Source organism: Cydia strobilella, chromosome 5, assembly GCF_947568885.1.
Source record: "Cydia strobilella chromosome 5, ilCydStro3.1, whole genome shotgun sequence".
Classification (NCBI taxonomy): Eukaryota; Metazoa; Arthropoda; class Insecta; order Lepidoptera; family Tortricidae; genus Cydia; species Cydia strobilella.
The window spans coordinates 21,810,718-21,865,118 of NC_086045.1; the positions used below are offsets into that span (position 1 = coordinate 21,810,718).

At 37.4% G+C, this 54,401-nt stretch overlaps 4 protein-coding genes across 5 annotated transcripts; 1 reads left to right on the forward strand and 3 right to left on the reverse strand.

The window, feature by feature from the left end:
- Positions 1-2,438: 2,438 nt before the first annotated feature.
- On the reverse strand, positions 2,439-48,955 carry LOC134741625 (TWiK family of potassium channels protein 9). Of its 2 annotated transcripts, none has more exons than XM_063674479.1 (8): positions 48,768-48,955; positions 39,964-40,190; positions 29,861-30,013; positions 28,951-29,074; positions 27,692-27,850; positions 25,999-26,199; positions 24,703-24,911; positions 2,439-2,674 (listed from the first exon to the last, which is right to left on the reverse strand). In XM_063674479.1, the coding sequence occupies exons 2-8, from the start codon at positions 40,114-40,116 to the stop codon at positions 2,513-2,515; spliced, it is 1,161 nt and encodes a 386-aa protein (XP_063530549.1). In that variant the 5' UTR covers positions 40,117-40,190; positions 48,768-48,955; the 3' UTR covers positions 2,439-2,512. The 2 variants fall into 2 exon arrangements, with proteins under 2 accessions (XP_063530549.1, XP_063530548.1); XM_063674478.1 differs by lacking the exon at positions 48,768-48,955 and adding an exon at positions 46,665-46,941.
- On the reverse strand, positions 32,112-33,433 carry LOC134741605 (cAMP-dependent protein kinase catalytic subunit gamma-like). The gene has a single exon (XM_063674447.1). The coding sequence runs from the start codon at positions 33,388-33,390 to the stop codon at positions 32,311-32,313; it is 1,080 nt and encodes a 359-aa protein (XP_063530517.1). The 5' UTR covers positions 33,391-33,433; the 3' UTR covers positions 32,112-32,310.
- LOC134741606 (cAMP-dependent protein kinase catalytic subunit alpha-like) lies at positions 34,600-35,839 on the reverse strand. The gene has a single exon (XM_063674450.1). It carries the CDS (start codon positions 35,692-35,694, stop codon positions 34,651-34,653), a length of 1,044 nt encoding a protein of 347 aa, XP_063530520.1. The 5' UTR covers positions 35,695-35,839; the 3' UTR covers positions 34,600-34,650.
- Positions 36,135-37,243, forward strand: LOC134741888 (cAMP-dependent protein kinase catalytic subunit beta-like). The gene has a single exon (XM_063674781.1). It carries the CDS (start codon positions 36,164-36,166, stop codon positions 37,241-37,243), a length of 1,080 nt encoding a protein of 359 aa, XP_063530851.1. The 5' UTR covers positions 36,135-36,163.
- Positions 48,956-54,401: the final 5,446 nt, after the last annotated feature.

Genomic DNA, 54,401 nt, shown 5'->3' on the forward strand with positions numbered 1-54,401 from the left:
CTTAAATCTAAAATGGGCCCATGAGGCATTGTACCAAGGATGCGGGCGGCATTTCCTCGCTGTATCGCAACGCTTATACGTTGTGCGAGGAAGCCGCCAGCTCTTCGGTCACCAGTTACGTCAACCAGACGCTTCGCGATTTCTGCAAACAACTTGTGCGCGCTGGTGTAGGATTTACTATTATTTCATTTGTTATTGTTCTGTTGTTGACACGCGCAAGAAATACGAGGACCTAATTTAGTTTAATCCCGCGGGAGCTGCGGATACGGTTGTGCCCCTGCTAAGGCAATCAGACAAAGTACACTTAAGGTGCAGTGGGTTCAGCCAGCTGTGTTTTTGAAATATCGCAGCTGTAGCCGCCGTGCAGGTCTCAACGACTCAAATAAAACTTCGATTTGAAGTAAACTGATTATATTCTTCCAAGGGTGTTGGTTAAAAAGGGTTCTTTGACTAACGGTTAAAAAGTGTAGAAGTGGTGGATATTGTATGGAGGCTGATGAAAGAGTGCTCTAGCAATATTGAACGTTAAAAACCGGCCAAGTGCGAGTCGGACTCGCGCACCGAGGGTTCTGTACTTTTTAGTATTTGTTGTTATAGCGGCAACAGAAATATTTCATCTGTGAAAATTTCAACTGTCTAGCTATCACTGTTCATGAGATACAGACTGGTGACAGGCAGACAGACAGTCGACAGACGGACAGACGGACAATGGAGTCTTTTAGTAATAGGGTCCCGTTTTTGTGCCTAAATTGAATAATAAAGAATTTCTCTTTCACTTTCATCTTTCTACAATAACGAAACAAAATTTTGCCAAAGGATACGGAACGGAGAAGTGACAAATTTAATATTTAATCCGCATTGTGATAACGTTGTGATATAATTTATAGTCTTGATTTGCATATTAACTGGCATATGTTTGCCAAGTAAGTACCTAAACCTCAAGGGCTTAATATTCGAGGAAGTAATCTCCACGAGCTCCGAACTCCGATAATCCAGGATGGAACGAGATGAGATCAAAGGTAAACAATTATAAACATTCCGTGTGTCTATTTACTATAGACGATATCTGCAGGTTTTTGGCAGGAGATGAATTGGATTAAATTCTAGTACACAACTATAATACTCGTACCTATATCTATATATTTGTAGTGTGTAGTATGATACAATACAATATCAAACGAAAGTTTTGTTTAAATATAAGTCGGACATGGGTAGAATTATTTTATATTTTTACTTTTTACGGTTCCGCACCCAAAGGGTAAAAACGGGATCCCATTACTAAGACGCCGCTGTCCGTCTGTCTGTCTGTCCGTCTATATCAAGGCTTGTATCTCTTTCGGGCAAACTCGGCTCCGTTCGGCTCAGCATTGCTCCGAGCAATTATTAGGGTTGGCACAACTTGACGTCCCTTTGCGTGTAAAGCCTGACCAGTAATATATGATCATTGTCAAGAGGGCGCTGTTCATTCTCATGTATAGGGTGACAGTTCAGTATAGTATGAAAAAATTAGTTCCAGTGAAATTCCGCAACATGGCGCGTGATCATATATTCCTGGTCAGGCTTGACGACCACAGATAAGATAATGACCTCAATTATGACAGCCCTAAATAGCCGAAAGGGAGGTATATGGTAATATATAAGAAAGGGACAGCATGATATGTCCCTGAATCGCTGTCACACTTCGGGTTTGTAGGAAGTGTCCTTTCTGTACGGTAGTACTATTAGTTATTCTGTGTTTTGGGACTATACGTACTTGTTATGTTATAAGTACCTCCATGGGATGCCCAAGTTGGAAATAATTTTACAGTACATAAGGTGCTACTTTTCTGCTCTAGTGCGTAAATTAGCATATTTCGTAACTATGTCAAAAATTGAAACTGCCATATGTACTGTAAAACGTTGTACGATACACGTGCGAATAGGTAATTCGCAACTCGTGTCGATTTAAAACACTCCCTTCGGTCGTGTTTTAATTTATCGCCACTCGTTTCGAATTTCCTCTTTTTCGCACTTGTATCGTAAATAACTATTTCACCTCAGCAGCTCGAACAAACCTACTTTCGTCACTCCCAGGGAGTGAAATAAAGTAGCTTTTTAAAGTGAAGGCCATGTACTGCCACTTCATACTTTTATAACATTTTTTTTCTCTTTATTATTCTGTGTAATTACTGTAATTTGAATTACATTTTAACCTTTAATATGTTCTCACTACTGAGGTGAAAAATTATGTGTGCAACACGAGGACAAAGTTATTTTACACCTAGTGCTTTTGAGTCCCGAGAAAGGGAAAGATTCTATAACTGAATCACGAGCGACTCGCAAGAAAAACCAACTTTCCTCTCTTGCTGCACAAATAACAATTGCTAGGTACCATGTGACACTGACACATACCTACAAGGAAATTATATGTTCGAAAATTAGGTTGAACGTGGTTAAACAGAAAAGTGCCACTTTTATTTTCAACAAAAATTTAACATTCCGACTCATGGTCAAATAATTGAGTAAACTGAATCTAAACAGAGGACTCGTATATGACGATCTGAACAATTGGGGGCTTCTTCTGGTTTGTCATTGGTGCGGTGATGTCTCTGATGACGGCCTCGACCGCCGCCTCCCATTCCAACTGGCGCTTGTCCGAGAGCCCGTCTTTGCCGTTGAACCGAGGCATCGTTACCTGTAACAAGTGATTACATGAAAATAGTACATTTCGATGCTAGTGCGGAAAGTATGTCATTACACAACACAATGCGGAATGACATTTCCGCACGTGTGTCGAACGACGTTTTTTAATACAGTTGCGAAAAAATAATAAAAACAACAAGTAAGGAATAAAAACTTTGGAATCTTAAAACGCCTCTTAGTAAAAAAAACGCCTCTTCTTTGAGGCGTTTCGGAAGCTATTCATACCTCTACCTTCCATAGCTATTATATTCCGTTCCATTCAGACAACTTATTAAGAACGGTTTCTCAATATTTAATATTAAAAAATAAAAACGTGTTATAATAATGATGAAGAGGTAAGTAATAAAATAAGAAATATGTATAATTTTTCGTATTCTTACATTAACAGTAGGTTTTTATGTTGATTACGACGTTTAAAGGAAACTAATATTAACACTCATCAATAAGTAGTCATGAATTGGAACAAGTATAAATAAATAAAAATTGGAAAAGTAAAAAGCACTAGTTCGCGAAAACCAACTTTCCGCACGCTAAACAGCTACGCAAAGTAACACTTTTTGAGCAACTGTATTAAAAAAAATGTTTAGCCATCTCAAAGGGGCAATTGATGAATTAGATATAAATTCCCTAGTACTAAAATATTTATCAGTATGTTAATCATATTAAGCGACCTTAATATCTGTAATAGATATGCTGAACCGAAGCGTAGCGAGTGTTTCGAAAAGGGGAATTTTGAGCGTTGCGAGGTTTTCGAGGCATGAGGGTTAAACAAACTTTGCCACTGAGTAAATGCAAAATGCTTCACCACGTCAACGAGAGGATAATACCTCAGTCAAATTAGGGAAATTTTTGACCAAACTTGGACATTTAAAATTACTAAACGGGACCTTTTGGAATATATTCGGACACCTTCCAGGATGACGCTCCCGAAAGTCCCGGGACTTCCGAAGTGGGATAGCCGGGATATCCCGGAAAAACTGGAATTTCACGAAAATTTCTAGAGCGGGCATAAAATCGTTCCCCCTCGAACGGGTTCTCGCCTTGTCGTGGCGGGGGGGCTCAGTAGCCGTGGATTGGTGACTCATGAGACTCATTGGTGAGCCGGGATATCCCGGAAAAACTGGAATTTCACGAAAATTTCCAGAGCGGACCTAAAATCGTTCCTCCTCGAACGGGTGCTCGCCTTGTCGTCGCGGGGGGGCTCAGTAGCCGTGGATTGGTGACTCATGGTGATAGCCGGGATATCCCGAAAAAACTGGAATTTCACGAAAATTTCCAGAGCGGACCTAAAATCGTTCCTCCTCGAACGGGTTCTCGCCTTGTCGTCGCGGGGGGGCTCAGTAGTGCAAATACATTTCAGTGTGGACCAAGAGGCATTGAGACAATCATAAAATGTAGTGATATTCGTAAAGCCGGTGAACTATTTAAAGGGAAAACTTCGGTGGAGTTACATGTTCAGTGCCGCAAAGTTTACACCAGGTGTCCAATTAAGACCCCTACTGCACCTGAACTGGAGAATGTAACTCGCTCATCGGCCACGGACTTCGACTTCAAGCTCCATTGCTTCTTCTGCGATCGATTGGTGGATGTTCAATACCCAGACCGTATACCTTTCTGCCAGGTGGGGACTTTAGAAATAATACGGAGCATTCGTGAGTATGCTGTCAAGAGAAATGACCAGTGGGGTGCGCAGGTCACCACAAAGTTAAGCACAGTTTCAGATTTAGTGGCAGCTGAGGGTAGATACCATAGGGAGTGCTACAATTATTTCAAGCGTGTTGGATCTTCCCTCCCAGGCTCATCTAGTGCACAGGGCAGAAAAGGCGATTCAGTGAAAAGTGCAGCTTTCGATAAATTATGCCCAGAACTTGAAGAGGACTGTGATGACTGCCAGTATACTCTTGCAGAGCTAATGTTAAAAATGAAGCAGTATGATCCAACCCACGATACGTACAGTGAAACGCATCTTAAGAGAAACTGTTCGTGCAGAAGGCACAAGATAGTATGCTCGAACATCTGCGGGTACTGCGCGGGGCATGGATGCAGTAATACGTTAAGAGAAGAGGACGAGGACAACGACGACGATCCGGACGGAGACCTTGAGCCGATCTCGTCTGCTGGTACGTCAACGAACATACATAGTCGCGTCTCTTTCCTCTATTACAGGATGTGTTATTTATTTTTTCTAATATGCTTATTTGTTTCAGAGACTGATATGGAACTCTAGACTTATATTAGACTTATATAGACCGATATGGAACTCAGGAGTGCTGTAGACTTCTGCTCGCTGTGATAAAAAATATTTTTATGATTTAGAATTAGGTGGATTTAGTTACTTGCAATAAAATATCATGTCAGTACATTCCTCACTCATTTCAGACGAATAATAAGTACCTATAATATGAAAAGTTAATAAACATGACAAACAAGGATTTCCAGGAATCCTGTACTGCAATACGCATGGGCTTGAATCTGAGTAGTACTTATAGAGGCAATGGTTGCGCAAGCGCAAAAAAATGCATAAAAATGAAAAAAGTTATAAAAGTAGTTATTTTTTAACTATTATTAAGGTAACTTCCAGGTGCCCTGGAATCCTGGAACTGAAAATATTTGACGTCAACATGATAAAGAAAAATAGAAAGTCGTTTAGGATTAAAAACGGCGTTCTGCCATTGCTCTAAACCAATCCTAGCTTTTTCCTTCCAGTTCCAGGAAAATTCCAGTTTTTCCAGGTTTTTTGACACTGGAATGTACTGGATAATAAATTTAAAATTTCAGATGTCTTGTATGTAAAAAAAACATGCGTTATTTGTAACGACTTTAGGTGCGCTCCTGGAATTTCCTTGAAATTCCAGTTTTTCCGGGATATCCCGGCTATCCCACTACGGAAATCCCGGGACTTTCGGGAGCGTTATCCTGGAAGGTGTCCGAACATATTCCAAAAGGTCCCGTTTAGTAATTTTAAATGTCCAAGTTAAACCCTAATTTGACCGTACTATAATATCAACTGTAAATCAATGCGAATAAAATCAACGTTATTAAATATATATTTATCGTTCAAAATCATCACTTAAAAGTAAATTATACCAGCCAACATGGTATGGCTAGGGCCCATTTCTCGAACGGTATTAGACTAATATTATTAGTCGACGAAATATCAAATCGTATGGGTTACCATGGCAACACACTAATAATATTAGACTAATACCGTTCAAGAAATGGTCCCCTAGTATGGTAACAACCTACCAACTCAAAACTAGCAGCAAGCTTCTTTGCCACTTTTGTGGAGAAAATGTCACTTTCTCATCAGATTTTGAATAAAGACCCTTTACAAGAGGGGCCCGTTTCTCAAAATCTTGTAACTTGTAATGCGTAACGCGTTGGAGGGTCTGCCATCTTGTGGCCTGAATCGGAACCATAAACATGTACATCACATGTACATTGATACTTCACGCCAAAGCAAGTGCTGCCATCTTGTGGGCTACTTTGGAAGCATAAACTACACATTTACGCCTCGCGCCAAAATCTGACGTCTCCTATACTGCCCCCTACAGTTTATTCACGCTCCCTATACAAGTGGCAGACCCTTTCTAACAAAAGCTGTCAAAAAGTGACATCCGCTTGTATTACAAGTTACAAGCTTCTGAGAAACGGGCCCCTGGGGCCCATTATATTGCCGCTATACTTACTCAACCTCATATCTGCAATACTCTTTTGATGACAAAAATACCCGTATCCGAATGAAAGAAAAGCGACATTTACATCAAATGATTGTTGCAGATATGAGGTTGAGTAAGTATAGCGACGATATTAGACTAATATTATTAGTCCACGAACTGTCAAATCGTAAGGGTTACCATGGCAACACACTAGTAATATTAGACTAATATCATTCGAGAAATGGGCCCCTGGTGTGGTGAAAAATATATTTTGTCTCATTGTGCAAAGCCAGTAAATAACTTACTAAGCCTAAGTAATCCGCATGGAGAAATGGCAGCCGCATGGCTAGCCTACCAATAGTGGACCTAATACTTTGTTTTCATTACCGCTTCCAGCAAATAAAAAAACCGGACAAGTGCGAGTCGGTCTCGCCCACCGAGGGTTCCGTACTTTTTAGTATTTGTTGTTATAGCGGCAATAGAAATACATCATTTGTGAAAATTGTAACTGTCTAGCTATCACGGTTCATGTGATACAGCCTGGTGACAGACAGACGGACAGACGGACAGACCCTTTGGGTACGGAACCCTAAAAAGGCATTCAAATTTCACGATGAGCATTGTGGTATTTACGCAAAAAAGTCAATAGGCAGGTCTATATTCGAATTGAATTTTAGGTCTATATGGAAATGAATGCTGATTCATTATCATTTCATAAAGAAATGCCACGAGTTTTTGGCAAAAGAAAGGTATTTTTCATATAGACGGGCGCCACCTTTTTTCCTGAACGCGGCGCGGCGGGCCCACGACATTCGCATTCACAACGAGATCGCCCACGTAGGACACTTCTATAGGCATCAAAGGATTGATTCACCCCGCGCCGCATCGCTCCGCTTCGCGTCCGCGTGTTGTTCTACGTAGTACGCTGCGTAAGCGATTACCGTCGGCCTTTGAGATGGGAGTACGCTCTTTTCTTGAAGGTTTGAAGGTTACTATCAATACTTTACAGGTTGACGAGAATTCAGCGGGTTATTTTGATATCCGGACTACCTAAGATATGTTTTATGCCTAACGTAAGCTCATCGTAGTTCGTTGTTAAACAGGTTATTCAAATACTCTAATAATTGGGAATGTGTTTGCCGGATTCACATTTAGAATAGAATAGAATAGAAATCATTTATTCTGACAACACATATATAGCAAATACAAGAGAAAGAAAAACAAAACGGTAGAAATAGAGATGTGAAGCCGAAATGGTCTCCACTCAGCAATGCAGCTGGCACGACTAGCGTGGTCAACGGCGCTGGTTTTCTGTGGAGCCAGAGGAGTGTGCGGGACGAGACAATTTGTTTGTGTGATGAACGCTGCGTCAGATAAATGTGGACGCAACCATATTAAATATATGAAGCCGATTGCCGTTCTGATGCATCACGACACAACACGACACGACACGACAGACAAATGTGAATCCGGCTTTAAGAACAAATAGAATAACTTCATTTGCCTAATTCTCGGTCAGCGCAGCTGTAGTCGGCATTTTTCTATTGGTCATATGTAAAGGGGCCCACTGACTATCAGTCCGCCGGACGATATCGGCCTGTCAGTTAGAACAAAAATTTGACAGTTCCGAACAACTGACAGGCCGATATCGTCCGGCTGACTGATAGTCAGTGGGCCCCTTAATAAATGGGTTATGGCGGACGCAGCGCTGTCAAAGTAACCTTGACACTTTCAAGTAAAGTTTACATTCGGTCACTTGCGCCCTCACTTACCTTGACGTGACGGTGACGTTTTTGTTTATGACATAAAGCGTTCAAAAGGATCTACACACACAAATGTATCCTACAAAATCTACTATTATTTTTAATGGAATGATACCATTTGAGTTGGTAGATATTAAGAAATTGTCACGTAAATCTCATTGTAAGTTCTGTTCAGACAAATGTGAATCCGGCTTTAAGAACCAATAGAATAACTTCATTTACCTATTCTCGGTCAGCGCAGCTGTAGTCGGCATTTTTCTATTGGTCCTTAACAAACACGTCTCTCGCTACGCATCCTCTCTTCCCAGGTAGCAAAATGACGTCAGCGACGTCATAATGACGGCATTATTACGTCATAATGACGTCGCTGACGTCATAATGACGTATAAATGCTACTGGAGTTGTGTGAGGATGCGGTGCGTAGGGTTGTCCCTAGTGGAATCACTGGAAACTCAGCCAAAACGAATTCACGTGGGGCAAAATATCTAGACATTATAGTTATCCGTAACCGTAACTAATAGCTTATCGCAACGAAAAACGTGATCAAATCAAAAACGTGAGGCTTCTGAACAACTTCGGTAGTAGGTACTCAGTTGAGGTACTCCTAGTTTTTAGGGTTCCGTACCCAAAGGGTAAAAACGGGACCCTATTACTAAGACTCCGCCGTCCGTCTATCCGTCTGTCCGTCTGTCTGTCACCAGGCTGTATCTCATGAACCGTGATCACAGATAGTTACCCGTGATAGCTAGACAGTTGAAATTTTCACAGATGATGTATTTCTGTTGCCGCTATAACAACAAATACTAAAAAGTACGGAACCCTCGATGCGCGAGTCCGACTCGCCCTTGGCCGGTTTTATGTATATTATTGTTTTATATTACATTGGTGATTAACAACCATACATGGATGGTGTATTACAATGCGTGTTGCCGACCCAAAACTCTGAGATTGTGAGTGTGTGAAACTGTGAATGTTAAGTTTTCTGATCTCAGTTGTAAATATGATATGACTGTACTGTGATTGTGCAGTCGGTCAACCAATATACTTGTATTAGGTATTGAGGTTTTTTGTGTCGATAGATGGCAGTGAGTTTACTATGGCTACAAAATTTACTATGAAAGCACAGTCAAGGGCATAAATATATATACATTCCCAAAGTTCCAAATATATGTGTACGCTCTTACACCTTAGACAATAAAGTCGTGTTCACTTATTTTTGAGCCATTTGTCTGGATCGATATTTTTGCCTTCGACTGTACCGCTCTATCCTATTATATCCTCTTCGGTCATCATTACACACATTGGCTTTCTAATTGCGCGCTCGCTTCAGCTCGCGCGCACAATATCGCCTCATGTTGATGACTAACGTAGCACACTTGTATCACAATCTACTATTACATTTTAGTTATTTGCGTATGAAAACTGCCACGCTACTGCTATTATTATAATTTTAAATAGAGACAGAATTGTTTTTAAACGCGCGCCAGTCGTAACCTAAATGAGTTGTCTAAAGAATTTGATATAGATATATTCAACTGTAGAATTGCTAGCGTGTGACGTAATTTAGTGCAGAGATATTTTGAGTATTTTGAGTGAGCGTGTGGTCGCCTTCTTGAATGCCTATTACATACTTATTTATTATTCTTTTTTTCACCTTAGTCCTCATTATGTTGCTAAGTTAATTTGTATTTTAGTTACTCCCAAATTATCCTTATTACGAGTAGTTATCATTTGTATTCGCTTTGTAAAAATATGTGGCTGCGATAGTGCGTAACCTTAGTATATAGGTAGTACCTATTGTAGCGTTCGCTACATATTTTATTTTTTTGCCATCTACCGGTGGTTGTTGGAAGTTCTTCCATATCAACGTAGGTTGCGTATTTCTTCGGGTTTTTTTGTTGTTCGTTATGCGGGGGCTAGTGGGTTATCGTTAGCGCGGAATTCTCTTAGCGCTCTAAAAAACAGATGGAACCTTTTTTGGACTGAGATATTTTCGATATTGGCAGGTTACAATTGCGTTGAATTTTGAATTTCAATTCTGATTCGGAAAGAAGAAATTTGTTTTCTTCGGGGGACTTCAGATGGATTTTGAGATGGACGTGGAAAGATCTGTTTGTGGTCCGCGAATATTTTTCAATTTTTTCCTTGTTTCCGTCAAGTTAACCTTTTAATCGAGAGGAACATTTTCTTCTGAGGTTGCCAATAATAACTTGGAGTGCGCTTTTCTTCCCGTCGTTCCGCGGCCTTGTTGGCCGTAGTTGCCTGCACCAGGACCTTTTTTAAGGCCACCGTCGAGCAGTGCTCCGGTGGTGCGTGGTGGCCGTATCAACGACGGGGCGCAGCCGCCGACGGGCAGTCGGCAGTGGATGGTCGTCGACCGGCGGTCAGGTATCAGACCTACGGAGGACACGAGCCCGCATACTGCGTGGTTCGATAGGTCACGGTACAGCGTTGGTTGGCCGAACGTTTTCTTTGGAAAGCAAATTGTCATTGTCTACGGAGCTTGAATATTTTTTAACGTTATGGAATCGGTTCCCGTTGAATAACCCTATAATTGTTCATTGTTATTTTTTGTGCCATATTTCTTTTAATTCTGTAAAGCCGCTGTTATCCGTGTTCCGCATATCTTTACGGCATTTTCAAAATTCTAATTGCCCCTAATTGTCTGGCGAAACTAATATTCGCCATTAAATTTAGGCACCTATCACCCGTTAAACAGCCATTATCGTCCATAATCTCCATCTCATTAATCCATTTCTTTCCTTCTACAGCTAAATTTATACGCCGTTATCTTTCGCACGTTCAGTTCACGCCAGTGCGGAAAGCGGACCGTCAGAAAAATAATTTGTTTTGGTTATATTAATTTTTTAAATTCCATGTGTAGATTTTTTTAGTGGTGTTCGGAAGTGCTTTACAAATGATACAGTATGTTGTGCAGAAGTATTTGTTTTACTGCACTATGTATTAGTTTAGTATCATGTCCAGTGATCGGAATAGGCATGGTTAGAACATAGTCATAAAGTGGAGACTGCCTGGCGATAGTATTTTTTACCCGACCGCCAAAGGAGGATGGAGGATGTTGATGGTAAGTATCGCAGGCTGGGACCAACTTGACCGCCACCAACGAAAATACCTACCTAAGTAACATTCTGCTAAATAGTGAACTTAACAACTAACAACCAAAATGACTATAAGTAACCCTCTGTTGGTCCCCGCTTGCGATACTTACCATCAACATTTATAAATTATATTTAGTTAGTATTTAGAATAAATATATATAAACGGGTATCAGTGAACCGATTGTCGAGTTTTTCTTTCCTTTCTATTTTTTTTATATTATTCCTTGCTTGTCCAGCAACCCTTACCACGCTTTGGTGTGATCCCAATAGCTAGGATTTTGCGTCAGTTTGGTTAAATGTCTTGGGATGGTAACCCTGGCAACATTGAGGTGGAGGCCTCGGTGGAGTTCGGCCATTTTGGACTGATTTTCTTCCCGTGCCGACTTAAGATATCGGCTTTAAATATTTGAGACGACGTTCTCCCTTTTGGTGAGTTATCTAACATTCGTTCGTGAGGATCGTGAAATGCGGGATCTGTTTCTTTCAGCTGCCCTTGAGGGGTTATTGCCCTTGCGGTTAACCCGCATCCTGTAAGGACGAACCAGGCGCGTCCTTGGGCCCTCTGGAGTTGACATTTGTTCACACAGAAATCCCGGCAAGACGATTTTCCTCCGATAGGTAAGATTTCGTCCCTACTTTCGCCAGAAACTTCATAGTCGCCATGCGGCCTCACGCCGTTGTCTTGCGTGACGCTGAACTATATCCTGTAGTATAACCCCAAAGGGCATAGAAACCCTGTGTCCCTTGATATGTGAAACGGATTGATCGGAGTGAGCCGTCCACGCTTCAAATGGAGCGAACCACGATCCCCGGCGTATCCTAGTCAAGGAAACTAATTCCGTATCCGGAATATTTCAGGTGTCTACTGGGGGCGCGGCCTTTGGCAGGCCAGATCCCGAATCCCTAGACTCTCGACTAGTGCAGCTGGCACCGTCCGAGGCAGAGCTATTGGAACCTCCGGCCAGCCTGTCGGGAGAGTTGCCAACTACCGCTACTGTGCACCTAAGCCTTTATCTTTCTACTAAACCTCAATTTCTATTACTACATCGTGTTTACCTCTCGTAGCGCAATCGACCAAATATCACCAAGAAGTTAGAATCCTGTAAAATAGATTTATAGAACTTGTTAAGAACAGATTTATTGGGTAATTGCCCCGGCCAACAAAATAGTATAGATAAATTAGTGCTACAAATAAATTGTTTCTTGTCCACTATCGCTTTAGTTTCTTTTATCTCTTTAGTAAACCTCTAGGAAAAAAATAAAGTATGACAAGCTCCTTGTAAATTTAGATTAGTCCAATATACAAATAAAATACACGTGTTCATGCGTCAGAATGCATTCCTCGTTTTTGTCCAATACAATCAATAGGCGTAAAATAAAACAACCAATTTTTTTGAAACTAGCTATATATACAAAATTATTTAAATTATATACGGTCAGTATCGTCAGAATCAGGATCATATTTAATTAATTTTGTATTTACATTGAGTAGCGAGATTATATGTATTTAGATTTAAGAAATATACATAGAATGTTACGAAAAAAATTGGTTGTTTTATTTTACGCCTATTGCTTGTATTGGACAAAAACGAGGAATGCATTGTTTTTTAACGTATTTATAACAATAATATATAATTTACTTAGTTCGTTTCTGGGACTTTAATCCCGGAAAAAATGTTATCACAAGGCAGTCTCCACTTTATGACTTTGTTCTACCAAGTTTAGGTAGCTCTTTATACTCTGTCTATTTCGATCACTGATCATGTCACTACCTGTGAGTTTCTATAATTGGCTTGCTGTATCTACAATTTTTTTATGTTAATGTCACGGCTGTTGGATCTCCAAATAAATAAAATAAATAATAAAGGTAAAATTGTAGGTACATTTGTCTGACCGCAGTTAAGTCACAAAAGTGGATAAATCCCCTTTTAAAAAGCATAATATAAATAAAACATTCTTAGTCCTTAGAAAAAGTTTAAAAATCTTAAAACTAGAATGACGCCAGAGTATGCCCAAAAAGCCCTTATTAAGCTTAAATTATACTTTTCTGCATATGACAGCGGCCAGGAAAATCGGTTTTACGGTGTGAATTATGAATTATGACTCTTGTGTTGTGATGTGTTGGAGGTTATTAGTTTTAAATATTTATTAGTATATGCTATTAGCTAATGAAAACGTCCACTGTAAGTATTGTTGAAGTAAAAATATCACTTCCATTCTGTGTTACTTGCCGTGTTTATTTTAGTCGGCATGAGTATGAGGTAAATTCCGACAATCCTAAATATAGGTACAATGACCTTATTATACGGAGTTAAAATAAAGTAAAATTAATAACAGACATAATGAGGTAGGGAGCAAGTTTTTAATGCAAAGCCAGGGCCAGTAATAGTTATTACAGTTGCAGTATTTTGCTAATTCGTGATTGGCGTGATCCTTGTCACTTTTCTACCGAAGCTCTAAGCAATTACCTATCATTCCTACGTGAATGATCGTTTCCAGAATTTTATTGAAATACTGTCAAAAACCTATTCACGGAATTGTGCATGACGTTGTCAACATGCTTATGTAGTTGAGTATTTGAGTTTTTTTTATTGAAAAAATTTCTATAAAAGATAGTGTATCGTAGGAAATGAGCACCCGTGTCGTGTCTGTAAATATATTAAAGACATTAAAACACATTGACCCACCAGCTCGTGAGCGGCATCGTGTACATTAATACTACATTTTAATAGTTTTTTGTTTGTAGAGCGATATTATAGATATTACAGGATGTAATATAATTAGTAAGTTATAAAGTAGGTTTAACAAGCTCTAACTTATACCTACGTCTCAACTAATATAATAAGTATCACTCGTATTAGGTACGTCTAACGTTTAAGAAATAGTTATTTGTGCAACAAGAGAGGAAAGTTGGTTTTTCTTTCGAGTGTTTATTTTGAGTCCCGAGAAAGCGAAAGATTCTAAGGTAGAATCTTGAGCGTAGCGAGGGACTCAAAAACACGAGATGTAAAATAACTTTGCTCTCGTGTTGCACACATAATTTTTCACCTCAGTAGTGAGAACATATTAAAAGTTAAAATGTATTTCGAATTACACAGAATAAACAGAAAAAAAAAGTATTATAATATGTACGATACGATAAGATACGATACGATACGAAATGTAATAAAAGTATGAAGTTCATGGCCTTCACTAAATTAAAAAGCTACATTGTTTCACTCCCTGGAGTGACGAAAGTAGGCTTGTTCGAGCTGCTGAGGTGAAAAATATTTTTCCAAAATGTTTTAAAGATGATATACATATAAGTACCTGTTTAACTGTTTTCATTAAAGGTTATAGAATTATTTAAAAATGGTTCATGGGTCCGTGTATGCTATATATATATGACGTGCATAAACGGTGGAATACTTATCTCAAATGTTCCCCAGTTCCCCAGTCAATAGCTACGAAGGCCACGGAGTTGCGTATGTCTTTCATGTGAGATAAGTTTTATGACTAGATCGAAAGCATTATAAAAATACACTATAATCCCATAAAATATCGAATGTAAAACGTCCATCTGTTTTTACTGGCTTAAACCACTAGTAAATTACGCGAGTGCGAGTGGAAATAAAATGAACTTACGTAAATCAAAAGAGTATTATTCAGCTCCACTTTATACACGAAAATAGGAAACACGCTGGAATCGGAAGCAATAAAAAGGAGGAGTTACTTGTGTGTTTGTTGTGCATCTAAAATATGTCTGTCCCCAATGTAGTTTTCTTTTCACCAAAATGTTCACAATTTATAATGTTTATAATATGTATAAGTTTTTTTTTAATGTGATATTCAGCAAACGAGCAGACGAGCCGCCTGATGGGAAGCAGTCATCGTCGCCCATGGACGTAAGCAACATCACAGGAGCCACTTAAGCATTGCCGACCCTTGAGAACCCTAAATACCCGCTTCTTGAAGAATCCCATGTCGTAGCACAAAGGAAATACCTCAGGAGGCAACTCATTCCACATTCTGCACGTTCTGGGAAGAAACGAGCGGGATGCCCGCTTATTCATGGTGTGCCATGTGTCTAAGAAGTGAGGATGAGCTTTGCTCCTTTGGCGGGAGGTGCGGTGATAGAAACGAGACGATGGCACCAGATCAAAAAGTTCTTCGGAACATTCCCCATTGTACAGACGGTAGAACATGCAAAGAGAGACAACGTCTCTCCGAAGACTAAGAGGTTCTAAGCCGTCAGTAAGTTCGGAATTGTGTAGATTCCTGAGTTTATGGATGTTTTCTTTGTATTTACTTACGAGCAACTTGATTAACCGGGCAGTATAAATAATTACCGGTCATTAGTATAGCAATAATGCCCAAGAGCGTCGGGCAAAGTGATAAACTTATTACTTTGGCCGGTCCATATTAATAACGCCCGACGAACCGTGGTCTATTTAATAAATCAAGGCTTAAGTTTAAGATTGAATTTATCACTTGGACCGGGCAGTATGAATACCCTACTTCTAGCCGGGCAATGCAATGTGTCAAATTTAGTCGCGCCGTTGGTGGAAGCAGTTTATTTGTGTGTCCCCACACAATACTTCAATACCTACTTTTCTATAAAACATTCTTTTCTGTGGGGGGTTGCAGTTCTAACCTAATCCTACTTTTCTGTAAGCAGTTTCCTTTCTGTGTGGGATTGCAGTTCTAACCTAACTTAAACCTACTTTTCTAAAAACAGTTATTTTTTGTGGAGGGTTGCAGTTCTAACCTACCCTAAACCTTCTTTTCTATAAACAAATCATTTCAATGAAATCAATCAAATGTTTTATTCGTGATAAACTTAAAACTAAAATTACATACAAAAGTATAACTAAAGCTATAGGAACTTATAAAATAGGTAGGACTCCTACCGTAGGAGTTGAAGTTTACCACGAAATGGTCTCGCCTCAGCATAATGCTGACCCGAAGGTCAGCGCTGATCTTCCGGCGGGCATTTCTGTGTGGGGTTGCGGTTCTAACCTAACCTAAATTTACTATTCTGTAAGTATAGTTCCTATCTGTGCGGGGTTGCGGTTCTTACCTAAACTAAACCTACAGTACAGGTCATCTGTTTTATTACATTGCCCAAGGTTGGGCGGACATTATGAATAAGTACAGATCGGTCATTATTCATAGTGACCGGACTTATCAAGTTGCCCGTAACATATGTATAAGCACAGTATAAGTAATTATATATTTATTTATTTAAACTGTTTTTTTTTGTATTGCACAAAATACAAAAAAATACAAATGGCGGACTTAATGCCTAAAGGCATTCTCTACCAGTCAACCGTAGTGCTAAACAGAGATGTAATTTATATAACTATATATTATTACATATATGTATAATGATATATACAGTCGTCGTCGTAGTAGAATTATGAATTTTATTATTTATGTTTTGATTTATAGTTTGTCAAAGGACTGTCTCATTTCAAACATAGACAAAGAAAATCATACTATCTTTTTCTTACACTAGTACTAGCGCCCAAAAGAAAGGGATGAGTATAATTTTCCTGGTGTTACTGACTGCCAAATTGGTTTGACCAACTATATGTATTGCCTATTTTCTGTGTAATTTAATAATAATAAATTTCTTTATAGTCGTCTAGTCTCACAATAGAAGCTTTACTGTGGGACTAAATTGCTTGGTGTAAAATGGTTCTATAGTATTTATTTATATTATTTATAGGTGATATGTGGTAATATGATGACGACAGGTCTTATGATTTATAAAACGATCATAAGACCTGTCGTCATGTATGGATCAGAGTGTTGGGCCCTAAAGGTGACGGATGAAAAGAGATTGCATGTAGCGGAGATGAGAATGTTAAGGTGGATGTGTGGCGTGACGAGAATGGATAGGATAAGGAATGAGTATATAAGAGGAAGCCTAAAAGTTGCACCCATAACAGAAAAAGTAAGGGCAAATCGCCTAGCATGGTACGGGCATGTGATGCGGAGGGATGAAAGTCATGTGGCGAGAAAGGTATTAAGAATGAATGTGGAGGGAGGTACGAGGAGAGGAAAACCGAGGAAAAGGTGGATGGACTGTGTGAAAGATGATATGAAACTAACGCAAGTGAATGATGAGATGACGGGTGACAGAAAGGTATGGAAGAAAAAGACATGCTGCGCCGACCCCAAGTGAATGGGACAAGGGCAAGCGAATGATGATGATGTGGTAATATGATGTGTTTAAAGCAGTATTGTGCACTAGCTGTTTATTTGTATGACATTTTAAGCAAGTTCACACAAGTTTAGCCTGGTGAATAACTAGTGAATAGTGCGCCTAATGTGAATGTATAGAAAGTATTTTTAAAATAAAATTTCCCTTGGAATTTCCAATTAAACCATGTTAAGCATCGACAAATAAAGTTAACTTTACCGCAGCGCTCCACGAATTTTATTAGGTAGTAAAACTAAAAGGGTGCCATTGCGACATTGAACAAACTGCGACCTCGATCGGGTCCAACACACGAGAACAGCGAACCGATCGTGTGAGAACCTACAATAATCCAGCCAGCGCCAGTTTTTCAAAGCTTGGTTTGCCGCATTGCTACGCTAAACTCAACTCTGGAATAAGTATAGTTCAAAAGAGCGGTCATAACATTTGTGACGTTTTCAACCAAAAGGTACCACATTGTCGGTTGTCGATAAGGTTGTTTTCTAATTGAAGCTATATGGAAATAGCGCCTTACTGACAAGCGACAATAAGTACCCTTTTGGTTGAAAATGGCACATTTATGTAACTACGTAGTGCTATTAAGGTGGTTCGATTTTCATACAAAATTCAATCTGCTTTAATTAAGGCACTACACACTATTACTACACAAATATTTGCTCATTTATCTACTTTCGAATATTCGTTTGCGCTAAATTAATAGAAAAACTTTGTTTCATACAGAAATCATACATAAATCAACGTAATTTTTCCATCAATTTTACGTATGTGTGTGTCACAAATGTCGTGTACAAATACGTTGCGTGCGGCGTTGCCACTCTATGACGTTGGCGACGTTGCCTGGCCGACCTGGCAGGATTTGCAGTTGCAGTGCCGTGTTTAGTGCATTTTTATTTGACAGTGTTGACACTGACACATAGGGTCATGTTTATTGTGTCAATTTGTTTGTATAAATTGAAAATGATAGCAACGTCTAAATCAAGTTACAAAAATCATCGGTGTTCTGGTCCGCGAAAATCCAGAAAAATTCAGACTCAATTGAAGCGGAATTCATGATGGTGAAGTTTCGTAAGGTAGGTACAGTTTCATTCCTTCATTGTACATTGTAATTTTCTCGTGCCGATCTTTTTAGAAAATAATTCTCACTTCTTCCGTAATGGTAGATATAAGCAGTGAACCTATACCTATATAATGTAATTATTACTGTTTTGGTTGCCGAATAGTCAATGTGTCACTAACTCTAGGTTTTTTTAGGTATTGTGCAAAATGAAGAGGCATTCTTGGAAATAAAATGTTTTCCTTCCTCCAGAAAAAATCAGGACATCCTCACTGCAATAAAGTAAAATAAAACATTTCCTGGGGATGAAAATTATGGAATTTTGTCTATGAATGAAAAACACAATTATTACTAGGTAAGTAAATGATAACTTTATTAGAATCCATATTGTTGCATCATCTTTCTTCCTATAACATTAGAGATTTTGTGCTATCATGATATTATTTTTCTTTCAGGTAAAGGGACAACTACGGATAACAAATATGAAAAAATGTTATTTCATTTGTTGTGTGAATCCATCTACACCAACAAGACATCCACTGCTGGACATAGGCCTCCCCAGGGATCTCCACAACGACTGGTCTTGCAAGACCGGCCAAAATATCGAGAAATAAATAATATAAATAAACATGATAAATATCCCGTTTTCTATAATAGTTATAATTAGGCCATGCAATGTTGTTACTCACTGTACCTACTTGAATCCAAAAAAAATATATAAAAAAAGTTTTAATTTTATTTTACAATTACTACTTTATTATTAGTACATTACGATACAAGTGCGAAAAGTAGGAAATTGGCAACGAGTGGCGATAAATTGAAACACGACCGAAGGAAGTGTTTTAATCGACACGAGTTGCGAATTACCTTTTCGCACGTGTATTGTACAACGTTTTACAGTACATAATTATGGCCCTTTACATTTTCGACATATGCACGTATTGTACTAATTACCGCACTAGGGCGGTAACGTATATGTAGCACCATATGTACTAAAAAGTATTTTACAGTACATATGGTGCAACTTTCTCGCCCTAGTGCGTAAAGAGCACTTTTCATGCATATGTCGAAAGTTTAAAGGGCCATATGTACTGTAAAACGTTGTACGATACACGTGCGAATAGGTAATTCGCAACTCGTGTCGATTTAAAACACTCTCTGCGGTCGTGTTTTAATCTGTCGCCACTCGTTTCGAATTTTCTCTTTTCCGCACTTGTATCGTAAATAACTATTTCAAACTGCAAGGGTACGATGATAGATCTCAATTCAATATAATTTTGCAACATTTGGCATTATTAGGTTATAAATTGTATGGAGATGAAATCTATCATCGTACCCTTCCAGTTTGAAAAATACTATAGAGGCTGGGCAGTAAGGGATTGCTTTACTTGTAGAACTATATTTAGCGCTTTAAAAAAAACTGATACCTGACACTTACAAACCTGGACTTCCTTGGGCTAGTGCTACTAAGAATAGTCAGTATTCTCCATCCTTTCTGAGTTGGAAGAACCCAAAAAGGTGAGATTTGTGAAAGTCAGGTTTTCAATATATGTGGCGTTTTCAACCAAACGGGTACCTACTTATTGTTGTCATATTTCCATAAAGCTTCAAAATAAAATAAACCTAATCGACAACCGACAATGTGGTACCTTTTAGTTCAAAACGTCACATATTTTTATAAAACGTTATAAACTAATTTATTAATAATACTGAATATCTGGGAGAAAAAGAAAACATAAGTAAAAACTCAAAAATGCTCGTTTTCCCAGAGATAAGACCTAGCTAGATCGAACCCCTTACAGCAAATTTCATCGAAATCGTTAGAGCCGTTTCCGATATCACTGAAATATATTTCGGTTATATCGGAATCGGACAAGAATTCGAAGAATAAAAGGTATAAGAAACATAAGATAACACAAAAAGGACAAAAAAAAGTACCCCTGACGTACCAGTCTCGAACCCGAATCCTCTTGCACGTATTTCCACGAACATACCGCAACGCCATTGCAGCATACTTACACTGCATGAAATTGTCTACTACAAGCATCACGGAAACACTGTTTGCATGTGTGAGTAATAGTAGGAAATAGCATGACAGAAACACTCTGTCGACTTTAAAAGTGTTTTTTGCACTAATGAAGTATTCAATGTTTATTATAATAGTTCAATATTTATGTAAAGAGTGCGCTTAACATACTTTTAAGTATACAGATACCAACACTATTCCACAAAAAAATAAAACCTGAAAATTTGCGAAAGTGACGCCATCTAGCGGGGTTTAAGCTTTGGGTAACCTAGTCGAACCACCTTAAGACGAAGGTTCTGTTGTCGACCGCCCCGAAACTGCCTTTTCATTCTAACGTAGTCCCCATTTTCCTCGCTGGATATTAACATGATTGAAAATATTTTAACACAATTTGATGTAGGTATATCAATCAACCACAGCTTTTGATTTAATTACTACGATAGTTAGGAGCATCAAAAATATGTATGAAAATGGGTTTTCAATTCTCCATAAGCGGTCGTCTTCTTTCCTCTTAACAAACTAAGTACAACCTTTGTATGCAGGACCGGGTCAGCTATCTCTGCAGCAGACTGTCAATTAATTGACCGTGGCGCAAGGAAGCAAATCACACCATTAGGTACCTTTTTAAATAATATAACCAAAAAATGTAATAGAGAATATTACCATAGCGTGATAACAGCACATTCTGTTACAAACGATCTACAGAAATGTTATAACAAGTAGGTATATACTTACTCTGAATACATATATTACACAGATCCGGCAAATGTTGGTACGTTATGTTACAATTTACAGTCCCCATAAAGAAAAAGAATACCTATGTACTGAACAGCACCTCTGCGAAACAGATACTATATATATACCTAGATACTTACGCAACAGTAGGTAAATGTGGTATTTTCTATAAAAAGGGAACTTATTGTCGATGGCGCTTACGCCATTATTAACGATGCTCCGATATAAATACAATGCCGCGCGACGCTGTGCGGCGTAAGCGCCATCGACAATAAGGTCCCTTTTCATAGAAAATGCCCCAAATGAAATTACGAGACTGTTTCACCGTAATACTCTTTATTGTAATCCACAATATACGACGTCTGACTCGGGGAATTTAGACTTACTACCTAACTTGAAGATATTCGACACGAGAAGTTTTTCTCGAAAAGAAAATCACCTTCATATGCGACCACGAGGGCACGAGATGATTGGGTCACAAGCTGACGTGATTGTAGCTTACTTTTTCATAAGGAAAACGGATACAAACAAGAAAATTGTCACGTAGCTAAATTATTTACCCCGCCGGCAAAATGATTTAGCAAATATACTAACGCAGTACACTGAAACTCAATAAAAACGGAGACCTTTTTACAGTCGCCATCAGATATATCGGAGTGGCGGAAGTGTTTACAAATATCTGAACAATGCTTCTATTATCAACACATTTATGTGCATTTTTAGATATGGCTGACCACCTTGGCCGCTCCGATATATTTGTGGTATTTTCTATAAAAAGGGACCTTCTTTGTCAATGTGGCTTACGCCAATATTAAAGATGCTCCGATATAAATACAATGCCGCGCGACGCTGTGCGGCGTAGGAGCCATCGACAATAAGGTCCCTTTTCATAGAAAATGCCCCATTTGATGGCGACTGTAAAAAGCGACATCTCGTGAGTGGAGAAAATGGTCAATGTAATAAAGTTATGTGGTGATTTTACTTCAGCACGGCAATGCAGCACAATGCAGTACATGATGAGTTTCCTATGGGATGTGATTTCCGCAATAATGAGTTAATCTCTCTTGAGACATTATTGACATTTTAGTATGCGTTCTGTCCATTATTGCAATAAGTTAAGGTACTAGACGCATTAATGCAAAACAGCCGACACGTGTTAATGGATTTGTGTTAACCTTTTTTCCTTCTTTTGGAATATTTATAAATTTCAAATCACTAAGGTCATTTTTGCAAAATCAAGTAGAGCGGACCAGCTACAATAATATGGGGCATTTTCTATGAAAAGGGACCTTATTGTCGATGGCGCTTACTCGCGCGTCGCACGGCATTGTATTTATATCGTAGCATCGTTAATAATGGCGTAAGCCCCATCGACAATAAGGTCCCATTAAAATCTCATTTTTGTAGTTTTGTGGGTTGACACATTATTGCTTATCACGTTACTAATACAATGATGTCAATTGTTTACAGGAACGCAATGTTCGTTCGGACGGCTCCATTGATCATGTTGGATGATCCGGAGATCAGTCGACACAACTCCAGACAGCTGTTTATTGACGGAAGCGTTTGCCAACAGATCTGACGATGCGTCGCTCGACAAGTGCTTTTAAATTTAATGCGACCGTTCTTAAGGCTTTTAGTTGATACTTTTGAGAATGTTTCTGTTTAATCTTGGCTGGTTGAAATTAAGATAACAGGAAATTAAACTGTCAAGTACCTACTGATCTACTTCCAACTAAAAGTTCTAAGCGGTGTTCTAAACGTTAACTACCCGTCATAGTAACTTTAGCAATTAAGCAAAATGGGTATAATTCCATTTTTAATAGGCATTATTATTGTAAAAAGTGAAGCGATTAAAGGCAGAGAGATTCGTTCAGATTTTGGTGTAGGAAAATCATAATGTAACTGGACATATTGCATTTATAGCAAACATGTCTATAGTATGAATTTTCTGAGATGATTTTTTCGGGCCCGGGCCCTAATCTGTTAAACAAAAGCCTTTGTTTCTTTTAAGAGCGGTCTTCAGCACGTGCCAAAGCAGCCATGTCGTTTAAAAAGCAACTATCGTGATATTAAGGTTCAAATTTATGTGACAGCTCATTCAGAGAACAATCAGGGTGGGCTTTTCTTTCTAATTGGGCTGTTTTATGAATTTGAACCATATATGGTAAATTTGCTTTTTAAACGGGCTTGTTCCCGTTACTTATGTCGGGGCTATTAGCAGTAAGCAGTGTAACCACTGCATAAAGGAAACAATACCGTTTGTTTAACAGATTAGGGCCCGAGCCCGAAAAAATCATCTGAGATAATTCATAGTATACCATCATGTTGCAGTATCTACTTTAGTAAAAAAATTAGCTCAATAATGTACTTTACATATACCTATATGCTACTTAATAAAAATCTGTGGCTTATTATTATTATAAATATAAGGCCGAAAGCTTGGCGTAAATATTATGGAATTGTTTGGAATTGTTTTATACACCATCATAATTATGTTAGCGGACTTGAAAAACTAAACTAAACAAGCGAACCAATAGGTACTTACTGCTGTATTCACAGTTGTACCATTCTCTGACTTCTGTTGAAAAAAAAGTCGTGAGTAAAAAGGGAACATTTCCATTTATTTAACTTTTTTACATTCTGTGGCATGGGTTTGGTTGAGATTGATGCCCAAACCGACTAAATGGATTAAAAACCTTACAAACAAGATCAGTGAATGTATTTAATTAAACTGGATACGCTGAGAATATAATTTATTTTCTTTTTAAGATTATACATTTATATTGTATAGGTACTTATGTCCTATGTAAATAAAATCTAGTGCATGTACATAATATTTGACATCATTTTATTTGGCATGAATTAATAAACTACACAACAGGTAACCTACTTATTTGTTTCTTGATTTTAGATGATTTGGTTTTAATAAAGTGAATATTTTAAGTTTAATTGGATTGGAAACTCGTTATTCCTAATTGAGATATTATCGCTATTGTACTCAGCTAACTCCGAGTTAAGTTAATTTTATAAAAATAAATCTAGTTAAATATAGAGAAAATTAGTAATTTATCACCATAAATTGAACACTAAAAAATATATGGAAATAAGAAAAAATACTATACCTCAAATTTCAAAAATTCGATACCTTACATTTTATTTGAAAATATCCACAGCAACTATATACATAAACGCAGTCAAAATCGCAGTTATCTTGTTCCATACTTCAAGACGGCTTCTCATGACGTCACGATCACTTGGCGTTTTGTTTAGGGCGTGAGTAGAGTACTGTCACTACTGTCATACTTGCTTGCTTTTATGCAATGGATTCAATATAAACATTTGATCCTCAAAACAAACCTGATCGACTGCTACTTTTAAAAACGTCATCCACCTATTAGAAAAATTTGCTAGTTTTAAACTCAAATTCAAAAGCCAGGATAACAAAGTTTTACTTACCACCGTGAGCACCTTTTGCAGCGCGGACACGTCGACGCCCCGCCCGGCGTCGCCGAGCCGGCGGAGCGTGTCCGCCAGCGGGCCCGAGAGCGCGCGCAGCTGCTGCCAGGAGCGCGCGTACTGCCGCCGCACCAGCTCGATGATGGTCGACGTCAGCGCCAGCCCGATCAAGATGTAAAGCGTGCAGAGCAGCATGTACTTCGGCTTATCTGAAATCGTGAGAAACGTGCGAGTGGTCTTGATGTAGGCTGCAGAAGCGGTTCTCTGCCTTTTCGCCAAAAATTGTATTGCCGAATTTCACTTACCAACCAACTTTTCGCAGAAGTCTCATTTGGCCGAATTTCATAACCCAACCTAGTACTTCATTTTCATTTCCCAACTATGGGGTTGGGAAATGAAATGGTTACGAAATAATTATTTGGTAAAAGTTATTCGGCCAAATGAAACTTATACGAAAAGTTGGTTGGCAAGTGAAATTCGGCAATACAATTTTCGGCGAAAAGGCAGGATCCCTGCAAAAGCTCATGAGGCCAATCTGTCGTACAGTCAGCAGCAGAAGTTGCTAAGCTAAGGTGTTCAAAATTACCTTATCACGCTCTTATTCTCTTAACAGTAAAGTCGCATCAAGATCATTTTGAACAGCTCGCCCGCTTAGCAACTTCTGCTGCTGACAGTACATAATGATCAGAAATACATAACAGTTTAATCGCATGAGTTTGGCATATGAACGCATGTGTCTTATTAAATTATTTTAAACCGGGTCAAATTGGTATTGGTTTGGTACATGGCGCGCCCTCGACCAGTGGAGACGTGTCGTGCTCCGTGAAGACGGTCCTCTTAAATTGGACCGACACATGTCGACTTAATAATATGTGAGTGACCCGGTTTAAAATAATTTAGCATGTGTCTTATTTTGGAAAAATATCTTACAGTGTAATGTTTTTCCTGGTTCACAATACAATAACATATGCGGCGTATGCCTAATAATATACGAGATACCTAGTCTTTTATATACTAAACGCGTTAAAAACAATCGGATTGGATTACATAATATGGGGCATTTTCTATGAAAAGGGACCTTATTGTCAATGGCGCTTACGCCGCACAGCGTCGCGCGGCATTGTATTTATATCGGAGCATCGTTAATAATGGCGTAAGCCCCATCGACAATAAGGTCCCTTTTTATAGAAAATACAACATATTTGAGCAATTCGGAGTTAGTAGGTGTTAAGTAAATATTTCAGGTTGAGAAATGATGTAAGATTTTCCTTGTAGATGTTTTATATAAAGCCTTACTTGGTACAAGATCACCGAAGCCGATCGTGGTCATTGTTATAAAGCAGAAGTAAAACCCGTCGTAGAAAGTCCAATCGTCTTCCCACATCTTGAAGAGGCCAGCTCCCGCCGACAAGTATACGAACAAAAAGCCCACGGCCCAAAAAGCATACAGCGATCTCTGGCTCGCTGTGTTGGCTTCAGATACTCTGTTGCAGCATCCTGAGAAGATAAAGATAATATGTGGTGTTTTTTATAAAAAGGGACCTCATTGTCGATGGGGCTTACGCCATTATTAACGATGCTCCGATATGAATACAATGCCGCGCGACGCTGTGCGGCGTAAGCGCCATCGACAATAAGATCCCTTTTTATAGAAAATGCCCCATATAGATTAGATTAGATTAGATATATTTATTTCTTAAAGAAAAAGGCACAGTATTTTACAAAAAGGGATAAAACAAAGCCTTTCACTAAAAGATAGTTTATTAATATAGATTATTTTCAAGTAGCCATATTACATATTAAACATATTAAACACGTATTACGTTTTGTTATTAAAATAGCCATATTACAATGCGGTTATGAACGTCAAATGAAGCTACACCGGCTCTCCCTACACCTCTACCCCCTCAGTTGGAGGAGAGTATCCCAATATGGGACCGGCAAGGAACTCGGCGGGACACATCTTTTCAAAATATGTATTTCGAAAAAAAGAAAAAAAAAACGAGAATCAAGCACAATATGTATTTAACAAGGATGTGCTTATTAAAGTATTTATATGTAACTTTTTACAAGCTTTTATTAAATTTGCCGTGTTATTTAACATGTGTGAGCCAAATCTCGTAGACTAAATAAGAATCACTACTTGATATTCTATTGAGTTCAAATTTGGTATTAAAAATGACCGCTGACAATCAAATACAATTATGATGATGTCAAGCTGACAATCGCTATCGCTTCGATAACGAAACGCTTTGTGTCTCTCTATCACTCTTCCATATTAGTGCGACAGTGACAGTTGCTTACCGATCGCTACGGAGCGTAAGCGATTGGCATGTTGGCTATGGCTACGCGGCCAGGTGATAGAGACGAAACGACACAAGGTCGCAAATTGCGGGCATCTTTCTCTGTCACTCTAATTATGCCTTAATTGGAGTAAAAGAGAAAGATGCCCGCAATTTGCGAACCTCGGTGTTCGCGGTAGGCCCTCAGGTTTCCAAAGAGCCACTTGCAATTGTATTACTTCGAAACGAAGATTGTAGTTTTTTTTTAAGTTACGACCCAAATTTTTATCACCCACAAGCATTCGACTCGTATAAAATTCGCTCTGAAACTACCGAAATTTTGAAACGAATTTTGAACTTAAAAAAAAAAAATTAAAGCAAGCGGCACTTTGAAAACCTGGATCCTTCATGCCACTTCTCCTCTAAGTGATAAAACAACACACTCTTGTTTAACTTGAGTTTGTTAAAATCATCTTGACGTGGTGACACGAGAGATGATAATACGAACTTTTAGCCCCGCACCAGCGTATAGTCGAGCTTGAGGCGGTTTTGCCTCAACCCAAAGTGAACGTTAAATCTTCTCGGGGCAGAGGTGTAGGGTTAGGAGCCGTAGCCTTATTTGACGTTTATAAGCGCAATGTAATATGCCTACTTGAATAATAAACTTTATTTATCTTTATCTAATTACTTATTTACTTGTCACTTACTTGGCATGGCAGGCAACTGCTTGGCAATAACAGAAACAACGGTAGCAAATACTCTGCCCAAGTCTGCGATAACTGTCAATGTCAGGGGTATTCCAATAAGTGCATAAAATATGCAGAATAATCGTCCCCAAAATGTCACAGGAACTATATTGCCGTAGCCTGAAAAAAATATTTTCATAATATCTTCTGAAATTCTACCGAGAATTCGTAAGATAAAAAAACGGCCAAGTGCGAGTCGGACTCGCGCACGATGGGTTCCGTACCATTACGCAAAAAACGGCAAAAAAAATCATGTTTGTTGTACGGGAGCCCCCCTTTAAATATTCATTTGATTCTGTTTTTAGTATTTGTTGTTATAGCGGCAACAGAAATACATCATCTGTGAAAATTTCAACTGTCTAGCTATCACGGTTCATGAGATACAGCCTGGTGACAGACAGACGGACAGACGGCCAGACGGACAGCGGAGTCTTAGTAATAGGGTCCCGTTTTTACCCTACACAAAGGGTAACCGATTATGAAATTTTCTGCCTACAACTGTGTTTGCGTGGGAAGATGATGATGATGATGATTGAAAAAAACTATCATATTCCTTGCACCTCAAACTATCTCCATACCAAATTTCATTTAAATCGGTTTAAGCGGTATAAGCGGACAGACTGACAGATAAGTTTTTTCGCATTAATAATATTAGTAGGGATTAACAATATTTACTTAGGGCCTGTTTCACAATGTCCAAGTAAAGTCCTGAAAGTAGCTTACTACTTGCCACTTATCTGACGAATAAAGTCATCGTTGGCGTTTCACAATCTCCAAATAAGCTTTATCTGCTGGATAAAGTGCTTTTTTTGTAGGAAATTTTATCTGGCAGTTAATTTATTTGTTAATTAGCTATCCAATACTTTACTTGGACATTGTGAAACAGGCCCTTCGTGTCAAAATTAGGATGGATTTTTGAAAAAGTCTGTAAGAGCATCTGCTGAATCTACTGCCGTTACCCAAAAATTATCTTGGAAATCTACCTCTAGTTTCGAGCTTATATTAATTGATTTTAAAAATGTGTTACAGTCATACAAATTGGTCACATATAATTAGGTCACATTTTCGTCAGTAGAAAAAGGCGGCAAAAAATTTAAAAAATGTAGGCGCAAAGGGACTCCCATGGAATTTTTTTGTTTCGCGCCTTTTCTACTGACAAATTGGGTTTGCCAGGGTATATATTTTAGACCTTGCCTGTATGCTTACATGTTCGTACACACCTATAGTGGTGAGCACGGTGGATGAGAAGAACACGGCCTGCAAAATACTCCACTTTTCTTCGGCAGCTGGGAAATTTTTCTCTTTATCTATTCTCAAACCATTTGAAGCTGCATTTTCTAGAACCTAAAATTGTTTTAACTTTATTTATTTACTTACAAAATGTATAAAAAGTTAGCAACGTCTCTGTGTTTGACTATTAAAAGTATTTTTAATACTATAACTTATTGGTCTCGTCCGAACGAAATTTTGAATGGTGTAAACGAACCAATTCACCTTTAATACTGCAATTATCCAAGTTATAAGAATAACACTATGACTAAATATATTCACATGTATGTTAGTTGTAACTATTAAATAAAAATAAAAAAAACTCCCTACGCTATATGCCAACAAAATTCATTTTATGCCAAAAATGCCTTATATCATTTTGGAAAAGAGCTGATAGCTGAGCTACTCTTCAAATTGCTGGATCGATTTTAATGAATCATAGCTAAGAACCACCGCAATAAAACTCGCTTTCATGTAAAGAAAACCGCATTGAAATCGGCCTATCCGTTGGAGAGCTACTACGCCACAGACAGACAGACAATTATTCAACTTTCATTAAAAATAGACTGTGAAAATTTTGGTCATATGGTTGTATGTATGTCAAATACAAGGCAATTTTGTAATATTTGCTAATATTACCGGGAAGTATTTATTACATTTCAATCATTCTATGTATCGGTAACATATTGCGTACTTAAGCCAGTAAGTGAGTGTCACACGCAAAAGCAAGCTCACACAAAATAAAACAAAAACCAATTTACTTTTACCAACTGGACTGTACGAGTTAAACCCAGCGGGTATTTATGGCCCATGAATTCATTAATTTAATTCGATTACAACAACAGGAGTAAGAATACTTACCCTTTCGTAAAGTCCTAGCTGAAAACTTATTTCCGTCCAATTTCTCCCAGAGTCTGTCACAAACTGTATGAGCGCGTCTCGCGCCTGCCCCACCCACATTCTATGAGATTCCAGCTTGGCTATCTCTGCGGGATGCTCTAATGCTTGGAACACCTAAAATAACAGAGTTAGGTAAAAAATCAACATATGAAAATTACTGTTGTCCTGTTTAAACCTCCTGAGACCTAAAAACAATCGTTTTGTTTATGACTTTGGAACCCTTAGTGATTCCATAAAAGTTCAGAATACCTAGATTACGAAGGGTCTCAGGAGGTTAAGTGTCTTACAGGTTTACAGTCGCTTGTTATGCCTGATTTGAGAAAGAAACTAGTTTTTAGGGTTCCGTATCCAAAGGGTAAAAACGGGACCTTATTACTAAGACTTCGCTGTCCCTCCGTCCGTCCGTCTGTCACCAGGCTGTCTCATGAAACTTGATAGCTAGACAGTTGAAATTTTCACAGATGAGATGATGTATTTCTGTTGCCACTATAACAACAAATACTAAAACAGAATAAAATAAATATTTAAGTGTGGGGCTCCCATACAACGAACATGATTTTAAATCACAATTACAAACGGGTCTATCGCGAATTTATTTTGTTACCTTTATTTACCGACGTTTTGACACAGGTTTGACTGGTCGTGGTCGCGGCTAACTGACGTCCCAGCAAAATGTCAAAACAGAGATTTGTGTGACTATCCCACGATGTTTTAATATGTGTTCAAACCGCAAAAGTTGATGTTAAACATGATTTTTTTGCCGTTTTTTGCGTAATGGTACGGCGGAACCCTTCTAGTGCAAGTCCGACTCGCACTTGGCCGGTTTTTTTTGTACTTATTAGTATTAACATAGAGTAACTTATACTAGAGCGGTACTGTCATAGTAAATTTTGTAACCCCAGCAAATTCACTGCCATCTGTCGACACACTTTAAAACTAAAAATGAAGATTTATAAAATTACGATAGAATGTATTTAAATATAGATAAATGATTTTTTTACTTGCATTAATTATTTTTATGATTTTGACCCATGTTCTTTCACTGATATGCGTTAAAATTGTTAAATAACAAACGAAACCGTCAACGCCATCTATACGACTGTAGGCCAAAACTAGTAGCGCCCTCTGAACGAGAATCAAATTTTCTTGATTTTCGAGGCACGTTTTTTCCTTAGACTGTATCCATCTATTACGGAGTTATATCTATCTTTGGTATTAAGTATCCTTCATGTGGATTGTGGACATCATACATCCTTGTATAATAAATGGAACTTAAAGCCTTAATTGTTACAATGATTAAAAGCTCTTCAATTAAAGCATTAGCAAAATGTATCCAAATATAATATTAAGTATCATATTGTCTACAGGAAAGACGCCCATTTTTTGGAACGTTTTTGACCAATTTTTATCATGGCATTAAACCACGTACTTGTAAATGTCAAACATGCGAGTTTATTATTACTATATTTATCTTGTACAGTCGCCATCAGATATATCGGAGCGGCCGAGGTGCTCAAAAATATCTGAACACGCACTCTAACGCCTTGACAATAGAGGCGTGTTCAGATATTTTTGAGCACCTTGGCTGCTCCGATATATCTAATGGCGACTGTACCTACATCTTACATCAAAGCTACGATGTAGAAAGATTTACCATTGTGTTAAATGGTTTTAATATGAAATAAATCAATTAATTACTTAATTTCAAATTGCCAAAATCATCAAATATTTGAAGACATTAATTACTATCGCTGTATCATTTAATTACTTAGTATAAAATTGAGTTAGACAGTAGTTGCTAAAACCTAATCCCTAGAGTATACCGTTATTTACACAGGTATTTATTCCACTTATTTGAACACTAGCTTTTGCCCGCCACTTCGTCTGCGTGGAATTAGTAATTTGGGTACCTTAATTCTTAAACAAATCTGCTTTTTAATCCATCCTTTTTTCACCCCCAAATTGGTCCGCACTATACATTTCCACCCCATTTTTTGCACCCTTAAGGGATGATCTCGGGGATAAAAGTTATTCTATATTATTTCCCGCAGTTTAAACTATCCCCATACCAAGTTTCATCTAAATTGGTTCAGCGGTTATTGATTCCCCATACAAATTTCCACCCCTCTTTTCACCCCCTTGAGGGGTGACTTCTGGGATAAAAAGTATCCTATGTCCTTCCCCGGGACTCAAACTATCTGTATACCAAATTTCAACTAAATCAGTTCGGCGGTTTAAGCGTGAAGAGGTAACACACAGACAGACAGACAGACAGACTTTCGCATTTATAATATTAGTATGGATTTATATATTATTTTCTAACCAATGCATTATAAAACATCAGTGATATTATTTTGCAATAAAGGCGACCGAAGAAACTGTTTTTGACGCTGTAGTCAAGCATAAACATGCTAGAAATCCTCAAATTCTTCTCCGAATAGATTAACTGAAGAATGCTTTAGCTTTGTACCCTTTAGGTTGTCACATCCGTCGATGACATCGTTAAGTACCGGAATATATGGCGGCTTCAGTTGCTGGTTCAGCAACATGTTCCATTCCACTCCCTTGAACCACTCGTGACTCTTTATGTCATATACTCCCGCTTTAAGAAACCCAATTCGTTTACTAGGATCTACTTCTAGTAATTGTTTCACTAGCAATTTGCACTGAGGAGTCATTGTTGCTGGAGTCTTGAACGATCCTGACAGTATTTTCTCATAAAGTGCCATCGTGTCTGTACTGTAAAATGGAGGGTACCCAACGTTCAGCTCGAATACAAGCACCCCTAATGCCCACCAATCAACAGAGTATGAATATCCTTTAGATTTTATAATTTCTGGTGCTAAATACTCTGGTGTTCCACATAAAGTCCAAGCTCTGTTCTTTAATATTCTACAAAAACCGAAATCTCCCAACTTGAGATATCCTGTCTTTGTGATTAGGATATTCTCTGGTTTCACATCTCTGTGTATTACGTCGCAGTGGTGCAGGTATTCCAAAGCCAATACTATTTGCGCACTATAAAATTGAGCTAGAGGCTCTGATAACACCCCTAATTTCTTTAGTAATGAGAATAATTCGCCACCTTCTGCGTAAGGCACTAATAAATAAACATAGACATTGTCCTTGCAACAAAAGTCCAAGGTTAATACGAAGGTGAAATTGCAGCTTTGTAAAATGGTCTTTTCTTGAACCAACTGCTTTAGGGCCTTCGTCTTCACTGCAACTTCCTTCTCGATAGACTTCATGGCATGATAGAGAAACGTCGTTTTGTCCCGCACCAAGACCACGGTTCCATATGAGCCAGTTCCTAAATTTTGTATGTGATCAAAATCTTCAATATTTTTTGTATAAACGGGAGGATTTGCGTAAGTTTTCTTGAACTCCTGTTTTAAAACATCTAAGTATCGTGCGTGGTTCTGTTGCTGCGAATGCGAATAAACATTCATACTCCTACGATGTCCAGCCCGTGATCCCAGAGTAATCGACATGTTCTGGTAAAGGTAACTATAAAATGCATAAATATACGATAAATATAAACTAATAATCATTCATGATAGTATATCATATGGTCAATAACGTTTGTCAATGTGACATATATAGTGATTGAATGATTGAATAATGATTTATGATTTATAATTGTTCTCTTTGGTAAACTAAGAGATAAAGAATAGGTACCTATTATTATAGTTGGTCAAGCAAATCTTGTCAGTAAATAGGAACAAAAAAAAACTATACTCATCCTTTTCTTTTGGGTGCTAGTACTAGTGTAAGACAAAGATAGTATGATTCTCTCTGTCTATGTTTGAAATGAGACAGTCCTTTGACAAACATGTGGTGTGTGCTGTGTGTAGCTTGAAAATTAATGTTACTAAGTTCAAAGTACATACACAATTTGCAAAATAAAATAATCCAAGCACACATTATTTCAGATTTCAGTAGGTAGCTTTTATGACATTAGAGAGACCATTGCGTTTTTCTGTCACGTTTGCACTCCGTGCGTACCTTAGAGGATATAACCATTAACAGGCGTTCCCCTCAGTAGAAAATAGTCGGCCAATGGTCATACACAATTTATGGACTGACGTTTATCTGACATGGCTATTATTACGTTACGTATACATTTGACGTTCCCCTGACCCGCAAAAATCGGCAGACTTTTTTGTACTTACAGAAAATTACAGACAAAGCGTTTCCGTCTGGTTACTCGTATGGTGCGTACATATCCGAAAGTAGAATAGTAAGGTTTTGATTTGAATAGGTACCTATTATACGTATTTATAGATACAGTCAAGTCCATAATATTAACACAATAATTAAAGCACATCATTCGACTCAATTTCAAATCTCGTTAGGTCGGCATTAAGAATCGTCTATAGCGGGATTCCTCAAAATAATTATTGGTACGAGGAGTATAGCTATTCATAATGGCAAATTACGAGCGTGTGCTCTGATATGACTTGAAAAGCCGAACTTAGCCTTAAAACATCTGTCGCAGGGTGTGCAGTAAAGTTGACCAGAATCATTGTAGGTATAATTATAGGAGGGTTTCGGCCGAGACTTACGTATATATCTAACGTTTCGCATCAAGATCAATGAGACGAGCGTCTTCAGTTCTTTACGCTCGTTTGGATACAATGGCACAAGGAATAATTTACGGGAACAATTAATGATTAATAAGAGGATATTTATAAAAAAATATTGATACATATTTTACATTAGAAAGCATTTAACATAGAATATTATCAAATTTAAAAGTCCATAAATTCGTTTTCATATAAACATTCTTCTCCCGACAGCAATTTATGTTCTGGGACGTCAGGAAAATTGCAAGTGTCGCCAGGCGACGAGGTGACCGGCTTAAATGGCGGTTCCAATTCCTGGTGTAGAAGCTTACTCCATTCAGTATCGCGAAACCAACGATGACTTTTTATATCAAATACTCCTGATTTAAGAGATCCTAATCGTTTCGAGGGTTCTAATTGAAGCAGACTTTTTACCAAGTTCTTGCAGTCGCCATCAAATATATCAGGGCATTTGTACTGATTATTAAGTATCTTATCGTATAATTTACTTGGTTCGGAATCAAAAAATGGAGGGAATCCAGCATTCATTTCAAATATTAAGACACCCAAAGCCCACCAATCGACTGGGTACGAGTACCCCTTCGACAATATCACTTCCGGAGCCAAGTACTCTGGAGTACCGCACAATGTCCACGTTTTCTTTTGTATCACTTTACAAAAACCATAGTCAACGAGCTTCAAGAAGCCATTTTCTGCGACTAGTATGTTCTCCGGCTTTATATCTCTGTGAATGATATGGCAATGGTGTAAATATTCCAAGGCCAGTACAACTTGAGCTGCGTAAAATTTTGATAACTCGTCACAGAAGTTACCATATTTCTGCAAGTAAAAGAACAGCTCTCCCCCTGCTATAAAGGGCAATATAAAATATAGATATATATTATCCTTGAACGAGCAATCTAAATTAATCAAGAAAGGAAACTTTATACTTTCAAGAATTTTCTTTTCTATTATTAAATGTTTGACATGTTTTCTTTCTACCACGACTTTTTTCTCAACGACTTTCATGGCGTGATATGAAAACGAACTTTTAGCTCTTACTAAATAAACTTCTCCGTAAGCCCCGTTACCAATAGCTTTAATAGTGTCGAAATCCTCACGCGACTTGTTCAGGTCGGAGCGCTGTTCAAATTTTTTCTCAAAATCCTCTTTCAAGATATCCAGATATCGACTATGATCTTGATGTTGCTGCAAGGTGTATTTTGCCATGCCCTGAATGTAAAATTAAATAATCCATTTGAAAACCTAAACTGGAAAATCATATTTTGTCATTACAATGACATTGTTATGACAATCTTTGCGTTTAGTTTTTGCTATTGCAAATATTGGGTACGTAATGTTTTTTTCATTTACAGATTAAGTTCTTGTATAAACAATTAAACATTGAAAAAAATCTTTAGGCAATTTTATATTTTACGTGTTTAGTTTTATTTTACATAAGTAACATATACATACTAGAAATAAAGGCGTTGATAAAAATCTTTAAATAAAAACAAAAGAAGTTGAATTTTGTACGATTTTTCTGTCAGACACAGTTTCATTTCTATATACGTCATAATTTATGATTGCATTCACAGGCTAGTAAGAAAGTCTATCGTGTTAAAATTACTTCTTTCACGATAAGTACAAACATAAACGTAGGCGTATAAAGCATTATTAGTCAATAAATTGAACTATAATGTCAGCAGACCAAGAACAACAGGCTCCGAGCCGGTCATCGGGCTACAGCGTGGCCAAGCAGCAACAGTATTCGCGCTATCTCCGCCAGCTGCGCCAGGATTTCATTGAGTATTGGAAAGAAAAACCGCAGAGTAACGGCTCACCGGCCGACTTCGAAAAAGGTAGAATTTTAGGTACTGGTGCTTTTGGCATAGTATATCTTGTAAAACATACTGTAACAGGAAAATATTATGCGATGAAAATGCTGGAAAAAGAGAAAGTTGTACAAAAAAAACAAGTTGACCATAGCTTCTACGAGAAAAAAATATTATACGGTTTAAATTTTCCCTTTACGGTCTATATGAAATATTTCTTTAAGGACAACGTGTACCTGTATTTTGTGCTTCCGTATATAGCCGGGGGAGAAATGTTTTCTCACTTGCGCAAGATGGGTAAATTCGACGAAAATGCTGCAAAGTTTTATGGAGCTCAAGTGATTTTAGCTTTAGAGTATCTGCATGCTTGTGATTTAGTGTATCGTGATTTGAAGCCGGAGAATATATTGATTGATAAAACTGGTTACATTAAAATAATTGATTTCGGATTTTGTAAGTTCTTACAAGACAGGACCTGGACGCTTTGCGGAACTCCGGAGTACTTAGCTCCAGAAATCATACTGAGCAAGGGCTACGGCAAAGCAGTGGACTGGTGGTCGTTCGGAATTTTGTTATATGAAATGAGTGCGGGACATCCCCCGTTCTACTCGTCTGACCCCATGAGGATTTATGAGAAAATCGTCATCGGAAAATATAAATGTCCCGATCACTTTTCTCCCAGCTTAATAGATTTATTAGCTCACGTTCTCCAAGTGGATTGCACTAAGCGTTATGGGAATCTGAAGGACGGAGTATACGACCTTAAAAATCACAAATGGCTTCATGAAATCGACTGGGACAGCCTTGTTAACTGTCGAACGCATGCTCCGTTTAAACCTAAAATCCGAACGGCTTGGGACTCAACCAATTTTGATACATATGAAGATGTGAAGCTTAAACAAAGTCCTGTATGCTTGTATGAAAATGAATTTAAGGACTTTTAAGCTTCGTTTTATTACGTTGAAATATTGAATTTTAATTATAATATAGAATATTATTTTAATATAGAATGTTATTTAGTTTAGCCTTTAAGAAACGAATTAAGTTTTATTTTCCTTGAGTGATACATTTTAAATGTTTAAAATGTATACAGTAAGCAGTTATATTAAATTATTTAATTTTACACGAGAAATAAATTTGTTTTCTTGGCTTTTTAAAATTTTTAGAAACTTGAAATGTAATTTACCTACGTCCTCCTAGCTTAACTAGTCAGTAGTGCTAGTGGCCCTGCCTACGAAGCAGCAGGTCCCGGGTTCGAATCCCGGTAATGGCATTTATTTGTGTGTTCACCACAAATTATGTTCCTGAGATATTATTTATGTATATTTTATATACGTTTTGCCTTTTCGCCGAAGTTTTATTGTCCGAGTGTACTATGTGAGTTCACACTTGCGTACCGTGCGCATGCGGTGAAGGTATCTTGAATTAACAAAAGATAATAAATATATATATATATATACATATATATATCTATTTTTTAAGTAAGATAATTAGACTTATATTGACCGGAATATAGACCGTGATTACCTGTTGTATTGTTTTGGTCTATATCCCGGTCAATATAAGTCTACTGAAACCAAAGATAGATATAACTCCGTAATAGATGGATACAGTCTAAGGAAAAAACGTGCCTCGAAAATCAAGAAAATTTGATTTTCGTTCAGAGGGCGCTACTAGTTTTGGCCTACAGTCGAATAGATGGCGTTGACGGTTTCGTTTGTTATTTAACAATTTTAACGCATATCAGTGAAAGAACATGGGTCAAAATTATAAAAATAATTAATGCAAATAAAAAAAATCATTTATCTATATTTAAATACATTCTATCGTATTTTTATAAATCTTCATTTTTAGTTTTAAAGTGTGTCGACAGATGGCAGTGAATTTACTGGGGTTACAAAATTTACCATGACAGGTACCGCTCTAGTATAAGTTACTCTATGACTGAAACTAACCGTCAATTATTCAAAACTCTTAGATAATTAGGTTTACGTTTGTAACTCCAGAGAAAACTTTGTCGACCTCTTACGTTCCATAGGTAATCAAAGAAAGAAAGAAAGAAATTAATTTTATAAACAAAATACAAAACCATACAAAATCATATTAAATCTTCTTCTTGGTCCTGGCTTTTATTCCATTTTTCTTGGGGTCAGCCCTCCTAGTATTTTCACACCACATTGCATGGGTGTGGGTTGTCTTCGGTTCTGCATTGATAGCTTTCAGGTCGTTAAGAATAGTTAGTATCCAGGTAGCAGGTCGTTGTTCTGAGCCTCGTTTACCTTCTTTTAGGCAAGTACTCTTTTGGTGATGTCATCTTCGCGTGTCATAACATGGCCATACCAACGCAGACGGGCTTCTCTTAGTTTGTCTGGAATACTAGCAACCTTGATTGTTCCGCGTGATTCGTTACTTATTTTATCTAAACGCGTGACCTCCAGATCAGCGAAGCATTCTCATTTCCGTAACGCGCATTTTCTGTTCTTTCAGAATCTTCTTTCAAAATCATATTAAATACTTAATATACTTCGGGAACTTTAAAATCCAAAGCGTGCGAGTCATGTGTAAATTTAGTAGTAAACTACGATTTAATTTTGTGTCTGAGTCAAGCTTTCTTCCACACGTTGGGCACTGACACAAAATTTTAAAAGTATCAATGCCAAAAATACTAATTTATTTTTGGCTTTAAAAAGCTTAGATGAATTCATATTTCTATGTACTTACAGCCACGTTACGGATGATAGTTATGAGAATAGTTAACAGCCGCTTCTCCCAGTTTTCCATACAAACGTATCTCATTCTCCTTCCTGGAAATTGACACTGACTACTGTAATACGGTTGTATGTAGATTCGATCACGTGACGACATCCTCTTTCGTTGCCAATTATCGCTTGGCAAGTCGGAAAGCGTCCACAATCACAAGTGGGGGTGTTTCGCTTGGCTCGCGTGAGTTTGCAAGAACTTGTCGCCGATCTGGGCCAGTGTCGGTTTTTTAATTCAGGTCAAATACCTTTGTTTGCCTGTCAAAATACAAACACACTTGCAAGCGTATAAATGGCATTCAAGCGTTTATACAGGCTTTGAGCTAGTAGACGTTTGCAAAGTCTCGGCTTTTGTTTCATTGCACATTATTTTATTTTATCCATTTACCAAAATTCATAGATATCAAAACGGAAAAGTGTCAAAATCCCCTTAGAATGCCTAAATTTTTTTCTCAGACTACCGCATTCCCAAATGTACGCGATGCCGCGATTTCGTAATAGCTAAATCTCGAATTACCTACATTAGTGAGTGACATTTTTTTTATACAATATTATCGTATTTAGCTGCAGCAAATTGTTAGTAAATACCTAAGTACAACGATTTGTGGTATTTTCTAGCACCATCGACAATAAGGTCCCTTTTCATAGAAAATGACCCATTTAAGAAAAAGTGCATCGAAAATTCGGCATTTAGTGACACAAGTACTTATTGACATTTAGGTATTTTGAGACTTGGACGATATGAATAAAAGTAATTCGGCTAAACAATTTGATATTTATCTACGCATTTTGGGACTAAGTTGATTTAAAATTTAGGACATATAATATACAATGACATTATGATATTTAAGTGCAATGTAATGTAACCAAAGCAGGCCTCGCAAGCGTGTAAATACAGATCTTACCAATCCCCCACCGGCGGTGTACAGCATGAGCGCCACCAGCAGCCCTACGTGGGAGAGCGCCGAGCGCGGGCAGAAGCTGCTCCACGCCGAGGGCTTCGGGACGCCCATGAGAGACTCCGTCTCCCATGTCACGCCGTTCACGCCTTTGCACATGGCGTCACGTGATCTTCACTAGCCGCAGCATTGTTTATTTGCACTGACTTCGAGTGTGCAGTCGCGTTTGCATACTGGAACAATAAATATACTACATTCTAATGTTACCAGAACCGAAATATTAAAGTTTTTAGAAGGATTTGGCTAGACTAGTCGTTAAATTTGCTGTGACGAAACAGGATTTTCCGGTACATTCAACTTCCTTGGACGGTAGAAAAAGTAGTTTTTATAAATTATAGAATAATATATAAATTTTACGTACGGACATTTTACGTGTACAAAAACATGCACATTTATTATCTAGAGAGATCTAGATCTCGAGTTAGGGGTCATCCATTAATTACATCACACGTTAAAGGGGGGGAGGGAGGGAGGGGAGGAGGAAAATGTGACATGTTGTGACAAGGAGGGGGGGAGTCACATACTTTGTGACGTCACTTTAACTGACTTAAATTATTTTATTCTTTGTACAGTTAAATAACAAGTTTTTGGAACGATAATCGTTTTTTAGGGTTCCGTACCCAAAGGGTAAAATAAAAACGGAACCCTTTTATACTAAGACTCCGCTGTCCGTCTGTCTATCTGTCACCAGTGAACCGTGATAGCTAGACAGTTGAAATTTTCACAGTAGTATTTTTGTTGCCGCTATAACAACAAATACTAAAAAGTACGGAACCCTCGGTGGGCGAGTCCGACTCGCACTTGGCCGGTTTTAATCGTTTAATTTTCTTTCCTTATCCGTTTTGGGTTATAAAACTACTAATATTTCTCAGTAATATTTTGATAAAGATTAATTTTGAAAGTGAAATAAAAATATTTGAACCAGTGGGACAGCCAAATTTTCATTATACATTTTATTTGGAAACTGCTCAGCTCATTCTGCTTATTCCCATTGAATATGCGAAAATATCTACATATTTAACGAATCAGAAACAACATCCCGACCTATTCAAAGAATTTCAAATTGAAATGTTCAATATATAACTACATACACATATGTAAAAATATATTATATGCATGGAATGATGAATGATGATCATTAACATTATGATTGATAAATACTCAAACCTATCAGGTAGGTACCTCAAACTATCTCCATATCAAATTTTATCTGAATCGGTTCAGCGGTTTAAGCACAGACCTAAAATTACGCTAAGGTTTAAGCGTGAAGAGGTAACAGACAGATATAGACAGTTACTTTCCCATTTATAATATTAATAGGGATTGTGTTTGTGTATATCGTTTCTCTAACGTTTTCATTAGGCAAATTAAGAATGGTTAAGTAGTTACAAATAACATACATACATATAATCACGCCTATTTCCTGGAGGGGTAGGCAGAGACCACGGATTTCCACTTGCTACGATCCTGACATACCCCTTTCGCTTCCTTCACTTTCATAATATTCCTCATATACGCTCGCCGGTTTAGAGTTCTCTTGACCTGGCCTTTCTTCAGGATTTCCCCGATCTGATCAGAAAACGTCCGCCGAGGTCTGCGGTGCCCCTTCCAACTCCCGTTTCTACCTCTCCCTTATACACTCTCTTTGTTAGCCTTCTTTCACTCATTCTTTCCATGTGTCCAAACCATCAAGTTACAAAAATAGTAAGCATATAAGCGTGTCGCGTTTGCATACTGGAACAATAAATATACTACATTCTAATGTTACCAGAACCGAAATATTAAAGTTTTTAGAAGGATTTGGCTAGACTAGCCGTCAAATTTGCTGTGACGAAACAGGATTTTCCGGTACATTCCACTTCTTTGGACGGTAGAAAAACTAGAAAAAGTAGTTTTTATAAATTATAGATTAATATATAAATTTTACGTACGTACATTTTACGTGTACAAAAACATGTACATTTATGATCTAGAGAGATCTAGATTTCATCGAGTTAGGGGTCATCCATTAATTACATCACACGTTAAGGGGGGGAGGGGTTCAAGAAAATGTGACATGTTGTGACAAGGAGGAGGGGGGTCACATACTTTGTGACGTCACTTTAACTGACTTAAATTATTTTATTCGCTGTACAGTTAAATAACAAGTTTTTGGAACGATAATCGTTTTTTAGGGTTCCGTACCCAAAGGGTAAAATAAAAACGGGACCCTATTATACTAAGACTCCGCTGTCCGTCTGTCTATCTGTCACCAGTGAACCGTGATAGCTAGACAGTCGAAATTTTCACAGATGATGTATTTTTGTTGCCGCTATAACAACAAATACTAAAAAGTACGGAACCCTCGGTGGGCGAGTCCGACTCGCACTTGGCCGGTTTTAATCGTTTAATTTTCTTTCCTAATCTGTTTTGGGTTATAAAACTACTAATATTTCTCAATAATATTTTGATAAAGATTAATTTTGAAAGTGAAATAAAAATATTTGAACCAGTGGGACAGCCAAATTTTCATTATACATTTTATTTGGAAAGCTCATTCTGCTTATTCCCATTGAATATGCGAAAATATCTACATATTTAACGAATCAGAAACAACATCCCGACCTATTCAAAGAATTTCAAATTGAAATGTTCAATATATAACTACATACACATATGTATAAATATATTATATGCATGGAATGATGAATGATGATCATTAACATTATGATTTATAAATACTCAAACCTATCAGGTAGGTACCTCAAACTATCTCCATACCAAATTTTATCTGAATCGGTTCAGCGGTTTAAGCACAGACCTAAAATTACGCTAAGGTTTAAGCGTGAAGAGGTATCAGACAGATATAGACAGTTACTTTCCCATTTATAATATTAATAGGGATTGTGTTTGTGTATATCGTTTCTCTAACGTTTTCATTAGGCAAATTAAGAATGGTTAAGTAGTTACAAATAACATACATACATATAATCACGCCTATTTCCTGGAGGGGTAGGCAGAGACCACGGATTTCCACTTGCTATACGATCCTGACATACCTCTTTCGCTTCCTTCACTTTCATAACATTCCTCATACACGCTCGCCGGTTTAGGGTTCTCTTGACCTGGCCTTTCTTCAGGATTTCCCCGATCTGATCAGAAAAAGTCCGCCGAGGTCTGCCCCTTCCAACTTCCGTTTCTACCTCTCCCTTATACACTCTCTTTGTTAGCCTTCTTTCACTCATTCTTTCCATGTGTCCAAACCATCAAGTTACAAAAAAAGTAAGCATATAAGCGTGGCGCGGAATACAAAATTAAACCCGTAAATTTTGACTTTTATTTAGGCATCGTTGCCTTACTAAACAATTGGTGGAAAGTGGAACAATAGGTAAGTCGCCATAATGAGGGCTATCGTTTTTTGCTCACCAGTTGGCGCCTCTGTTCTTCTTCTTTTAAAATTATGGCTTCAGCCCAGTGGGACTATTTCGCCAGTATCAAGGTATTAAGAGGTTTAAAAACGACAAAAATTGTACGGTTGTACAAGACAGTGTACGGTGATTTGTTAGCTCTTGTAAATCGATAGCTAGACTTTACAAGAAGCACGTGGACTACCGGCCGTTGACTCCAAGATGGTGGTTAAACGCGCTTCAAAATTAATTCTCCATTCACTGCACACTACCACATTAGTTTACTGTATAATAAGCTATCGATATTACACTTTAAACAATATTAATGAGCAAAAAACAAAGTAATTAATCACGATGCTAACTATCAAGATGGCGCTCGAACCGGAAGCCCTCGGCGCCTCTGTTGATGGTGGTCCAAAAGACTAAAGAACAGCTGTCAGTCATTGAAGTGACAAGTGACATTTGACATTTCGAACTATGGAAAAGACCACCATCTACACTAGCGCCCCTAGCGGCGAATTCATACGCGTTAGCCCTCATTGGACCTAAATATCCTTATTTAACCTTTTCGCCGCCACGTCAATGAAGTAATAAACTGTCATCAATATTACGATATATTTACTTAAATGATAACGACGACAGCGACTGAGTTAGTTTGATACTCGCAGGTCAAAGCATGCAGGCTACTTTCGGCCAACACTGCCATCTGGTGACCTAATTTCGATAAATTAAACTGTATGCGGCAGGCTATGTAAAAAATAACCTGCAATGGCGGAGAATTACATAACAAAAAGTGAAAATTCTAGACTTAAATTACTTATGGCAAGTTGCTAAACTAACCTTATTGAGATTATAATAAAGACTATTCAACTTATTTCCGGAAGTAAAACAGGCCAATAGGTTAAGTTTTTTTTTAATGCACAAAAAATATATACTCCAAAAGAATAAAACTGTTTACTCATTAACTCATAAACATACAGGTACAGTAAGCTGCAGAGTTAAGTGACCCCCCCCCCTGCATAGAATTTTGTTTGCAGGGGCCACACTTAACTCTGCAGTTTACTGTACATAGTCAGCACTATATTTGACAAAGAACCATAGGGGTCATCCATTAATTACATCACACGTTTAGGGGGGGAGGGGGTCAAGAAAATGTGACATGTTGTGACAAGGGGGAGGGGGTTGTTACAATAAACTTTGTGACGTCACATTAACTTATTTAAATTATTTTATTCGCTGTACAGTTAAATAACAAGTTTTTAAAACGATAATCGTTTGTAATCGTTTAATTTGTTTTCTAATCAGTTTTGGATTATAAAATTACTAATAATATTTCTTTTATCAATAATATTTTGATAAAATATTAATAATACTAAATTCGATTTGCCGATTTTATTTAAAAAATGTGACGTCACACCAGGGGGAAGGCTTTGCCAAATGTGACCAAGTGTCAAAAAACCTCAAAATTCGTGTGACGCAATTACTTGACGAACTCATATTTTCTTTATTGGGAAAAAAAAAAACAGACATAGGAAGATAATATAAAAAGAAGAGAATGGTTTTTACATTAATAGGTGCAACCTACATCCTGAGACAATTCCCACTAAGATTTATAAATCAAGTGTGTAAGTTGCATTGTCATCGGATTGAGGTACTTATAACATGTGTGGTAGGTATAGTAGATAGGTACTAAACTAATATTGATACACTGATCGAGCAGCCCGCCTGTCACGGTCGCCATGAAGTGTGGGACGTCCAGGGGTAAATGACAACACTAGAGTTGAGTATAGAATGAATGTTTATTGCAAAATGTTGGCCTTATATACTAGTCAAATGTACAGATGTATCCTTGTTCTGGTTAATTGTTACGTACCTAATATAATAGATTTCCTTTGTTTATCAGGAATGCTAACATATGGGAGTGTGACGCATCAAATAGCTAAGAGGTATGAGTTGTACAGGGTGATATTCGGCTGTGGCCTACACCACAATGATTATAGTAGTAATTACAGTGCTGACAAGATTCAATCACATAAAATTTGAGAGCTACACATTGATTATGATGAATATAAGGCTAGATTTGTATTGGGCCAATTATTTCGTTTATATGATAAAACAAAATTTCAAATCAATAAAAACCAATCAAGCCTGCTGATCGCAGAGCGTGTCAAAGAAATATAATATAGATACAAACAGCCACACCTTCTGTAATATGGTCCACCGATGGACAGTTAACAGTGTGAGCGATGGTACCTACAACACAAAATATCATAACTTACCCTGAACTAAACACACATACACTGAAATAAATGTCTTATACAGTCTTATACGAACATAGACATAGTATAAACAAGTAGTTATAGACGCGCCACCAAGCGACCGGGGGTAAGAGAAAGAATATTTATATAAAATTTGGGCAGCATAGGATTTTTTCTCTATCACTCTTACAAATTTCGGTGTTTCGCCATCGCCTCCTACCTATGATGCTACCCGGTCGGTGATAAGGACAAAGCATGGCACTATTTTCTCTTTCCTCTTATAGGAATCGCAATAAGACATCTTTCTCTATCAAAGAGTGTCAGGCCCTTGTATACGAATGAAAAAGTGACAGGCCTCCAAGGATCTTTCGCATATCGTCGCTATACTTACTCAACCTCATATCTGCAACAATCATTTGATGGAAATGTCGCTTTTCTTTCATTCGGAATACGGGTGTTTTTGTCATCAAATGAGTGTTGCAGATACGAGGTTGTGTAAGTATACTTATACAACCTACTATAGCGCTGCTATAGCGGCGATATGACATCTATTTCATTTTGCAATTTATTGTATAGCAGTGTTTCAACTTAAAATAACACTAATTAAAATGTTTTCATTGAAATAATTTGTGTCTTCATAGTTGCCAACACTAATACACATCCAGCAAAACGCATACGCTTGAAAACATTACCCTGCTGCCCTCATTTCAGTCGGGTACATTGTGTTATAATTACCAATAAAACCAGCATAATAAGATTACCTAATAAATTAATAGGTGATAAAAATAAATAGGTAGTTGACTTTTGTCTTTGATCATTAATCAGAATCACTGATGATAAACTATTTTTCAGCCTGTAACCATGAAGACCATATTTACAGATACTAACAAGAAGCTATAAAGTAGAGTTTAATTATTCTAGGTCAATTAAATGGATGCGAATTAAGAGAAAGTTACGGCGAATCAGTCTGTAATGTTATTTGAAATTTTATAGTCAAACCCACCTTGCGTCATTTCATCTTACACCGATATAAGTATTTGCAATTTTCTCCACTTCCGCAAACTTAATCACTGTGCTAAAATAAACCGTCTGCTTTCACGAAAATTGCAGTCCGGTACAAAATAAAAGCTCTAATTACCATTTAACACATTATGCAGACGTGACAAACATTTAAAATGCTACTTTAGTTATCGCACGAGCAAAGGCACGTTCCGAAAGTTTGCGCGGTGGCAGTGGGAGGGACATGCCGTCCCCGCCGTGGTTCGCTAACAACTGAAACTGAGTACACCGAGGTTTGCTGAAAAGATAGTTTTCGCGTGATTCAGCTGCACGCACTCGTAGTACTCATATTCGTAGTAACATTCTAAAACGGTAGTCACGTGTGTTGAAATTTATATATTACACGAATAAGGACCTATTCATTATATATAATATTGAAAATGACCTGACATTCTATAATCAGTTAAAAAAATGGTTGACTACAAATGCTTTTTAGGGTTCCGTAACCAAAGGGTAAAAACGGGACCCTATTACTAAGACTCCGCTGTCCGTCTGTCCGTCCGTCTGTCCGTCTGTCACCAGGCTGTATCTCATGAACCGTGATAGCTAGACAGTTGAAATTTTCACCACTTTCCCGAATGAAGGTTGAGGGAGACGATGGCTGAGATACGCGTCATACTCGTGAACGGGTGCTGTTTGTGGAGACCGGTCTGTTTAAGTTTACACGGGCTTCATTTTACCTATTAATCTTTACTTTTGAGTGGAATTAACGTGAGGCACTTCATTTGGTTCTTGTCTGTTTGTCTGATTTAATATCTTGTCTTTTTATTAATTATATAACAATTCAAGTCTTGGAGACCCTTTACATCTCTGGATAATTTGATGATCTTTTTTTATTATTATATACGTTTTATCTCTGACACCTAGAGACTTATATCATCTCAAACAATTTTAGTACTTCTTTTGTTTGTATAGTTTTTATTAAAAAAAGTTGTGTAATTTGACATTTATATTTATGTAATTGTTTTTTGTAATTTGGGGTTAATTTTATTGTTTGTAAAAATTGACATGTAAAAGTGCCCCTGTGGCCTATTTGCTGAATAAATGTTTGATGTTGATATTCACAGATGATGTATTTCTGTTGCCGCTTTAACAGAAAATACTAAAAACAGAATAATACAACAAACGTGTTTTTTTTTTGCTGTTCTTTTCCGTAATGGTACGGAACCTTTCGTGCGCGAGTCCATCTCGCACTTGGCCGGTTTTTTATGACATATCAGAATATTATAATAATGATTTAATCTTAATTTAATTTTATATTTTGTATTTTTATTAATTATTGGAAATTTGAAATGTGTTGATTATTTTTATATTGTATTATTTTACTTTAATTTAATTAATGATTATTTGAATGAATTAAATATATTATGTAAATTCAATTATGACGTGTAATATGAAATATTATTATAAATATATGAGTATGAGTATGAGTATGAGAATGAGTATGAGTATTAATAACGAATAAATTTGGCGGTTTTACCGTGATATGAGTATTTACTATTTTGTCACGTTGTACGGTCTAGTCACAGCCATCTTTACAAGGAGCATTCCACGGGCTGTCCCGTACAGACCCATTTTATTTCCTGTTGCGACTTTTTTTTGGAATTTAAAGCAGGCGATTATTTTTTTGTGCACTATTTGGCCATTTGTCATAGAAAAGTGCATGGTGCGAAATAATTTATTTCAAACTAATGCACGGGTAGTTCAACTAATTTACACAAAACCTTTACAAATTACACATACCTATAAACCTTCCTCTTGAATCACTCTATCTATTAAAAAAACCGCATCAATTCATTGCATAGTTTTAAAGATCTAAGCATACATAGGGACAGACGGACAGACAGCGGAAAGCGACTGTTCTATACTGGTAGTGCCTTTATACCAATATTTAGGCGGGATGAAAAAAACGCGGGGAGTTATGTATGGGAGCCCTCAAGACACCAGAAGGGAATTGAATATTAAGTGGACTGTATCTAAAATTAACGAGAAGTACTTGTTTGACGCTTAGAATTAAGGGTGTTAGAAGAAATGCCTGCGCACATACCTTTAGAGCTCGTTGTGTGTCTCTTCGGCTGGCCAGCACTTCATAAAACTTTCACCAAGACTTCAGCGTCAATCACGTGTATCACATTCACTCCAGTTCAACAGTTTTTTCTAGTTTTCACACATTTTGATTTATTCAAATTAGAGACGATGCTGTTAGTCAAGCATCAATTCGGGAACTGACTTCGCCAAGATGGCGTCTCATATAAGTGCCGTAAAACGAGACGGCGATACGGCTTTGTGCGCGTTGGCAAGGGATAGGTAGCTTGGAAGGGTTTAGAGCGTTTTCACAAGTACCTACATTTTTAAAGTATTAAAAAAAAAAAAACTACCTTAAACAAAAAATATCAAATTTGAAACTCAACATATACTATGTAGTGATACTTACAGGCAACATCCCTATTCCTTATGACTCAACTGGATACACATCCATTGCTTCCTGCAAATAAACCTATACATTTACGAGTACTTATTTCTCTGCAATAAATTATCTGATAAGATCGGAACTCTCCAAGATGCTTCCGGGATTAAATTATATGTCGATAATTATAACGACGTCGATAATATGTAAGTAAATATCGAAACTGTTAATAACCGATGATTCTTAAAAAACGATGTACAAACATTATGAGGAGGAAGGAAGTTACATTAATTATCATTGTTGTTGCGGTATTCGTACAAGCCAATTCGAACGTAGTCTAAGATAAGAATGATATGTGAATCATGTTATTTAGCTATCGACCGTCTCGCCCGCGCCAATACATGTACAACAGACAAGTACGAGCGAAATTCACGATATCTGAATAACATGATTCAAATATCATTCTGATGTTATTATTCGAATTGGCCTGTTAGTTTTTGTCTCACACAAGCCGCATCCAAACATAAATATAGGTAATCTTGTACCTAATAGGGCCCTGTCTATCAGATCTGTCTGTCCGTATGTCACCAGGCTGTATCTCATGAATCGTGATAGCTAGAGTTAGACCAAGTAAAGTCTAAGTAAAGTTTGACGTTTAAAATAACACTTGCACTGCGTGTGTTATCAAAATCGTTGCAGACTTATCTTGGTCTGACTCTAGACAGTTGAAATTTTCACAGATCACAGAAAAACAGAATAAAATAAATATTTAAGTGGGGCTCCCATACAACAAACGTGATTTTTTTGCCGTTTTTGCGTAATGGTACGGAACCCTTCGTGCGCGAGTCCGACTCGCACTTGGACGGTTTTTTTTAATTGTCATTATTGTCAGTGCTGCCCGCACACAGCAGAGTAGGTAGGTACCTACTGGGAATTAAAAGAATAGGGGACGATCGATTCTCCATACAAACGTAGGCCTCATTTTCCTCACTGTCCGTCGGGCTTAGCTATGATTAAAATATATCACATTGTGTAAACATATAATAATAATGTTATGTGTGTCATGTAATAATGTTAATATCCAATTGAGGAAAATGGGGAATACGTTTGTATGGAAAACCGGTTTCGCTTTCGAGGCGATCGTCCTTTTTCGTCCTTTTTTGAAAGACCTTCATCTACACTAGCGCCCCTAGCGGCGAAATTAAACGCGATATCATTAAAATAGTATAACTGCACATTAATCTTACCAAAGATAGATATAACTCCGTAATAGATGGATACAGTCTAAGGAAAAAACGTGACTCGAAAATCACGAAAATTTGATTCTCGATCAGATGGCGCCACTAGTTTTGGCCTACACTCGTATAGAGGGCGTTGACTGTTTCGTTTGTTATTTATAATTTTAAGGCATACCAGTGAAAGAACATGGGTCAAAATCATATAAAAATAATTAATGCAAATAAAAAAATCATTTATCCATATTTAAATACATTTTATCGTATTTTTATAAATATTTATTTTTAGTTTTAAAGTGTGTCGACAGATGGCAGTGAATTTACTGGGGTTACAAAATTTACTATGACAGTACCGCTCTAGTATAAGTTACTCTATGATCTTACTTATCGCACTGCCGCTCGAATGTAAGCTCTTGTAATGACCTAACAATAGAAATAAAACTATGAAAAAACGGGTGACCCGTTGACCACGAACGCTGTAAAGGGTTCGAAACGTCGGGATGTATTATAAATTCAATATACGCGATATAATCCGTTTTCATAGTTTTTATTTCATAAGTAACTATCGCGGTAACCGAAGACAATATGACCTACCAATAGATTTAATATTTCACAAATAAAAATGCTAAAAGGTAAACAATCCAATTTCCTGTATTTCTGATAACGTTGAAAATTGATATCTGATGAAATATCAATTTTCAACGTTACTTACTTCATATTAATTCGTAATCAAAATTGAGAAAACACAGCCTCCACAGCCACAACCTATTGAGAAAACACGGCCGTCATCTTTAATTTCTTCATTATCGGTTTGATCATAATGAAAATTGATATCTGAGGATCCGAAAGTCTCCTTTATATTATTCCGAAGTCAACATTGTAAAAAAACCTCCGCCATCTTGAATTTCTTCATTTGGCTTGATCGTAATGAAGGCCCTTTAAATTTTGAAGTCTTTTGAATCCTCTCTATATATCAGTTCTGTTGATTTGTAAATGATTCTCTGGTCAAAAGACTAGCTTTTGCAATTGCACATTTTTGGCGAATCGCGAGTTCAAAGTTCGGGGCGAACTAGATACTAGTATTTAATACTCTTTATTTACATACAAGATATATAATAGATAAACTAAACTAAACTATACAGTAGTACTACGTAAACGAAATTAATTACTAGCTTAAATCTAAAATAGGCCCTTGAGGCATTGTACCAAGGATGCTGGCGGCATTTCCTCGCTGTGTCGCAATGCTGATACGTTGTGCGAGGAAGCCGCCAGCTCTTCGGTCACCAGTTACGTCAACCAGACGCTTCGCGATTTCTGCAAACAACTTGTGCGTGCTGGGACCCCATGGACCTAGAGTTTCAACTCCAAATGGAACGAAATGGTACAGTCGAGTTCATAAATATGTATACATTTTTTCACCTTATTGCAATGGATTAAGGTGAAGAAATGTACACATATTTATGAACTCGACTGTACTCTCTACCGAGGCTCTTATATTTATTACGTTTTAAAATTTCGGCGCTTTCCGCCGCTCTGCCCGCTTTTACATTAGTTCGTTGGAGGTGGGACAGTGACGGTGCCAATGTGTCTACGCAAGAGCTAATTTGTTACCAGAAGAATCTAATGTAATTAATTATAATGAAATAAATGTCATATCAGCTAAAAGCATATTTAAGAATAAGAATAAGAAAACATTTATTGTCACACAACTAAAGAGAAATTACAGGAATATATTTACAAATATCATAAAAAATTGGCATGCGCGACAAAAGGAACGGGCTCAGCATATGCTGCGCCAGCCACTTCATTAAGAATTGACCGCACAGCGCTGATTTTCAGTCCGTTCCAGCCATAATGGTTTAAGGCATACTTATAGTTATTGATAGCCGTATAATACTCGTACACCCTCCTCCATAACCTTTTCCCTAATCTCCGTCCAAACACTTAATTCGACGGAGCCCCGCTCACGCGGGGCGCCTATTTCTACGTAGTTTGTCCCTCGGACATATAAAGAAACCTAACGAGCCTAACCTACCTACTATTTATTCCTTCCCTTTTAATAACTAATAATTAACCCCCTTATAGGCCAATCAAATTAGATTTTTTCGAAGAATGATTTCCTAGCAAGCTCATTTTATTACCTTTATTTGACCCTAAACGCCTGAAATCCGAGTTTGCGCAACCCCTGGAGGTGTGCTTACATTTTTGCTCTTTTTCAGGTTTTTGCTTGTAGATCGAAAGCGGTACGTCCGACAGAAAATTTCTTCTAATCACGATGAAAACTGATATCTGAGGATCCGAAGGTACCTGTGAATTCGTAGTCAAAGTTGTATAAACTACTACTACTCTTATTATAGTCCATTTCTTTAGCATTAGACATAAGGTAAGCGATCTTGATGTGTCTTATTATTAAAAATCACTTTTAAAAAATAAGTCACAGCAAATATGTTACAATTATAAATCATATACGATATTTTACATTATTTTGCTTTCATAAGTAATATAAAATATTTTTTAAAGCGTTTTTCATTTTTTTTTCTATAAAAAGACACGTCAAGATTGTTTACCTTTTTTCTAATGCTAAAACAACGAACTATAAAATACCGCACAATAGTTTAGGCACCAGAACAAAATATATGATTTCATATTCTGTGTCCTCTCAAGGCGACCGTATTGTTTTTTTTTTTTTATAAATGTAATAGGTACCTATGTAAACCGGTCGTGAATGTCAAGAGGAATCTACAGATGGGTAAGGACGGATTTAAGGTCATTATTTGTTTTTGCTCAGTTTGCCAAAAAGAATGTATAGACAAAAGTGGAATTCCTATTCTCCCAAATTTCATATTAAGACAATGTCCCCTAAAAAGTATTAACGCTAAATCTAGATTCAGCAAGATCTGAGAATATGTGTTTTTTCCACAAAGATGTAAGTATGTAGGGCTTTTTTGTATTTAATAATGTTGCCCTAAGCTATATTCTACTATTAATATACACAAAACCAAATCACTTCAAAAGTATGAACACAAAATTATTGTTGAGGTTGACTTGACAGCTCGGCGACCGTTCGGAACAATCGAAGTTCCACTTTAGTCACCATAAATTAAAATTGGTAATTAAATTGTGTTACGGGTGGACGCTAGATGAGATTGACGCCTTTTCTTTTTATCAAATCGGTCGATTTGATCATCCCGTCTGGACTGGCCTTAAGGCGTAATTAGAATGACGGAGAAAAATGCTCACAATTTGCGAACTTCGGGTGTGTGTTTCGAACGCACCTGTCAATCAATTTTGCCGACTTTTTGCATTGATTGACCATAATTTTTTCACTTTCAAATGCAAATTACGCGACAATACGAATTATGTGGATATATGTTGTTAAACCAAAAATGGTTATTTTTTACGCTCTTTCGTTTAAGCATAATTTCATTCAAGTCTACCGTACCCCCTGCACGGTTTTATATATATATAGATGACGAAGCCTGTTGCCGATCACGAACTATGCATGGACTTTCTATTTACTGTTTTTTTATTGTGATGTTATAATGTAAGTTTCATAAAATAAATGCTCCTTTACTTATTCAATTAGTTCTGAAGCTGAAGTCTGGAAAACAGGAACATAATTGATAATATATGTCAAAAAAATGCTACAAACTAATAAGCAACGAATGACATCACCTTTTAGTCAAAGGTGATTTTTTGAAGGCAACTGAAATTTTAAGTAAACAAACGGAAGGTAATTACCTATTATTCAACTCTTTTTAAAGTAAGTATGATAATTTTGTTGTTCTGTGTAATTGTGCGATTTACGGCAAATGATGATGATGGAATTTCCTTTTGCACAGTTTTCTCCTTTTGACTCACAGATTAATTTTGGAAGGGGAACCAATCGAATTTTTGATGATAAATTTTGACTTAACTTGCCCCCCGAAATTTGTAAAAAATAGAGTTTTGCTATGTGATCAAGTTTGGTATCATTTTCGTATAACTCAGGGATGCTAAATTCATTTCTGATATTTAATTTATACGATTTCATATAAAT

What these genes read in the sequence shown, in the direction of transcription:
- LOC134741605 (XM_063674447.1), bottom strand. Translation starts at nt 33,390, where the DNA reads ATGTCGATTACTCTGGGATCACGGGCTGGACATCGTAGGAGTATGAAT.
- LOC134741606 (XM_063674450.1), bottom strand. Translation starts at nt 35,694, where the DNA reads ATGGCAAAATACACCTTGCAGCAACATCAAGATCATAGTCGATATCTG.
- LOC134741888 (XM_063674781.1), top strand. Translation starts at nt 36,164, where the DNA reads ATGTCAGCAGACCAAGAACAACAGGCTCCGAGCCGGTCATCGGGCTAC.
- LOC134741625 (XM_063674479.1), bottom strand. Translation starts at nt 40,116, where the DNA reads ATGTGCAAAGGCGTGAACGGCGTGACATGGGAGACGGAGTCTCTCATG. An exon ending in AGCTAGGACTTTACGAAAGG is followed by an intron (nt 29,075 to 29,860) that starts GTAAGTATTCTT and finishes AAACAATTTTAG; the next exon opens with GTTCTAGAAAATGCAGCTTC. An exon ending in CACCGTGCTCACCACTATAG is followed by an intron (nt 27,851 to 28,950) that starts GTGTGTACGAAC and finishes TATTTTTTTCAG; the next exon opens with GCTACGGCAATATAGTTCCT.